This window comes from Anolis carolinensis, chromosome 2 (assembly GCF_035594765.1).
Source record: "Anolis carolinensis isolate JA03-04 chromosome 2, rAnoCar3.1.pri, whole genome shotgun sequence".
In the NCBI taxonomy this organism is placed as follows: domain Eukaryota; kingdom Metazoa; phylum Chordata; class Lepidosauria; order Squamata; family Dactyloidae; genus Anolis; species Anolis carolinensis.
This window is the reverse complement of record NC_085842.1, coordinates 249663894-249735982: the sequence shown is the minus strand read 5'-3', so window position 1 is coordinate 249735982 and position 72089 is coordinate 249663894. Positions and strand designations below refer to the sequence as shown.

General features: G+C 41.6%; 2 protein-coding genes across 2 annotated transcripts; both read left to right on the top strand.

Annotated features, from left to right (window-relative positions):
• The first annotated feature begins 45753 nt into the window (after positions 1-45753).
• On the top strand, positions 45754-47112 carry LOC134295907 (uncharacterized). Its single transcript, XM_062969410.1, has one exon. The coding sequence runs from the start codon at positions 45754-45756 to the stop codon at positions 47110-47112; it is 1359 nt and encodes a 452-aa protein (XP_062825480.1).
• LOC134295906 (uncharacterized) lies at positions 46831-50957 on the top strand. The gene has a single exon (XM_062969409.1). The coding sequence runs from the start codon at positions 47176-47178 to the stop codon at positions 50779-50781; it is 3606 nt and encodes a 1201-aa protein (XP_062825479.1). The 5' UTR covers positions 46831-47175; the 3' UTR covers positions 50782-50957.
• Positions 50958-72089: the final 21132 nt, after the last annotated feature.

Below are 72089 nucleotides of genomic sequence, written 5' to 3'. Positions count from 1 at the left end.
CTTTCAGGGGAGGCCTTATATTTAGCAATTCATCAAAACCTCTACTAGGTCTTATTTTCTGGGGATGTCTTATTTTAGGGGAAACAGGGTAAGTTATTCTCTTGTGTTGGTGTATTTAACTTGAGGTGCAAATCAGAATGTGGGAGAAAAATCAATGAAAAACCTGGGCTCAGAACTCTGCATAGCTCTCTTGTGGTTTCTCCTCCATGCTCTTCTGGTTTTTTTTGGGTTTTTTTGCTCTGGCAACAAAATAAATGGCCTTTTGCTTCCAACACAACTATTTCTGTGAAACTCATTTGAAAAGTTGTTTGTTTTTTGAATCTCTTACTTGGCGCTATAGAAAAGCTGGAAAATGCCAGCCTCAGGCACTCTTCATTTCCAGCGCTTCACAAGCACTGTATTCATCTCTTAAATGTAATATATTTATAATCAGGGCCAAGGCAACATGACCCGCTTTTGATTTTAAATAAATCTCAGGCAGGCAGCTTGTGATGTGCGTATGAGGGCTGGGGGGGGGGGGGGGGAAGGAGGGCGAAGTCTAGTTTAAATCAGAAGCAGGGCATCCATTCATCAGGGCTTTTGCAACTAAGTTAATCTCTTTAGGATATCTCTTTTATATTTATGACTTCAAACAGAAAACACCCCAGAAAGCAAAATTCCAGGGGAATTTTAGAAATTGCATTGGTACACAGAGGAAACATCTTAATTCCATAGTAGCCTCCATTTGTTCTTTGTTTTTCTCTTACAAATTTTTCGTCTCACTGTCTCACCATAATAAGAGCAGCCCAGAAGTCAAGAAGAAATTTTAAACTCAGAGCACAAATACCCAGGGCCTTTGACTTTGCTTTCCACCACAGCCTTTCTTCTTTCTGATGTACAACCTCAATAATTAAAAACCCAGGCTAGTTTTTTTTCCTGCTCAGGTGTTCATGGGTATCTTTTATAGTGTGCCTGAAGAATATATTTATTTCTCCTTTCCCGCTGCTCCCCGCTTCACATCCCGGTCACCATCTCTGAGGATACGTCTCCATCTGTCAACTCCAATCACATTCATGCTAGTCTATAAACGTCTTCTCCAGTCTTCTGCTCCTATCTCTTAACTGTTTCCACTGGATAGAGATGTAATCCCTTTCAGTAAATCGAATAATCCTTAAAAAGCCAGAGTGGTTCAAGTGAGCCACGTGTTGGTTATTTTATTGATTGTATCAAATAAAAACCAAATTTCCAGAACGTTTTAAAGAAAAGAAAAGTCATCCTACTTTCCTCTTCTAAACGGTCATTTATTTTCTCTCTGACCCCACCCGGTTTTCCCCATTCCTGCTCCCTATAAGGTGTTCTATCTTGGAGATGAAACAAGCGAGGGCTAAACTAATTAACTAACCAGCAGTGATCTATGGCCCCGGCACCTTGCATTCCTGGAGATTTATTCCATTTTGAATTCATTGCCATTTCCCTCCAGGGAAATAAAGATTGCTGCCTATTAAAGATGGGGACAGAAAAAGGCACCTTCACTGGAGACAGGCTGTACAAGAAAATAATACTGTAATCATTCCCTCCAATCAGCTGAAAAGGATTAAATCTTCTGCTTCTAAAGTAATGTTCCAATTGAGCCTTGGGGAAGAATAATTCATGATTAGGGAGAAGGCTGGTCTAGCAAATGTGAACATTATGTCCATTACTTAAACACACTTCCTGGGCTGACTGCTAATGTACCCAAGGGACCTTGCAGCAGCAGCAACTGATAGGAGCAATGAAATAGGCCGACAAGGACAAGAAGTATTATCATCTGCATTCAACAGCACTACATAGACTTTGCCACTGCTAAATCACTGCCTTTGGTAAATAGCCCAGATAACTCACTTTAATAGAAGAATTCTTCTCTTCTTTATGTGTATTAAACAACAGACTCTTATGAGCTGTGGCAGTGTATTGATTCCAAGGCAAGGCAGTATGCATACCAATTCTGTAATTTATGCTGTTTTGTGGCTGTGGCTGTATTTGTTATGCATAGTGTATTAAACATTCAATAGCTCAATTTAATCTTTGCAGCCAAATTGCGCAGCACATCATGCCAGATAGTGGTTGTTTCATATACACAGCCCATCTGCTTCCTGTTCTATAATTCATTCAACAGGCAACGTTTCTGGATGCCTCGGGCAGATATATACATGTATACACACACACATACACACAACCATATATACTGGGACACACATACACAAACACTTATATATAGTCCTAAGGGCTTCAGAAGTGATGGCATTCACCATCTTAGGATCATGATTTATACTCTGTAAGAGATGAGACAATGGAGGATGGCAAATTATTTGATGTACTTCAGAGTTTGAGAGGGTTTCTGATTTTTACCTGGATGAGACCAGATATATGGCCAAGTGTCATAACACTGGAGAGCCAAAGGAAAACAAAAAAAACAAAAACAAAAAAAAAAAACAAAATCCAGCTTTATTAGACCAAAGAGTGTTTTGCACAGGCACAACTAATGCTTAGTATTTTGTAACACAAATGTTAATGCTATGTAAAAGAATGTGTGAACTGACTGAAAACATTGGAACAAGAACCAAAACAAAAGCCTACACTTGATGGGATGTAAAAAGATCCCTCTGCATTATTTGATGCTGCAAAAATCAAACCACGAAGGGTAAATCTGAACTGTCCCCAGGTCTGTCTCTTGAAAGGAAAGTTGTAGCAACACCAGTCTTAAGTATCACTGGTTTGGAAGCCCGGGAGAATTGTATGAGTCTAAGCAACTGTAACAGCCTAAGGCCCATCCACAATGACAATTTAATTCAGCTTCAAACCAGTATTGAAGAATGTGGTTTCACTGTGGAGATGATTACATAGGAAATCCTGAAGTCAGTTTGAGGCCTGGATAATGATTACATTAATCATAGGACATAGGTGCACATTAAAGGATTTATTTCACGTGTTTTTGTGTGAGTTTGTCGTCTTGCCCCCACCAAAGTTTGAAGATAGCTTCAAACTACATTAAATGGTCAGGGTAGATGGGGCAACAATTGTTTTTTGAACAACAATAAATGTCAAGAAAATGTAGTATTGTTGTTCTTTTAGAGCCTTCCTTTTGCTAGATACTTAGCATTATCAGTGTTTCATATGTTATGTAACCTTTTGCCATTTCCTATTGTATCAGCACTTTTCAAAAGGATTTCTGGATCCCTGGATTTTATAACATTCACATTCTTTGTTTATAAAGGTAATAAATTCAGACACATTTTCAATAAATTGATCTTACTCCTTTCACTAGACTCCAGTGCTGAGTTAATCATTCTGAATATACAGTCCTCTATATTTTGAAGAGCCACTTTTGCCTTGTAAATCCAGCTCAGCATTTCTAATGCTGTACTAATTCTAGGTGAGCAATCCTTATCATGATTCCCGTAGAACAATTAACTATGCCTATTGTCTGAATGCCTTTGTAAATGCCTCCTTGACTTCCCTATATCCCTTCTATATCCACACTGGTTACACCAATTTCAATATAATTCTTGTGTCTTTGTCCTGTCCCCCCCCCCCCCCCCAAGATGGTGATCACTGTTACTGTACCATTCATAATATAAATCACAGTTTCCATCATGCCTTTGCAGACATTCTGATATGGCTGTTATGCTAGTATGGTGCAAATGACCCAACCAATGTGGTTAGCTGCTCTGCACAAATAGGACTGCATGAAATAGCATCCACCCCATGGAGCATTTTAAAGTGGCTCCCTCATAACATGGAGCCTTGTATTGATGCCGAATATGTGCGCACACATGCATAACACCCCGCTCTATCATTCCCCCTTTGACATACCCAGAGTGAGTTGAAGCGGAGGACCTTCTGCTAATTCTGGTAGGGTTAATTCTAGGCCTACTGTTTTACAATGTCCTATTTATTTCCCAGGGGAATAGGATATTGTGGTTGCTGAGCTTATTGAGAGCCTTGGAAATGAGAAACATGTGAGTGTGGAGGCTTAATGGGCAAAATCACAGCACTTCAATAGAGCCGCCTACTATACAAGGCCAAATAACTGTCAGACATTTCCCCAGAACTCTGTTTCCAGCCTTTATGATGTTTAGATTCTAATTAGTCAAGATGGACAATGGGAAAACAGACATACTAAGGTGATTGCCTCATGGCTGGAGGCCCACTTGTGATCCAAAGATCAATATTTAATGTCTTAAGGCTGAGCTACGAGTCTGCAATGGGCCATTGTGCTTCCTTTACTTCAGGGTTATTTCCTCTCTCACAAACTGTGAACTGTACTTTCTCAAATTAGTCCAGCCTCATTCCCCTTAATGTCTTTGTTTATTTCACATGAGATTTGGGAAGGGAAAAGGAAGATAAAACAGTTAAGCTATAATTTTTATGCAGAAAAGACTGATGGGCAGGGCTGCACCTAAATTTTTCAGGTTTTTTTTAAAACTTGGTTTACTTATGAATTTTAACTGTTTAACCACATCCCCATGAGTGTCCACTGAAGTTTATGATGGAGCCTGATTTCTAAATTATTTTGCGTATGGAACTACTCTTCATGATTCGCTAAAAAAAAAGTTTCAACCCCCTCCCCCCAATTTTTTTCTCCTGGCTATGGCCCTGCTGATGGGATAATTCCAGACTTTTTCCAAAAATTCCTTACCTCACCTGTTCTACCACAAGGACTCACTCCTGTGGGATCACAAAAGGCCCTTGGCTTTAGCTGTGAAATCTCAGGCTGGATCTATACTGCACTATATCCCAGGATCTGATCACAGATTATCTTTTTTAAAGGGCTTGCTCACTCATTTCACTTAAGTGTTGTTACTTGTTACAACAGTACATAATCTGGATTATATGGCAGTGTAGAAGAGGCCACTGTGAGAGTTTGTGATACCAGGAGAAAGTGATGTCAAGCACAGATGCATTTGCTGGGCTTCTGCATGTCATGGAGCTGTTCGAGACCCAGCCATTAGAGATCCAGAAACCTTGTCTGGATTCTTTTCTCACACCCCTTGCCTATACAGGTAGTCCTCAAGTCACAAACACACGACTTATTACAAGTTAGTATACGACTTATTAGCTCTTTCTTATTTATCTTCATTTGCTTGATGGTCTGCAGAGATACTATATACCTATCTGCGGAGATAGGTATATGTGAGGGAAAGTGAGGAAAACAAAATGTTTTTAAGTCCCATTTTTAAAGATACTTCATATTTTTAGTTTCAGTTTTTACTCCCATTTTATAGTTATTCTTCTTCTATATAATACCCATGAAATACTGCTTCACAAGACACAGATCAAAGTCCTGTGCAATTTTAGCATTGCATAATATCCCACAGTTGCACAACTTATTACACCACAAGACACTCTGGCCTTGAGGCAAGGGCGGCTCAAGCATACGCCAACTATGCGGTCGCGGAAGGCACAAGAGCCGGCGGAGTCTCCCTCCCTGGCTCCCCTGCCCTCTTTGTGCCTTGCCCCTTTAACTGTGTCCCCGGGGCGGCTCTCTCTCTTTTCCGCCCTCCGACACCCAGAAGCAGCAGCAGAAGAAGCAGACGCGGCTCAGCCCTTTGATTCCCGACGCTGCTGCTGCCAGGCTTCTGGATCCCCTGGCAACCTCCCTCTTCTCCCTCCCTCCTTCCTCTTTTCCCTGCTCTCCTTTTCTGCAAGGAGGGAATGCCTTGCAGCCAGGCTTTGAAGCTGCAAGGCTATTTAATGCTAATCAAGGTGACCAATTGCAACATTCACACCTGTCTCAGACAAGAGTTCTTTTTCCCACCCTGAACATTCCACAGATATATAAACCCCACTTGTCTTGTTTCCAACAGACCTCGCAACCACTCAGAGTGGCTGCCATAGTTGCAGGTGAAACATCAGGAGAGAATGCTTCTGGAACATGGCCAGATAGCCCATGAGAACCGCCATCTTGATCGGGCTGCAGAGGGGGCGGGGTCTAAGGGCACAGAGGGCATGCCCCTCCCAGGAGACCACACGCCCTGCTTCCCCCTGCTTCTGAAGGAGTGCCTTGGAAGACTGCCTTAGAAGTTCAGGGAAGGAAAAAGAAAAAAGATCTCACAACCTCTGAGGATGCCTGCCATAAATGCAGGTGAAACGCCAGGAGGGAATGCTTCTGAAACACGGCCATACAGCCCTGAAAACTCACAGGAACCCAATCATTCTTTTTCTCTCTTCTCTTTCTTCCCCCCTTTGTCTGCTTCCATCTCTTTTTTCTCCTTCTCCCTCCCGCCTTTTTTTCTCTCCTTCCCTGAACTTCCAAGGCAGTCTTCCAAGGAAGATGGTCTGCTCACCATTCTCATGCTCAGAAGAGGGTAAGGACCATAGTTATTCTCCAAAATGCCAAAGCCTAGTTACTATTCAAGTTTCTATAATAATAATAATAATAATAATAATAATAATAATAATAATAATAATAATAATAATAACTTTATTTTTATACCCCACCCCATCTCCCCGGAGGGACTTGGAGCGGCTTACATGGGGCTATGCCCGACATAAAAATACAATAACAGCGATAAAACAATAAAAACAATTTTTCACATCGATAAGACATCAACGTCAGTAAACAGTCATAAAAATCAATATACTGCATAAAATATTAAACGGGAGGCTAAAACAGATAAGTTCTATCTGAGTAAGAAGGCTAAAACTACCATATTTACATCAATCTCAGCCACACCTTTTTTGCCTAAATGAGTATGCCAAAATTGAGCTGCATATTACATTAGTGTAATACGGTAAAGACAAGTGGGTTGCTGTGAGCTTTCTGGGCTGTATGGCTATGTTCTAGAAGCATTCTCTCCTGAAGTTTCACCTGCATCTATGGCAAGCATCCTTAGAGGTTGGAAACTAATCAAGTGGGGTTTATATATCTGCGGAAAGTCCAGGATGGGAGAAAGAAAGAAATGTTGGAGGCAGGTATAAATATTTCAATTGCCCACCTTAATTAGCATTGAATAGCCTTTCAGCAGCTTGGCTGCTTCCTGCCTGGGGGAATCCTTTGTTGGGATGATTTATTAATATTATTATTATTAGGCCTTGCTCCAGGGAAGGTTCTTCTGCCGTGGCTCCCTACCTATTTATCTACCTTGCCACATATTCTCCACATTGTGTGTATGTGTGTGTGTATGTGTGTGTGTGTATATATATATATATATATATATATATATATATATATATAAGGTAAAAGTTTCCCCTGACGTTAAGTCCAGTCATGACTGACTCTGGGGGTTGGTGCTCATCTCCATTTCTAAGCCGAAGAGCCGGCATTGTCCGTAGACACCTCCAAGGTCATGTGGCTGGCATGACTGCATGGAGCGCCGTTACCTTCCTGCCGGAGCGGTACCTATTGATCTACTCACATTGGCATGTTTTTGAACTGCTAGGTTGGCAGGAGCTGGAGCTAACAGCGGCCGCTCCCGCCGCTCCTGGGCCTTGAACCTGGGACCTTTTGGTCTGCAGCTCAGTGCTTTAACGCACTTTGCCACCAGGGCTCCATATATATATATATATATATATATATATATATATATATATACACACACACACACACACACACACACACACACACACACACACAAACACATATGCAGGGACCATATGTGCCATATGTGTGTGTGTGTGTATTCTATTCACCTTTACCTTCTACCTTTTATTTTTCAGTGATTGGTTTTTTTTGGGGGGGGGGCAAAAATACTGCTTACTTACACTTGAAAATTACCTAGGGCCGGCCCTGCCTTGAGGTAATCTCTAAATTAATTAGCTTGCAGAAAAAAATGGTTGTAGTAGGGACTGCCTGTACACAATATCTATGAATAATAATTGTTATGCTAGCATAATGCTCCAACAGGATTTTGGACACAGATTAGAGATAAAGTCTCATATATCTCCACTCCCCAACTTAAAAAACAAAAATGCTGAAGCCTATGTGAAATATTATTTGGATTTCAACCACTGTAACATAGAGTGAACTCTTGTCAAATTAGGCCCATAGAGTAAGCACAAAGAACTACTGAGATGTCATTTTTATTTTTGACCTATACACACAACATTAAATGTTTTCCCTGTTGATAAATAAAAAATATTGGCATCACTACAAACCCTAGTATATTTGTACAGCTCACTAAGCAATGATTTGAATCCTATTGGTTAGTCCCAACCACAATAGACCTAACTAGACTTATTGAATCAATGTCTGAATGGTGAGTAAATACATAATAAATCCCATTGAATCAATGGTTCTATTGTAGTAGAATTATCAGTAGGAGTCAGGGCAATTCAATATACAGTAGAGTCTCACTTATCCAAGCTAAACGGGCTGGAAGAAGCTTGGATAAGCAAATATCTTGGATAATAAGGAGAGATTAAGGAAAAGCCTATTAAACATCAAATTAGGTTATGATTTTACAAATTAAGCACCAAAACATCATGTTATACAACAAATTTGACAGAAAAAGTAGTTCAATACGCAGTAATGCTATGTTGTAAATACTGTATTTACGAATTTAGCACCAAAATATCATGATATATTGAAAACATTGACTGCAAAAATGGCTTGGATAATCCAGAAACTTGGATAAGCGAGGATTGGATAAGTGAGACTCTACTGTACATATATGGTTGTACCCAAACCAAATGTTGCACAATTTAGTTTCATGACTAAAACCAGTAGACTAGGGCACATCTACACTGTACAGTTGATGCAGTTTGACATCACTTCAACTACCATGGCTCAATGCTACAGAATCAATGGAATTTTACAAGGACTTTAACCTCTGCAGAAGGGTGCTAGTAACTCATCAAACTAGAAAAATCAGGATCCCATAGCATTGAGCTATATCAGTTAGTGTTATACTGCATTAATTATAAATTGTGGAGACAATTAGTCAGTGTGTGCAAGGGAGGAACAACATAGTAAAATACATTTCTTCTTTGTTGCACTGTAGTGGTAACCTCAAGGAAAGCGACTTTGCACATGAAAATTATAATTGAATAATAAATAACTAGATCTTAAAATAAGGCTGCAGTCTAAGCATATTTACTTGGGAATTAACTCTGGTGAATTATGCTGTAGCCATGGAGAGACAGAAGGAGAGGCAGACACCGCTCCATCATGCCTAGGCCCAGTAGCTGAGGAGAGGACCTCCCTCCATCTCAGCCACCATCTTGGATGGAGAGAAAAAGTCAGGCACAATTGATATTGAGAAATTGGACTCCCAAACTATGAAATATATAAAGTAGAGTTGTGGGCAATTTTTTTCCTTCGTTTCCTTCATGCTATCGTTTCATTTTTACTGTTCGTCTACACTAAATGAATGACGACATTTTCATAGGAAACGAGAGGCGACATGAAAATGAAAGCTGCACAGTCTTCATACTTGCTTTCGTTTTCCTTTCGTTTCGGCCCCATAACAATAAGCAGGTCATGACAGAGGGCTGCTTTCCCATTACAGCTGATGTGTACCAATGGGTGTTAATAATAATAATATTAATATAAATAATTATAGTTACTCTGGTAACTATCTTGGCAGGGGGTTGGATTGGATGGCCAGTCTATGAATCTATGATTCTATGAGTCCACCCTAAGCTGAGTCTGGGAGAGGAGTGCCTCCCCATTACATCCGATATGTACCAATGGGTCTTAATAATAATTTTTTATATATATATATATATATATATATATATATATATATATATATATAATGGAGCCTCCAGTGGCTCAGTGTGTTACAAGCCTTACTTAGTGCACTTTTGCCCAGTCAATTTTTATGATTCTATTGCTGTATTTTAACTTGTGTTTTATTCATGGTTGTCATTTTATTTATGTCTTTTTAAATTTTCATTTGCGTTGTTGTTTGGTTCCCGATGTTATTGTACTTTTGTTCTGCCGCCCAGAGTCCCCACGGGAAATGGAGGAGGGGTACAATAATAAAATAATAATAATAATAATAATAATAATAATAATAATAATAATTATAGCGCTGAGCTGCTGAACTTGCAGACTGAAAGGTCTCAGGTTCAAACCCAGAGAGCAGAGTGAGCACCTGCTGTTAGCTCCAGCTTCTGCCAACCTAGCAGTTTGAAAACATGCAAATGTAAGTAGATCAATAGGTACCGCTCCGGCAGGAAGGTAATGGCGTTCCATGCAGTCATGCTGGCCACATGATCTTGGTTGTGTCTACGGACAACGCCAGCTCTTCGGCTTAGAAATGGAGATGAGCACCAACCCCCAGAGTCGGACACGACTGGACTTAACATCAGGGGAAACCTCTACCTTTACCTTATATTAATATTTTATATATATATATATATATATATATATATATATATATATATATATATTTGTCGCACCCCAAGGCTGCATAGGCACCTTGAAAACCACACTGGAGCCCAGAATATAAGCAATCAACCTGCTTATTGTAGAATATAAATAAGCACAAGAAAATAGAGTTCAAAGTCAATAGAATGGACGAACCACCCAGCAATATACTTAACTGTCCTTAAACAGAAGTCCAAGAAAGTCTATTGCGGATGTAATCCAAACTGGAACTGTGCTTAGTTCCACAAGAAGTATCAAAGGTAGACCACACAGAGTTCCCTTTCTAAGCAGGAAACAGTAGAAAGCCACAAGGAGCAAGAACCAACCTCAAGGACTACAAGAAACTATAATCCACAAGGCAAGGAATCAGGAAGGTCCTACTAGAAACAAGGTTGACAAGACAGGAGATACTTGAAATCCACAAGGCAGGATCTTGGCTTGAAATTCATGAATGCAAGAGCACAAAGAGAGATCTTTCTCACTTGAATTGCAAAGTTGACACCTCTGTGGTGCAAAGGAAGCAAGGAATATTTAAGAAAATTTCAAGGCTATGGGACCTAGGGAATGCTGTTCGTCTCATGAGAGAGTTGTTCATTAACACGTCTGTGAACCAAACACTGGCTTCGTCTCCAAACCTCCCTTCCGCTTCGCCCTTGCGTAAATGTCCCCCTTCTGTCAAAACCATCTATCTTCTCCTCTGGGCTAACATCTGGCTGAACTGGCCTAGACTGTTCATCAGAATGTCCATCAGAATGTCCATCCCTAGTTTCAGAGTCTCCTGTAGAAACCAATTCAGGTGCCCGCAGCTGGATTGCAGGCCTATAATCACAGTTTTGGATGGGGCCAAAGTCTGACCCTGATTCCAGCTCAGGCTGAGCTACAACAATATTAATATTAAGAACAACAGTTATTCTGGCACCGTAAGCTGGGTCTGGGAGAGGAGTGCCTCCCCATTACATCTGATGTGTACCAATGGGTCATATATATATATATATATATATATATATATATATATATATGAACAACAGTTATTCTGGCACCATAAGCTGGGTCTGGGAGAGGAGTGCCTCCCCATAACATCTAATGTGTATCAATGGGTCTTAATTATATATATATATATATGAATATTAAGAACAACAGTTCTTCTGGCACCCTAAGCTGGGTTTGGGAGAGGAGTGCCTCCCTGTTACATCCGATGTGTACCAATGGGTCTTAATAATAATAATAATATTAAAAAATAAGGAACCCCGGTAGCGACGTGTGTTAAAGCACTGAAAGGTCCCAGGTTCAAACCCCGGGAGTGGCGTGAGCAGCCGCTGTTAGCTCCAGCTTCACATCAGGGGAAACCTTTACCTTTACCTTAATATTAAAAAATAGTACTCTGGGGAAGCCCCAAACATTTTGGTGGGCTAAAAGGGGTTGAAATACCCCCCATGTGTGGTGATTTTCACCTCTAGCTCAAAAACCGAGCTGGGGGGAGGGGGGGCTGAGCCTCGGAAGCCTCCTATTGCAGCAAATGGTCCAAAAATTTTCATTTTTTCGTAAGCCAGATGAAAATTCTGCTCATATAGGCGTCCCATTTTAGTTAGCGGGAACAAATATGAAAATGAGACTAAACAAAGGAAACTACACAAACGAACAGCAATTCCATACAAAAGCACAGCACTAATATAAATGTCGATAAAATATGGGACACAGCTCCACCAGGGACATAGTGAGTGCACTCACCTTTGCCTCATAGTAACCTTTGTCACGAATTGCCTCTGGAATGCTGTCCAAACACACCCAGACTCCTTCCTTTAATTTCCATAATCCCCTCACAATGAACTGGGAGGCATGGGGGGAAGCACTCAATGAATTTGCATCAGAGTTCCTAGGTTCATTTCCTCCTTCAATTGATAAGATTGGGACTATTTGTGGGAAAGATCCATCACCCATTCCCCAAGCCAGCCTCATCTATTGAAATGGTCATCATCGTCAAGCATCCATTGTGTACTTTGGACTAACCTCATTGTGTTCACCGAGGCCAACTCATTGTCCATCATGAACCCTTTCCCCAATGTCACAACACATTCCATTCTGATTGTACCCCTCTCAGAGGTGGATCAATAAACAGACTGGCAGCTCAAATGCTCGAATGGATGTTTATTGAATTTCCTGCTGCAACAAAGAATTAACCAGTGATGAAGTTGGATGGAGTCCTGAGCTACTCAGATGCAGATTCTAGCTGGACAGTTTATGGACCAAAATGGAGCTGGCATGGGTTTCTTGAATAACTGTCAAATGAAATAAAAATGCTCTGTATTTGCGGTTGTGGTATGTCAATACTTTGGAGTGGTTTTGCAACTGACATCCTCTCTGGCCATTGAGAATAAACCTCTGATTTTGCCGTCTACCTGTCTTTGTCTGATTTGGCTTTCTGGACACATGGGGACCCTAAACCTGCGATTTTAGTGGAGCTAAAATCACTAAACAAATTTACTAAACAGTCTGTTTCTTTCTCCAGATGGAACACTTCCTTGGTAAACATTATGCTTTCTCTGCATAACTCTGAAAAGTTGTTGTCTTTTACCTGGGTATTGTAATACTATATATATATATATGTAGGGTGATGTGATCTGAACAGTGAGTCCAATAGCATGCAGGATTATTATCCCGATTTTGGGGGTAATTCACCTTACCCACCTGTAAACTAGGAAGAAGAACAGCAGCAGTAACAACCCACGTGAGCCAAGCCGTTTAGTACTTCTAAAAATCAGTAAATGGATTTAGTGATGAATGATAATTGATTATTTCTTGCTGGCTTATTTGTCACAGTTGAGCTGTGCTGATGTAGGCCCAGCTGTGCTTAATTAGCACCTGTGACTTAGAAAACAATATTATAAAGACATTTGTGATGGAGCTAAGACTTTGTAGTTAAGCACTCTTCTGGGAATGTGCAAGAAGTGGGATTTAGTGGGGGTTTGCATTGATCTCAGAGATATACGCTGCACATTTTACAAGAGAGAAAATCAAGCAAGCTTAAGGATGAATTATGTTTTATAAACAGTAGACAACAGAAGGAAGAGTCTGTAATTACTACCTTTATTTTAGAATGTACATATTCATTCTATATATTATTTGTTGCCTTTATCACATGTGCTAATTCATAAATTCATCCTATGCTGTTTCTTTAATAATCTGTGATTTTTTAAAAATGCACTACAATTTGCATTTGGTATATATTTAAACACACACACAGGTATGTATTTTAGGATATTTTGACCAAGATTGTATAGAGGCTTCCATGGTATACATTTCCACAACATTAATTATACTACGTAACCCCTGTGTTGAATGGAAATGTGCAACTGGACCAAAATGTCAAATATGCAGCTAGGGGATGAACTTAATATGGATGATAGTTTAAAATACGTTTTTGGATAAAAAAATATCCTGTCACTTTCATAGGCATGGAATTCACATGGATAAGACACATGAGAATTCCAGCCTTTGATGTATTGTTTTGGGCTAAGGATTTCATCAGAATAATTGGGAAGTGCAAAAGTCAGTGGGTGTGTTCTAGCTTTTCCTTTAGGGCCGTTCTACACATGCATAAGAACCCAGAACTAACCCAGATAAAAAGGGGGCTAAATGACTTTTATCAAAATGTGTGGGAGGAATTGGGTTAACAGCTGAAAAGCACATGCTTAAAAGGAATGCTTTAAACCCAATTCTGCCCCAAAATGCACACCTTCACATGATTGTATATCCCTGCAGTCATGTAAAACACGTGATTTCCTTCTCTTCACTGCTTCACTAAACTGCTCCAGCACATAGGTTTTAAAAGCCCGAAACAGCTTATTAGGCTGTCAAAAGTGGAGCCATGCAGGGAAGCAGAACTGGAAAGTAATTAGAACTCTCTGCAACCATTCCTTTCTTTAGATCTTTATAATATTAAACAGAGCTTGAATTAACAGTTGGGTGAAGAGAGAGATTAAAAATCTGCTTGTGTTTACATTGGGATCTCTGCATGTGCACATATGAGATCCAGCACATCTCAGAGAGATTTCTTTTTTAAAAAACCTCTGTTGGACGTCCCTCATCCACCCTCCATCTTGATCCATTTCAAAAGAAGATGTGAGGACAACAAAGGACTATACCCTGGGACTGACAGATCTGTGTGTGGACCTGCTGTCAGGTCCCGGGATTTTTTGCACCAGTTTTAAAACCCACATTTTGGCACTGTCTGGAAGTGCTTTTATTCTATTCTATTCCATTTATCATCAATCCACTCCTTTGGGATTCTCGCAAAGCTACAGTTTGCCAAAATATATGATTTTATGCTTTTCTTTTCCATTTCTGGCCCACTGAATACAAGGTCTATTCAAAGGCCGCTTGTGGTCTCTTGGAAGCACCCATAGTTGGCTAGTAATTGGCATAATCTTAATCCATAATAGAATTTGCAAATATTAAATGTCAGTCTCTACCTTTTCAACTATCTGTCTATATTAGTCAAATTAGTGGTGAAAGATATCTGTTTGTCCAGCATGGGTAAATGCTCATCTTTTCACCTTGCATCCCAATGCATTTTGCTTTGTGAATGGTCTTCTAAGATAATCAAAAATCTAACTTTCAGATTTGATTGGTGATGCATGAATATCTAAACAAATCAGAGGAGGAAAGATGTTAATCACTGGAAATATGTTATCCCCAAACGGTTAATTTGCTGCCAAGAACTGAGACTAAAAAGTGCTGTCTTTTTTCCAATAATGCATAAGTTTAGTGCATTATGATACCTGGTCACACTTTCTAAACTTAGCTAAATAAAGTTTGAAATTGGAGCAAGTTCATATTTCTTATAAAGTACCCAAATGTGTAGGATATCCCAACGCACACACAAGAGAACAGGCCTCTGTAGTTTTAATAGCTACACAGCAGAGGGACTTTCAGCAGGTATAGCATGCATCTTCTTCCAGCCCTGAAAAGCTAAAAGATCCAGATTACTTGAAATAGTTGGAGTGAGTGGTTTGAAAGGAGGGATCTTTTAACTATATTCCTCCTGAGTGGTGTTCTCACCAAAAGCTTTTTTGCCCCATCTGCTTTCACATTTTCAGCATCAAATAATAATAATAATAATAATAATAATAATAATAATAATAATAATAATAATAATAATAATAATAATGCGGTTTTCCGGCATTGTATATTTTTGCCGCTTCTGTGACTGTATTTTGATTCCGTAGCCCACTTGTTGATGGATGTCCAGAATCAGCAGCATCCACCGCAGTCCTTTTTATCCTGGGCGATGACCGAGCCAGTATAGACTTCGTTTTGGTTTGATTCCCATAATGCTAATGGGTTAGGTACTCTTAGTTCTACTCCTCAGCTGAGACCTCGCTGGCTTGGTTGGACCTGCCGGTAGTTACACTACCGCCAGCACAGCTCTCAGTCATCATTGTAGTAGTTTAGCCCCCCCCCCCCCACCACGGCAAGGTGGCACCTACAGGGGGGAATCAGTGGGAGCCAGACCACCTGGGTGCCGTGCCAAAAGATCTCAGCCGGCATTTGGAAACAATAGACATTGACAAAATCACGATCTGCCAACTGCAAAAGGCCACCCTACTGGGATCTGCGTGCATCATCCAAAAATACATCACACAGTCCTAAATGCTTGGGAAGTGTTCGACTTGTGATTTTGTGATACAAAATCCAGCATATCTATCTTGTTTGCTGTGTCATACTATGTCATTATGTCAATAATAATAATAATAATAATAATAATAATAATAATGTTTATCTATATCCCCCTTTTCTCTCCATATGGAGACTCAAAGTGGCTCACAGCTAAAAGCATTGCAATATAACTTAAAATATGCAAATATACAAGCGTTAAAATAGTATTAAATATCATTAAAAGCATATAAAATCCCAACAGCACCTGACAAACTTCTTTAAAAGCTTGCCTGAATAAAGGGGTTTTAACCTGACACCTGAAGAACAGTGGGGAGGGGGCCATTCTGGCTTTCCTGGGCAGGGAGTTCCAGAGTTGAGAGGCAGCCACTGAGAAGGAAGGCCCTCTCTCTCGTTCCCACCAACCAAGCTTGAGATGGAGGTGGGACTGAGAGAAGGGCCTCTCCTAAAGATCTCAGGGCCTGGGCAGATTAGTACAAAGGGATGCAGTCAGCCAAATAGCCTGGATCTGAACCTTCTAGGTATGTAAAGGTCATAACCAGCACTTTGAAATGTGCCTGCTAACATCTGGCAGCCAGTGGAGCTGCTTCAACAGGGAGATTGTGCGCTCCCTGTAGCCATAAGTTAGACATTTCACTTTGCTGGGAGAGCTTTTCCAGCTCAACTCAAATGGACCTTTTTCTGAGCTTTTGTGGAACACTGACTTCACTTTCTAAAGATTTTTCAAAAAAGTTTGGATAAACCAAGCTCCTGGGAGTTTTCTTTCACCTCTCTTTGCACTTTATAAACAAATTTCTCTTTGCAAAGGGCAAGGTGGGAGTGAGATAACTCATTGGAGTCAGGAGAGTTCTTTTTTAGTACTCACTTTTGTTGCACTTAGCTTTGTAGTGCTTATCTGTAGAGTCATGATGCTCATAAACAAACACAAAGATATCCTTCCTGCCAGGCTCTGGAGGTGTACATCCTGAATCAATGATAACCAGGACTTCCTGGCAGGAAGTAACAGATCTGATTTCAGCAAGCTCAGGGGCATCTGATCTCTGAAAATTTCCCATGTGCTATTCCCTCTTTCAATCATCCAGGAAGGATAAATGTGATTGTGATGGATAATTGTGAAGCAGAGTAGGTTGTCGCTACTAAACCCAAGATGAGCCCAGCTCCAGATGTCAAAGAGAGGGTGTACTCAGCTTGTAAATGATTATGATCCTTGTTGTAAGATGCCTTGGATCCCTATAACTAACTGACTAGCTATGTACCTACCTGTATTCTGAATCATTTTTTTCTTTCTCTAAAATTTTCTGGCACTATCATTTTTCAGCCTATGGTAAGATAAGGCTGAATGCACATCCAGACTGAGGGCACAGGGCACATAAATAAAAATCCAGTTTTTCATAAAATTGTGGAATAAGAAGTGGGTTTTAAAGAATTGCGTTAAATACTAAAAGGGCTTTAAGTGCAAAGGAACTCAGGAGACTGACATGTCGAATGGTTATGTAGAATGCTTGTTCAGGTATTGAGGTCAGTGGCAAAGTGCCCATTTAATTTAATAGATCCAATGGCATTTTTGTGAATGATTTGATTGGCCAAAAACCAAGACATTATTTCAACATAATAAAGTATAATTTTGCTGATGGGGTTTTTTTGGCATCATTTTTAAAATTGATTATGGTAAACCTACAGCTTAGGTTCTTCCTGGTGAGCAAGTAAATAGATTGTGTTATTATTTTATATTAATCAGTTGCATATTTAATTTGCAGTTCATTCTGTTGTAGGCCTGCTGGAGAACATTGTTATAGGATCTATGGACAGAAAAAAACCAAAATAAAATACAGACAGTCCCTAAGTTATGATCAAACTAGGTTCTGTAGGTTTGTTCTTAAGCTGAATTTGTTTGTAATTCGAACAGGTACATTTTAAGTGTAGCTCCAGCCAAAAATATATATTGTTTAGCTTTGGATAGCATAGGAAAGGGTTGACACCCCTATGGTGATTGTTTTGCTGTCCGTGCCCCTGTTCAGAAGATTTCACCTCACTTCCTGTCTCTGTGACAATTGATTTTTGAAAATTTTGTCTTGTTGTGGAAACAAGCACTGGTGATAAAGCTTCAGTTGAGATACATTTTCCTCATGGCAGTTCTTTCAGAAATAAATTTCCCTTCCTAGGGGTAGATTTCTCTCACTTGCTGTTTCCTCATCCCCATACTTAACTATGAGTCATTTGTAAGTCGAATGTTTGTAACTCAGGGACTGTCTGTATTGTGAAAAGATAAGTTGTGTAAATGCAGAGTGCAGTTGACCACATAGAGGCAGGTCAATGATTTTGCAAATTTAACATATTATGCAACTTTCTATCTCCTAATGTCATGCACATTGCAGTTTAGATTATTTTGAATCAATGTGGAGAATAAACCATGACTTCTTATAAATTATGATTTTATTTGGTTTTCAATTTTCTAAGGCATAGTGTTTCCTTTTTCAAGGAAAAATAGTTTCAAAATAGGCAATAGATTCTCCAATAGCCATTCTTCCTCTGTGGCTTCAAAGAAGAGCTGAAATTCATGCCCTCTTGAATTACCTCCAGGGTCAAATGCATAATAGAGCAGCTTACCTCCTGTTTGATTTCCAGCCCAAGGTCCACAGGGGATATATCTTTATTGTTGCGGTGTTGCATGCTAGCACTACAGGCGAACAGATCAATTCAGCCTTCAAAGCATCCTATTGCCTGTCAATATGAAATTCTAGCAATTTCTGGCATGGGTGAGCTGTAAAGGAGGTGAAAAACAGTCACTATCGATTGGCTCATGGCCCTAGAGTATGATGAACTTGTTTAAGAAAAAAATTGATCCGACAAATTGATTTTATTATCAGGGTATCTTATGAATGCAATTAAAATTTGCACTTTCCACACCCCTTGTAGAATATTTTTTTTCAATAGGCTCTTTCTAGGCTCTTAGCAACAAAGCACACAGAAAGATACATGGAATGATTTACAAGTCGCTTCAGTTGTCCTTGAGGTTTAATACATCAGCTGGAAAAATCTTTAGCTGCTTTTTTCAAAAAGGCTGGAAAATCGGCTAGTATGAAGTACTGTCAGTATCTGGCTATCTGATAGTTTAGATATCACTGTTCACTGCATGTCATTTGTGTCTTATACAATAGGTAGAATGATATATATTAACACCAATAGACAGGCTTTTCTATCGCTGTTATGAATACAGAATCTATAGTGCTTGAGGCGGTTATGCGTTTGCAATCCCTACATAGCCCTTAGTTTATGGTCTATGAAAATTCCCCCAGTCCATGAAGTATTGGGTGCAATCAATTGAGTCTGTTTTCCTATCAATCTGGATGTTATCCCCATTAGGCACAAACAATCTTTGGCATGAGGAAGAATTGTGATAGGGACCAATTTTTCTTCCTAGTTGCACTGGAGAATGCTTATGGAAAAGGATGGAAGCAGCAATCAGCTGCTGTGCTTCCTGAACAAGAGGCCACCATTGGTTGCACCTGCTACTGCCTGGTAAGTGGAGTTGTGGGAGGAATCAGGCTCGTATTCACTGCACAGCACCATAAGTACAATTTTCACACATACATATGTCTTATATAGAATTCTGGCCCATGTACCAGAAGCTAATGGTAAACTATTAGACAGGACCAGAAAGTAAACAACACTTGGGCGGGAGTGCAGATACTTTTTTTACACCAACTACTTTTTACTCCTGTTTACGTATTTGGCATTTGACTTCTTCCTGTGCAAGAGGGGTTCCGGGGATTTATGGCTTGATCCAGGATTTATCACACAGTTCCTAGCTGGGTTTGCTTTGGGGTTCACACTGGGGCAGAATGTTTTCTAGATACCCCAACCATAAGCTGGAATTGAGAGCATGTGTAGTTGGAGTCAAAGAGACACCCAATCACATGCTACTGCCCGAATCTACCATCCATTCCAACTAGGGCCAGTTCTTAATGGAGGCCCACTTCGGGCGCAGACCTTTCTGGGCATTCTCGAAGCGGCGGCGGCGGTGGCGACATTGGGTCGCTCGCAGTGGAACAAGGAAGTCCTTGCTATTCTCACGAGATTTCGCAAGATCTCACGAAATATAGCGAAATTTCTGTCAGATCTTGCAAAATCTCGCGAAATTTCACGAGAATAGCAAGTACTTCCTTGTTCCACAGTGAGCGACCCAATGGTCACCGCCACTGCTGCTTCGAGAGCGCCCAGCAAGGGCTGCACCCGAAGTGGCGGCTTCATGGGCCTCCATTAAGTGGGAGGGGCATAATTTCGGGGGGGGGGGGGTGAGGCCCTAGGTTTGCGTACATACTGAAAACCTGTCAAGACCCAGGCTACAGAGCACCAATAACCATGCGCAGAGTCCAGTCTCTATCCAATATCTTTATTAAAGGAATATATAAAGTCAATAAAAACAAGTGAAGAATAAAGTTCAGAAATAGACCTTTCAGGAAAGGTCAAATATAGTCCAGGAAATTAGTGTCCAATATGAGATATTAAGGTCCAAAGTTATAATCCAATAACCGAAACACACACTTTGCCGAGCAAAGTGTGGGGAAATGACAAGGTCTTTTAGTCCATTGGAGCTTGACAACAAGGCTGGAAAACAAACTAGATTCTTGGCAACAAGACTTGATACGAGGCAACAAGAAGCAAGAACAAGGTCCGTGGCGAGGTCCTGGGAACAAGGCAGGCTTGGAACTTGGTCCTGGAAACAAGGAACTGGGGTTGCGTAGTCCACACACGATCTCACTCCTCAAGCTGACGAGTTGACTCTGCGAGGTTTCCTTCACGGCAAAACACCTAAATAGGGTCTCGTTTCCCGCCGAAAGAACACTTTCCCTGGAGAACTAAAAGTGAAACCCAACTCTGTCCAGATGCATGACTCCTTAGAATTTCCCAAGGGAAGCAAACCTAATCAGCTAATTGTTTGGCTGCGATTCTGGCGCTCCGGCGATTCGCCTCCCTAATTCCTCTATCTCTATTATAATTGTCCCTACGAGAAAACGGGGGAGAATTCTGCCCAAGGCTTGTTTGGCTGACTTCTTGAGGGCAAACATCCTCCAGGTGCAGGGGCTCCGATTCTGGCTGAACCGGTGGAAATCCCATGTTTCCCTCTTCATCTGCCACAATAGTACTAGGAACGGGACTACAAGGCCCATGAGACATCACAAAAAACCCGATTCCAACTAAAGTAAATTCCTTGAATTAATGGAAATTTCCTATCTGTTGACTCTAGTAAATAACTGATTCAGTTGGTCTACACTAGTTGGGGATAATCAATAATCAATAAAATTCTGACCTATATAGTAGAAGTGTCATTTTTTGGCTGGGAAAAGGAAGTTACTGTGAAAGATTAACTTACTTTCTCAGGATGTTGTTGCATTTTATGTGTACAAGAATTTTGATTCATAAAGAACTCTCCTTAACAGGATTTTGCTGAGCATATCTAGATGCTGGTCACCCTATGATTCCATAAGATAGTCCAGAAAATGTGGGAGAAGAACTGGGCCAGTGGAAATACATACCAAAGGACTGCAACCAATGACACTGGTTTCAATCTCCAAGGTCCCTTCCACACAGCTGTATAAAATCCACATTAAACTGGATTATATGGCAGTGAGGACTCAGATATTCCAGTTCAAAGCGGATATTGTGGATTATCTGCTTTGATATTCTGGGTTATATGGCTGTGGAAGGGCCTCAAAATTCACAAGAGCAATAGTGTACTGAACCTGTCTGTTGGGAAACTGGCAAGTTTGTTTTGGGATAAATATACAATAGCCTAATGACGCTGTCATGCAATTCCTGGCAGTAGGTCTTGCAATAAGTAAATATAACATGGAGAAGATCAAGTTTCAGCCAAAGCCAGCGTATTCACTTCTACCCATCTGTATGACAAAGAAATAAATGGATATCCAATTCATCTATTGTATGCAGTTTTGAGAATTCATTTGAAGCTGGGACACAAGCATCTTGGACATCAGATAATTTACATGTGAAAAGGGGATTCCTACAAATGCTACACTTCTCTGATAACTGCCAAGGCCAAAGAGGAGAAGCACAAATTGAAGGTGTGCTCTACTTTTTGTGAAAGTAGCTCTTCCTCTGAAAGACTAAGGCTTTCGTGTTGTCCAGACTGAAGAGACTGAATTATTGCCTCTCTCCTATCTGAGAAAGAATAGTGAAGAATGTAGTTGTTAAAGCTAATGGCATAATAAACAGATAACTTTGGGTTGGGTATGTTAAAATTCTAAGTCCATACTGTTTTACTGTCACAAAGCTGTTTTAACTAAAAAAGGTTGGATGGCATTATTTAAGGTGAGGATGCAATCTTCACAGAATATTTCATCCTCAGGTGCTATTCTCTAATATTTGCTTGAAGTGCTGTATGCAAATCTTCATGGTTTCAGCATGTCACATCAGCAAACCCAGTACAAATGAATATGTAAATAAAGAAGGCATTTTAGGCAAAATTCCCAGGAAGCTCTGAACCCATTTTTTAATCCTTTGTCACTGTATAGTGTCGTGACAAATGTAACCAATGACTGAATCAAAGATAAAGATCTCAAACAGTAAGAACCCCAACAATGGGCCATAAAAATAATGGCAGGCATTCTGTTGCTTATTCCAAGTAAAGTAGCCCATTCAATCACTTTTTGAATGATGACTCAACATATAGGTAAATCACATTGATGCAATGTGACTAACAGAACTGTTGGATGACCAAGTTATGATACCGCAAAAGCTGAAAAGGATGCCAGTGACTATGTTCTGTGCTAACATAGGTGAATTTTGTGAGTAGTAGGTATTGAACTCCACATAGCCTTTGAAAGCTATATCACAGTAGGAAGAAAATTACTAAAATTACTTGTTGCTTCCTTTATGAAGAAAATTAGTAAAAATTACAGCCATATTCAAGAAACCATAAAGCTTCCCCTCATTCCGAATATATCATTTCATCCCTCCTATCTTTAATGGTGGCACAGTGTGTCAAAGTGCTGAGCTGCTGAACTTGCAGTCCAAAAGGTCCCAGGTTCAAATCCCGGGAGCGGAATGAGCGCCCGCTGTTAGCCCCAGCTCCTGCCAACCTAGCAGTTCGAAAACATTCAAATGTGAGTAGATCAATAGGTACCGCTCCGGCGGGAAGGTAACGGCACTCCATGCAGTCATGCCGGCCACATGACCTTGGAGATGTCTATGGACAACGCCGGCTCTTTGGCCTAGAAATGGAGATGAGCACCAACCCCCAGAGTTGGTCACGACTGGACTTAACGTCAGGGGAAACCTTTACCTTACTTATCTTTAATGGTGTTTCACATTGTTCTTCTGAAATGGATACCCCTAAAATTGCTATTCCTAACACAGGGGTGGCAAAGTGCAGGCTGCAGGCAGTCCCCAGCATTATTTTGTGACTGTCTATATTATAATGTCTATATCAAATTATTAGATATAGATATTTGCCTCAAAATGCCATCCAATGCCCTTTAGGGGTTCAGGAAGACTCCAAACCATGCCTCCATATCCTGTAAAGTGCATAAAGATTGATTTTTTTGGGGGGGGGGGGGAGCAGGTGCAGTAGGGATGTGACTCTCCAAGTTCTGGAAGTCTAATGTGTCCTAATTTTTCACCATTGTCCACCCTCACCTTAATAGTTAGTAGTTCTTGTTTAACAGTTGGTGGTTCCATAAGCCTGTTGAATTTCCAGGTGGGAAGGCACAATAAGGATACCCTCATTGTCTGTCTGGTTATGAAACCAGAGGTCTTCTGTTTCAAGAGCTTTGCAGATAACATGTGGTCTCTCTTCAATGCAAAGCTCGGCTTTCAGCAAAATTGTTAATTATAGATCATAATAAGCTGTTAGGAGTGAAACACACACATAATTTGAAAGTGAAATGAGGCACAGTACATAGATAAAGCAATTGTTTGTTTAAGAGGTGATTAGCAGTAGCAAAACAAGCAAACTGATACTTGAACCTGAAAGAAATTACACTCATTTGGAATCATTAAACTGTTTGCTTATTTGTGCGAGGAAACCTAATGCAAAGGTAAAGGCACTGTGCTGTTGCCAGCATTTCCTCCCCTCCTGCACAGAAACTTGTTCAGCAGACATGTGTCATATTTGAATCAACATGATATTAAGATAATAGCCTGTCAAGGGTGGGGGGGGGGGGGGGGAAATTCTGCCATTCTCCAGCTGAACACAACTGGGATTTAAATTGTTCTATACCATGATAAATTATAAGCCTTTAAAGCCACTGTAATCACTGAATGAACAAAACAGTTTGCCTTGGGTAATTATGCCTTTTGGTCTCTTTTCACTTTCAAGCTTATTCCCTTAAATGTTACATGGTGTGCTTGTTTGCGATGTCAAAGAGTGTTAATCTCAGTGCAAAACACTGTGATTTTGGGTGACGGGTAAGTGAGCCTAGAAACACTTAAGCTCGGATCAAGCTGGATGCCATCAAGTTAATCTAAACCACTTTCCCTGCAAATCACCACTTAGCTGAGTATTTAATTTGACTCTCGGAGGACAATGATTGCAGTGGAAATGCAAAAGGGTTTGCTCGGGTAGCACCAGGCTGGCTGTCCTCCAATGGCTGTTAGGAGCTCAGTCATGGAGCCAGGATGATAGCATAGAATATACTGCTGGGAAAGAGATACTTGTTCTACTTCCAGGGGAGAGCAAGAGCACATCTGTGTCCCTGCTTCCATCCACATTTGCCATGCCTCCTAAATCCAGATGCATGAATGCATGAGTTGGCTGCAGATCAGTGTGAAATGCCCGTCATTAAAGTGGGATGAATTGTGACTGCTTCTGCCGTGTAATCATTGTTGTGCATCAGAGCAATGAGCAGTTTGTGTGTGAGGGTGCAGAGGAGTATCTGAGTAGGGGAAGCCCTCCTCTCCATTCTCATATCAACACAGTGCAAATATATGATTGAGGATTGCTAACATGCTCTGCTTCTAACCTACAGTTGTATTTTGCAGTAACAAAAAAATTGAGTTAGGAGCCAAGTTTTCTTTCTCCTTAGGTTTCTGCACAAGTTTGACTATAACCCAGATGCATTTGCCGCTGCCTGGACAGTTCCACTGACAGATAAATGAATGGATGTCTACCATACCTTTACTGAGTACACATTTGCCTCTTAGATTTCTGGCATTCCTGAAGCCCGTTCAAATTACACAATTATATCACTATAATTTCACTTTAACTGTCATGGCTGAGTCCTATGGAATCCTGGGGGTTGTAGATTTGTGAGACACCTAATCTCTTGTACTGAGAACTCTAAATGTCCTTCCCTAAACTGAAAATCCCCACTATATAGTATATTGCCATAACAGTTAAAGTGGAATCATAGCACTATAACTATAACAGCTGCAATTTTATCTTCCCCACAATGGCCTGGATATTGTGGAGGATGACAGCCAGGGCTTTAGCCTGGGGGGGGAGGTTAAGGGTTCTAGTCCCCCCCCAAAAAACCTGTTTTACTCATGAATTTTAACTGGTTAACCAATTTATAAGTAAACCAGTTTTTTTAACCTGACACATTTCAGGATTTTTTAAAAACTTTAACTCCCCCCCCCCCCCAGCTACAGCCCTGTTGACAGCCATCTAAGAAAAACAAAGCAATGCTAGATAATATTGAATAATGCTGAAAGGCCTACCAGCTGTTAGGAATTGTGGGAGTTGAAGTCCAAAACACCTGAAAGGCCAAAATTTGCCCATGCTTGATGTAAAAAGAAGCCAAACATAAGTTCTGTTGCAGTACAATATGAACACACATACCCTACAAACATAAATGGAGTCCAATTGGATTCCCACATGGAATTTTCATTTATGTCCCATTAGCAATTGTTTGAGGATGAACAGAAATGGCATCAAGTTACTCTTCATATTTGGTTTGATGTTCCATTCAACCAAATGTTTCCTTCAGTCTAGGTTTGGAGATAACAATAACATCTGTCCTCTTATTCTGCACTTTATACTGAACATGGGGTGTGCTGAAGTGTGTATGCTCCATTCCGGAATGAATGAAATACATATGACAGAAGCAAGAGGAAATAGATTGGATACATACACAAATTTCACTCCTTTTTTTAAATGCCTGGATTAGATGCTGAAGGATCACATACAACCATGACTGTGCCAGGTAAAACCTTCCTTTGTCTGTACCATTTTCATCCCTGGGCCTTGCTTTGGTGCATTGCTCTAAGAATGCCAAAAGCCAAAAAGATGTGTATAGTCCTTTCCAGATGCAATGAGTGTATCCAAAGAATTCTGGATAATCTGGAAGAGAAAGGGAAATATAAGAATTTTTTGAGCCCAGCATCTAAACTGTGTCAGGTTCATCCATCACCAAGCTAAGCCTCCTCCAAAAGCATTGCCAATTACTTCACAGTAGCTCCAAATAGAGCATGTACTGGTACAGGTTGCAAAGCAATTAGAGGCTTTTAAAACACTCTGTTCATTTAGTCTACTCAGAGGACATCATTTTATCTATTTCTGTCGACTTGCTTTTCTCCTCTTCATTTCGCTTCTCTGTTTGTTAACAAGGCTTCCCAGGGTTAAGGTTTCAGGGACATCTAAGAACCATTTGAGGCCACAGAATCATTATAAAGTTGCCCACAGAAGCATTTGATGGGTTTGACCATTTATCTAGTGACCCCGAGTGCCTGATAAACAATGCAAGGCTGACTAAATTCCCTCCCTCGGTGGGTTTTGCCTCTCTCCCAAGACAGTTGCGCTGAGACACGATAACCTGTCTTCATTAGAGCTCTGACTCATAACCCAATTAATGGTGTCAAGAAATGAAACACTGCCTTTGAGTGCAGCTGGCTTTTGAAAGCAAGTCCCAACATGTGCTGAGCACTATAATAAATGGGGTACTGAAAGAGAGGCAGTGAATGCACTCCACATGCAAATGAAGACATGTTCCAGGGAAGGAGGAAGCTGTTTTTATTGAAAGCCTGTATTGTTCCCCTTCTGGGCTGAATTTTGACATTGGAGGAAAGAAAGATTAGCAACAGGTGGACAATGTAGACTTGCATCTTCAGCCTTTTGCCCTGTCCCTCTCAACATTTTCACAGAAAAGATTTAGCAGTGTATTCTGCAGTGAAACACATCCAAACCTCCTTGTTTAACTTGTTTAATTTTACTTGCTTCAGTTAAGCTAATGTAGTTAACATGTATTTAGTGCAGAATAAACCCTGTATCCATTGAACTGTTATCTCACAGTTTCATTTATCCACATATTGACAAAATATGTTCTCTCTAGGCATTTTCTAAATCCCCTGGTGTGACTCTATGGTATTCTTGGACCAGATACTCTTTGTTGCAATAGAGTTTACTATTTATGATCCATGACTACTCATATTCATGAGAAGTCCTGTAATATATCCCCTGTGAATATGGGGGTTGTATTTAATCTCTAAAGGATCAAATATGAACATTTGCAAATGTGTGCAATTTTTCCCAGGGTGGAGAAATGGGCTACCACTGTAAGTGGGGCAGAATATTGTTTTAAATATCTTTTAAAGTGTTTGAATTATGTATCTTTTTAGTGCCATTGTGATTCAAGTGCAGCTTTTACCTTTTCTAAAAAGTAAAAGTATTTATTTTAACTGTTGTAAGCTGTCTTGAATTCCATGCTGGAAAAAAAATGGGATAGAAATTGAACAAATGAGTATATAAATAACATTATATTCCTAGTATTTTTATTTGTTTTCCTCTCTCTATTGAATCTAGTCCTTATTTATTGCCTACACTCAATGGTCGCTTATGAGGTCTGTCGTGATACAGCCGCCTCTTAAAGAGCCACACACACAATAAAAGTTCTTAAATGTTTATTAAATGATGTTTTAAACTCAAAAACACTTAACTGCAGTGTTTCTCTTAAAAGGTAAAAGTCTTAGTTCAAAAGAAGTCAAAAAGCAAGAACAAAAGGATAATCCAGATTATCTGGCTTGATAATCCACATCAAACATAACACAAATGCCACCAAAGCTGACACCATGTATGCTGTGGCTCAAAGGGCTAGAGAGGAGCTAAATGCTCCCAAAAGGCAGCAAACAAAAGAGTAGTCGAAAACCAGGCAGAGTTTCAGAGACCAAAGGAGGAAACTAGAGACACCAAACCAGGAGCAAACACAGACGTAGTCAGGAGACAGACCGGGTTCAGTAGCCAGAAATGCCGAGGTAGAAATGCCAAAGCAGGGGCGGCAAAGCAGGGACGCCGAGTCAAGCACCAAGCTGGAAACGCTGGAGCAGGCTCACCGAAGCGAACGCCAAACTGGAAGCGCCAGAGCAGGAAAGCCAATGCAAACGCCAAACTGGAAATGTCGTTGTCAGGAGCCGAACAGGAATCAGAAGCCAGGAACACCGAAGCAGGATTCAATCCGGATTATCAGGAATCTGTACAGCCAGGACCCAAGGAGAACAGGCAGCGACAAAGCAATATCCCCAAAACGACACCTTGCCTTCTGCAAGGCAATAGCTCTTGAAACTCCACTTTTAACTTACTCATCGGAGTCCGATGCTGATGAGGCCTCCACCCTGTCCTCATCATCCACAGCTGATCTTGATCTCATTTGTGGACCTCGCCTCTCATCCCTCCAGTCCCTCCATCTTCGTTCAAGACTGAGATCTCCCCATGTCCCAGGGGTATGAGAGGCATGCCAATCCCCTGATGCAGCCCCATGAGCTGACTCATCATCCACATTTACTTGAGTCCAATCAACATTCTCCATCTCACTCCCAGACCCATCATTCCCAGAGAACCCCTCAAATGTCTCCTCATCCATGGGAGCAGTGAGTATATCCCGGATCTTTTTCTTTTCTCTTTCCTCATCTGACTCCTGCTCTCGAGTAGACCTTTTAGTTCCTCTACTCTCTGTGAAACCATCATCCTCCAGCATGGACTCCTCATCACTAGAAAACCCATAAAACGTCTCATCCTCTGAAGGAGCCATAAGTATTTACCGGACCCGCTTTACTTGTTGTTCTTCATCAAGCACCTGCTCTCTATTAGCCCTTTTTCTCCTTCCAGCTGTTTCACTCATAGAACCATTACTGCCCTTTGGCCCAACTACAACAAGGTTAGGTGAGATGTTTTAGTCAAAACTTTAGAAGAGCTTTCCAAGACATTAAAGCCTATCCTCAAAATAGCTTCAGCACCTTGGGCAGCTCCTTTACAATTCACACTAATTGATACATGTTAACTGGATTCCCCATGCAGCATTTTTCCGAATGAAGCAGAGAGTGTTTGATGATCAAGACATCCGTAGAGATACCAAGGTGCTTGTTTATAAAGCCATTGTCCTCCCAACCCTTCACTACGCCTGCGAAACGTGGACGGTCTACAGACATCACACTCAACTCCTGGAGCGTTTTCATCAGCGTTGCCTCAGAAATATCCTGCAAATCTCTTGGGAAGACAGGCGGACAAATGTCAGCGCACTGGAAGAAGCAAAGACCACCAACTCTGCAGGACTGTCCACATTGTCTGAATGCCATATCACCGTCTCCCAAAGCAGCTACTCTACTCCCAACTCAAGAATGGAAAATGGAATGTTGGTGGGCAGGAAAAGAGATTTAAAGATGGGCTTAAAGCCAACCTTAAAAACTGTGGCATAGACACTGAGAGCTGGGAAGCCCTGGCCCTTGAGCACTCTTAACTGGAGGTCAGCTGTGACCAGCAGTGCTGCGGAGTTCGAAGAGGCACGAATGGAGGGCTTAAGGGAGAAACGTGCCAAGAGGAAGGAGTGTCAAGCCAACCCTGACCGGGACTGCCACCTGGAAACCAATGTCCTCACTACGGGAGAACATGCGGGTCAAGAATAGGTCTCTTCAGCCACCTACGGACACACACCCAAGACACCAGAAATGGAGGACCATCATCCTAGACCTACGAGGGATCGCCTAAGTGAGTTATAGACTGTTATCTACAGTTATGGGTATTCTCTCTCCCCCCCCCCCCCCCCCCGATGATCCCGTGGGTTGAGTTGAGTCTTAATAGAACTTGTATGTGGATTTTAGCCTAGATTTTAAATTTTGTCAATGATTCAATTTTATAATGTTTTATTATTATTATTTGAAGTTGAATTATATAACCCCTCGGGTTTGATATGGATGTACAGGACTGGGTATCCTTGATATAAGCTGGTCATTGACCGTAATAAAAGTTTACTTACTTTACTTACTTACTTTGTTAGTACCACATTTTAATCTATCTTCCACCCTCATGTTGTAGCAGGCCAGTGCCCGAGTAGAGAATCTTTCTATTTTATTTTATGTATATCCTTTCATTCCCCTGACCTGGAATTCACAGCCGTTTATAAAAATGGAAAAAATGAGAAAAGGCTTTAGATAACAATAAAAAGTTAAAACACAATTAAGATGCCATTACATTTTTAAAAGTGTATTTAAATAATAACAATAACAACAACAATATTAATGTGTTAAAAATGTAGCAAATCCATGTCAAATAAAAACGACTCAATGTAACTAATTATACCTGCAGCCAGTTTGAATAGAAAAAAATGTTGCCTATCAGTGAAAGTAGAACAGAGTAGAGGCCAGCTTCATTTCCCAGGAAACAATTCCTGTTTGGGAGCAGCTTCTAAGAAGTCTCTTAGTGAAGACCAGACTTGCTTATAATGGTGTTGAGACCAAGAAAAAGCCCTTTTCTGAAGATCCTAAGCCTCTGGTATAATACATTATACAATTATATAAAATATATACATTATATAAAATATAAATTATACATACAAATTATAAATTATAGCCAATTATACAATTATATAAAATATTCAATTAGAGTAATATATATTGTTTTAATTGCTATGGCAATATCCTGTGCTATCCTGTGTTTAGGGAGATATATTAGAATTCTCATTCCTTGTGCCTCACCAAACTAATAGGCTTTGGAATTTCATAGAATGCAATCATGGCAGTTAGAATTATAATAGTGTGAAAGAGCCCCTTATGTGTAGCACAGCTGAGACTTTTCTGAAGGCATTAGATGTATTGTCTTCTGCACTTCTGACGTATTTTTCAGTGTTGTCTCAAACTTGGCTGTCACAGATGAAGTCGCTTTTTTCTTTTTTCTTTATTTTTCATACATTCCTCCCACCCAATCTCTGATCAACTTTTAATCATGAAAATTGCCATATATCTGATACTAAAGAAAAGTACTGTGCAATATTATTGCCATATTCTTGCCCTTTAAAGAGAAGAACAAACCTGACAATTTCCTGCCAACTCAGACAATGGAAACCATATCATAAAGCTTCCACATCAAGTTCACATGGATGATTTTCTGTTGTGTGAATTATTGGTTTGCTGCTTCTTTCTCTGTCCCTTCAGAGTTATTAGAGGCACCATCTATATTCCACAGACAAGGAACCAAAGACCCCAAGATCATGTGATACAACATCTCACAAGTCAGCATTTTGGCTTGGACACACACCATCCATTTTGTACAATGAACATCCTATTCAAGTGGAGCTGGAAAAATCCAAGCCTGCCAGATGGGTAATTGTCTAGAGTATTCAGGGAAATGGTAGTTATTATGGTTCACTGACTCTCCAAGGTGGTTTGGCTCATTTATCATTTTAAGCCATCCAGAATTATAGTAACCAAAACACAGTGGCTTGATCTTGTCAGTTTCATTTTGTTCAGAGCACCCAGATTTTCGGGTCTGAACATTTTACAGTGCATCTCTTCCATGAATGACATTGATTTCCCCCACTCTTTGCTGAAATGCTATATGAAGAAAGCTGTAAATGCGGATTTGATTATAAAACAAAAAGGATTTTGCTTTATTTTTGAGCTTAAGATTTCAACTGATTTGTTTTCTATTGAGTATATGTAAGAAGCTATAAACTAAAACAAAACCTCAAGGATTAATTGGATATTACTTTTGGTATTATACATGATTTCATTGTGACTCCCTTTGTCTATCCATTGGAACAGATATCGTGGCTAACAATCTGTCTTGTTTTGGAATATAACTGTGATCCTGTGGGTGGCACAGTTAACATTCATTATGGATTTTGGATCGAATTCAAGTTGCACCTCTGTAATGAATTGATCATTAGGCTTTAGACCTCACAGTCTCATCAAAAAGATGGCAATAATAGGAAAGCAGGTTAAATAATGACTGAAAATTGTTTTGCAAATTAAAAAACACTATATTGGATAGTGCTTTATGACAGGTAATTGTGTTGATAATCTCCAAAAACTACCATAAAACTTCACAGGGAATCAGTGTAACATGGGCCATATTGTGATGTGGCTATGTATTCTGTTTGCATAAAAGAGGCAGGTGCGAGAAGCTATGAAGCCTTTCTTCATGGAGCTTCAACACCATCTAATGAAGAGCGTGCCTAAAAAGCCCTGACATCTGATCATTATCATGATATGTTTTTGTATAATTCATAAAATTGCCAGTGAATTTGCCCTACAATTTGAAGGTATTCAAATGTTACCAGATGTTGTTCCCATGTCTGCAAATCTAGTTTGGTGACTGCACATAGAGCTTGCAAACATCACAAAGCTGAATCAGTGTTACTGGTCCAGTGATGTTCATGTTCTAGCAACTATCTCTTGGGACTTGACCTGAAGGAGAACCACATACCACATTTAGAAATATTCCAGTGCCATTCCATTATTCAGAAAGATACGTTCCAACTGTTTTTTCTCTAAGGGACTCCAGTAGCAAAGACATGAGATGAAGCCCATCCATGAGACGAAGCCTAAGAAACCAAATATATATTTGAGACCATGAGATGTTCCACCTCCAAACCTATAGGAAAGGACAGGGTTTTAGAAATGGCCAGGGTAGCAGAGCCAGCTTTAAAACCTGGATTTACCCCTTGGAACAACATTTCATTCAACATACATGCTGTTTTATGTCTTAATATCTAAATGTTAATGGTTTTAAATTGTATTTATATGTTGATTCTTTCTATTGATTTTATGTTATGTTTTATTTGCTTTGTATAATGAGGCATTGAATTTTTGCCTAAATGTATGTTGTAAGCCACTCTGCGGGGTGAGAAGAGTGGGATAGAAATTAAGTTAATAATAATAATAATAATAATAATAATAATAATAATAATAATAATAATACATCTGTGTCAGTGTGACTCCTTGTTCTGCTGGACAGCTCTGTAGAATATAGTAGTGGAATACAGTATGTTTCTCACATTTTGGAGCTTGGGTTTAGTAGCATCCATTGACTAGAGGTCATATGTACATAGTTTACTTGACATCTACTGAAAGTGATAGGTCTCACCCCGTGTGTTTTAACTTAGTGTTCATGTGGCCCGCCCTTGTTTTATTGTTCCCTTGATTCTGCATTGAAATGTATATTATTATTTATTGTATTGTTCAATGTGTTATGATGTGTTGTTCTTTTATATTCTGTTATATTGTATTGTTTTGGGCATGGCCCCATGTAAGCCGCCCTGAGTCCCCGTTGGGGAGATGGTGGTGGGGTATAAATAAAGTATTGTTATTATTATTATTATTATTATTATTATTATTATTATTATTATTATTGGTCTAAGAGTGATTTACAGGGCTCATTCATGTAATTTAGATGTTGCATGCTTAGATGGTTCTGTGAATTGGACAACTTACTCATTTAACATAGCAACACACTTTGAAGGAATGAAGTATTCTGTGACCACTTGAGTAGGTCTGAAATATTGCAGCCAGAATGCCTGGGCTGCCATTAAGAGAGAGGCCTAGTCAGAGTACATGACATCAGCATGGCCCTGCTTCTTATTCATGCTTTGGAAGACTACTTCGGTAGCTCATCCAGGGCCCATTCACACTACACTATTATTCTTCTTTAACTGCCATGGTTCTATCTCTGGGATTTACAGTTTAGAGGGGCATTTAGAATTCCCAGTCAGTGCACTCAAGTATTTCATTGTTGTTTATTCATTTTCTAACTTTTCGTGACCTCATGAATCAGCCCACGCCAGAGTTTCCTGTTGGTCATTGCTACTCATCATGCTGGACACACACTCAATCTAGTTTTTGTTGCGAGTGATGGTTTGGTCTGGGTGGAAGAGCAAAGTATTCTTCCATTGTCATGGTCCAACCATTATCTGATCAGTTTAAGACTCACTGTGACCTCAAACCTCCGCAGGGGTGGGTGACCCATTAAGATGGTCCGCCCCAGGAGGCTTATGGATCTTGATGGATTCCTGAAGTCTCTTGGGGATCTGCCTGCCATGGAGGCTGACGATCCTGTCGATGCCTTGGTCGATTGCTATAATAGCAAGATGACCAGGGCAATAGACACGATCACCCCCGAACGTCCCCTCTCATTGCATGGAGTCACCCCAGCCCCCTGGTTTTCCAGGGAGCTGGTAGAGATGAAATGTGCAAGAAGGAGACTAGAGTGCCACTGGCGGACATCTCATGACGTCTCTGACCGAGACGTCACGAGACGTTCTCTTGGACATCTCAGCGGCTTTCGATACCATCGATCATGGTATCCTTCTGGGATGACTCTCTAGATTGGGCCTTGGGGTCACAACTTTGCTGTGGCTCCAGTCCTTTCTGGAGGGCCATTCTCAGTTGGTGAAGCTGGGGGACACCTGCTCAGACCCCTGGCCACTGACCTGTGGGGTCTCTCAAGGTTCTATTCTGTCTCCCATGCTTTTTAACATCTACATGAAACCACTGGGTGAGGTCATCTGGAGTTTTGGAGTTCGGTGCCATCTCTACGCAGATGACACTCAACTCTACTACTCCTTTCCACCTAAATCCAAGGAATCCCCTCGGATACTGGACCAGTGTCTGGCCACTGTGTTGGTCTGGATGAGGGCAAACAAGCTGAAGCTTAATCCCGACAAGACAGAGGTTCTCCAGGTCAGTCGTACATCTGATCGGGGCATAGGGTGGCAACCTGTGCTTGATGGGGTCGCACTCCCCCTGAAGGCGCAGGTCCGCAGTCTGGGGGTCCTCCTGGACTCAGCACTGACACTTGATGCTCAGGTGTTGGCAGTGGCCGGGAGGGCCTTCGCACAATTCAAACTTGTGTGCCAGTTGCTACCGTACCTTGAGAAGTCGGATCTGGCCATGGTGGTCCATGCCTTAGTTACCTCTAGACTGGATTATTGCAATGCGCTCTATGTGGGGCTGCCCTTGAAGACGGCCTGGAAATTGCAACTAGTCCAGCGTTCAGCAGCCAGGCTTCTAACTGGAGCAAATTACAGGGCTCATTCAATGCCACTATTCAAGGAGCTCCATTGGCTGCCTTTTATTTTCTGAGTTCAATTCAAGGTGCAGGTGATCACCTACAAAGCCCCAAATAGTTTGGGACCCACCTACCTTCATGACCGCATTTCCCTCTATGAACCTGCACGGTCTCTTCGCTCGTCGGGGGAGGCCCTCCTTTCGCTCCCACCACCCTTGCAGTCGCGGTTGGTGGGGACGAGGGAGAGGGCCTTTTCCATCATGGCCCCTTGGCTCTGGAACTCTCTCCCCAGGGAGATCAGGCAGGCCCCTACCCTCCTTACTTTTCGGAAGAGCCTGAAAACCTGGCTCTTACAACAGGCCTTTGGCGATTGACTTCCATAGCAAAGAATTGACCAGTTGCCCATTTTTATTTTTACTGCACTTTATTCCTTTAGCCGGCCATAGTCTCCTTTGTTTATGCCTTTCCCAGCACTTTAATGGGATAATGGTTTTGTATCATCCACTCCCTGACTGTATCTGATACTACTAGCACTTTTATGGCCCAGTTCTTTTTAGGAGCCAACCCAGGATTTTATCAAGCATGTTTGTTTTATATGATTTTATTTGTTTTATGACTTGCTTTATTATTGATTGATTTGTTTTATTGTTTTGTTTTATATTGTCTATTTTGCCTGGACTTGGCCCCATGTAAGCCGCCCCAAGTCCCCTTGGGGAGATAGGGCGGGGTATAAAAATAAAATTATTATTATTATTATTACCCCCAGCTCCTTCAAGGTTGAGTCAGTCAAGTGGTTTCAGTAGACTACAGATTCCATAGGACAGAACTATGGCAGTTGAATAACAATATTATTACTATACTGTGTGGATGGATCCTTGAACAGGCCTAACTAGCTGTGCATTTATTCCTAGTTTACCCTGCCTTAATGCACTCATTGTGTGGTATCAGCACATTTTCCTATCTCTATTCTACATCACTGACCAGGGAAAGCAAGGACAAGGGAATATGAAACCATGATAGGAGAGGAAATGGGGAACTAGACACATGGCTCCTATTTTTGCCAGCAGCCACACATTTATCATAATGTCTTGTCTGCAGACTTAACAAACAAACAATACAGACATAACTTCAATAAAATATTGTCTTGCCTTTTCTTACATATTACAATTCAGCAGCTTTTATCAATGTTTTAAAAAATTAAATTTGGAAAGACACTTCATATAATTTTGTCCTACAATATTGGCACCTATTTTACTATGACTACAATTACTGTTAAAGGCTTCTTAAAATCTGTGTTTGATTCATGTTAATTTCTCTTTACTTAAAACCAGCCTGCATTTCAAAACCTTTCTTCTTTTTGAGCAGAAAGAGCCTTTCAACATTATTACAGAGACAAGGTAGGAAAATAAAAGATGCTACAATTATATTTTCTTACCGGTGGTGACCTCTAGTGTGAAACAATGGCATGGGATTTAAAATGATAGTGTTTTGCCAGTTATAGCAGCTTTCACAAACAGAGCTTGAGTATCTAATCTTCAGTGAATAAAAGCTCATCCCCCCCCTTTTTTCTTTTAAAAATGTATTTCATGTGGTAATTTTCTTTTCTCTGGTTTGCAAGCTCTTGAAAATTCCTATTGCTTTTCTTTGCTTCCCTTGCATTTCTTTCTTTTTATGAAATAACTCAAAAGCAGCTATTCTGGATTATTTGAAATAATATTTATAACTTCATTACACAACAATCAACTTTATAAAATGCCATCAGTATTTTAGATTCATTTATTCTTCCATTCTTCATTGTGTTCATTATGCATGCAAGCAGATATCTATATTTTCTAGCACTGCACAATCAGGAATAAAATATTCTCACACAGCGTGATTTTTTAAAAACCAGAGATTTATTCATCAATGTTTATCAATCTTGTTATTGCAGTTGCTATGATGGCATAATTGTTTTCAAATATTTAAATATGGTTTTAAAATGCATTTGCTTTGGCCATGATCCTATATCTATTTATGTGAAAAAAACACAATTCAACTCAATGGGACAAAGACCTGAATAGACATGCCAAATACTGCACATAAACATTAATTAATTTAAAAGGTTTTTATCCCAGCTTTCAGTTTCTTGGACACCAGGATGCAAATATGCAAATTTGAATAGTTCAAAGCGATTAAAACTAACTTGCTAGTTAAAATTAACAGTGTCAGCATTATGAACAGCATGTCATATAATTCATCTAGTAAATGTCTTGGCCACAGCAGTATACCATTAAACATTTGATGAACAGGACACGTTTTCTCTAGTACAACCTCAATTTTAGTGGTGCTTAGGAGCATAAAGTCCCCATGAAAGTAGAAAAGCCATAGAATCTCCCTAGTAATTTCTTAGTCTTCCAGAGTAACTCAATGTTCAAATTCTGCTGGAAGTCAACCACAGAATCATACTGAAGGATCTAGAGCAGTGGTTCTCAACCTGTGGGTCCCCAGGTGTTTTGACCTACAACTCCCAGAAATCCCAGCCAGTTTACTAGCTGTTAGGATTTCTGGGATTTGAAGGCCAAAACATCTGGGGACTCACAGGTTGAGAACCACTAATCTAGAGAGTTTTGGTAAAGAGTTATCTTTAAGAATCTCTGGGTCCTCCCATGTGATTCTGTGGCCAACTTCTGGTGGAGTTGACCATTGGAGCCCTTTCCACACAGCTGAAAAAAATCCTACATTTTCTGCTTTGAACTGGAAGATATAGCACTGTGAACATAGATAACCCAGTTCAAAGCAGATATTGTGGGTTATATGGCTGTGTGGAAGGGCCCTTAGTGGAAGCCGATGGCTTCCATGTCCTAGAAGTGCTAAATTCACATTGTGTTTCAGTCTAAACATTATATTAAATATATAAGGAGCTGAACCCTGTCCTAAAAACAGGGATAGATTCTTCAGGTTAAAATGCAGATCAAATTTATCACTGCTAACAAGGGAATGTTAAGGTAACACTGATCAGGTTGAAACAACAAAGACAGTTGGACAGCTGCTCACTCAGACTCTGAAGTGGAGACATTCAGAGCAAACTTTAGAAGACACTCCCAATAGATAGAGGTTGGTTTGCTCTATATACTTTGAGTTATGCTACTGTCCAGTCCTGCACATTCAAGAAAATGACACAGAATGTAGCTACTACAACTGCACAATTCTCTAATAAGGTATAGACAAGTCAAGACTACTACTACCACAATTGCTCATTGTACATGTGCATAACTGCATAATGTTTGACAAAGACGTCCTTCTAGCTCATGACTGACTGAGCATGGGCAAATAGGTTCAGAGGTGACAGAACTGCTGTGAGACTGAGGACTATTTTTCAAGGTAGCTCATGTTACTTTTTGTTTTGAGGCTGTGAAATAATTTTTCACAAATTATGTTGACATACATTTGGCTATATTGATGGAAAACAGATTAAAATTAGGGTAATGGCAACCAACCAATTCAGTAGATTGCCTTATCTCAGTCTTTAGCCTGGACGGACAAGTTCTCTTTACCCCATCTCAAAACCATAAAGTATATTAAAATTAAATAAATAGATAATTGGTTAAAATAATGATTTAAAATAGCATTTAAATAGTATTAAATTCATTAAAATTCCTCATTTATTATTGACAAATAAAATCCTACAGCTCAACCTGAATTGATTATTATGAAATTATGAACGAGATATGTTCTGTAGGTTTGTTTTTAAGTTGAACTTGTCAAAACAGGTACATGTTTATGTGTAACTCCAGCCAAATATATGTAATAGCTGTGGATAGCATAGGGAAGGGTTAACGGCCCTGTGGCATTTGTTTTGTGGTCTTTGTGTCTGTTCAGAAGATTTCATCTCACTTTCTGTCCCTATGATTATTGTATTTTGAAAAAATTGGTTTGTTGTGGAAACAAAGATTGGTGATAAATCTTCAGTTGAGACACCTTTTCCCCATGACATTCTTTCAGGAGTGAATTTCCCTTCCTAGGGGTAGATTTCTCCCACCCCCATTCTTCATTATGATTTTTTTTTGTAACTTGAGGACTGCCTGTATTTTGTATATAAATGACTCCTAAATGTATTTAAATTCATTTTATATTATATTGCATGATATGAATGATTGATGTTAAACTAAAAGGAATTGACCATGAAATTGATTATCCTATCGACTACAATGCATTTAATTCCTTTTCTCATTTGCTATAAGTTATCTGTAAGTTTGCTATTGAAATTGAAATGTGAATGGCAACATCAGTGTCTATTTCCGAAAAATAAAACTTTGTGAAGCACTGCTAAATACTTGGGGTCCCATGTGTCCCTTTGCCTGCCCTTTTGCTTGTAGGGTCATTTCTTAAAGTGGTACTTGGGCAATTCTGCTAGGAAAGATATGGTTATTTGCTCAGCAGAATTGGGCTGGATAATCAACCCTTCTACTAAACTATAATGATGCAGATCTAGGAGTCCCACATGGTGTCCTGTTGAATAATGGAAGGTCACATTGCCCGATTATGCTCCCATATGGATTAGATTAGGGAATTAGGAAATGAAGGAAGATTATACATGGAGGGGCATATAGGACCATTTCCAGAAGTCTGTGAATTGCATATATTTGAACCAGGACTTAAACTGATCCCCCTCTTCAAAACTCCAAAACCCATGTGTTCCCAAAAAAAGACTCCCATCCCTTCTGGAAGATACAAGGACATTTTACTAAACTTCCATCAGTTCCCAAGATTAGTGGTCTTTCACTTCTGGTTTGAAAAGGCCCCTCAATAGGCTTAAAACAGTTTGCCCCACCAAACATTGTCTCTGCAGTTTTAGAGTAAAACTGGAAGAGGTTGTCAGGAAAGACAAAATAGAAGGCGTGTGGTTGAACTAGGCAACTCAGGGATCATAGTGTCATAACATCCTATAAAATTGGATGAATCCAATATACGAATCAGTCCAAGAGGATGGTTTTCTCCTCCATATTTAATTCACTATGGGGTAAGACCCCTGTAAAGAAATTAAGCAAGATAAGCCTGCACCACAGCCAGAGCTGAGGGACATCCCATTCATCAGTGTCTTCATGAGAAGGAACAGTGGTGGAAGAGACGGTGCCTCTTTAAAAAGAAACACTGATCACTTAAGGTCAAGACAGTTACAAACCCCATAACAGCTGTCTGGAGTTTTTGTTGTTCCCAATTGTTCATTTTTGCTCACCTTCATATGCTTCTTGCTTGTGTATTTATTTGAACTCTTGACCTCTAGACTGAATTGTGGTGTTCAATTCCTTGCTTTTTCTTTATCTGGATTCTGGAACAGCTGAGCTCTTAGTACTTCACCTCCCTTCAACCTTGGTAAACTCTCTTGATTGCCTGTATGTGACCTGGACCAGTCTGACTCACTTGTAACTGCTTGTTTCTACTATAGTCTGCTTGTCCACCCTGGTACTTAGTGAATGGAGGCGCAAGACACAGAGAGTATACTTTCCTGGTCCTGAGGGTTTTGGTGTTTTTGTTTATTTGTTTGCAGGAAATTCAACCACACAGTGTGTCCACTCTTGTTAGATTCTTAGCAGCTCACCTTTTGAGATGTAATGTAGCCCTTTGATCCAAGAAGTCACATCAAGAGATTCAACAGAATCAGATAAAACAGTTTTGGAATTGTGCACTTCAGCAACATGGCTTTGCTCCCTGGCAACTGAAATCCTATAGTAGCACGTTACCTTTAGAGGAAAAATGAAGCATATTATGTTACTGAAATATCTGTGTAGGATGTGCTATGGAGTCAAAATTATGTGATTATTTTTTAGAGTAGCTTTAAGTAGAAGCTGCCTTTATATGCCTATATGCTACTATTTGTTTCAATTGCAGAAGAATAATTACTGTGAACAATTTCAGTTCATTAACAAGTGGGATTTAAGCATGAAGACTATCAAGTGGTAGTTAACATAAAATTTACTTCATGTTTTATTCACCAGTAAGAGGATTAACTTGTTGACTTGTTAGGAAAGCAGCATCATTAAGAGAGGGAATAATAATGATGCAGCCAGCACAGAAACAGGAAAGGCACAATGATACTCCAAATACAATATTTGAGATTTCTTCTTAAGGCACACTTAACACACACACACACACACATACACAGTAGGTTTACTATAAAACATTAATTTTATTATGTTAGTTTTAAACTGAGTTCAGTCTAAACAAAACCTTGGATTAATTACTCTTTTGGACTCCATGTCAACACAGAATCTCCTAGCCAACAGTGGTCATAATGGCAATGGGTGAAATTCAGTATTGCAGTTATTAGATTTGTAACTTAGAATTACAGATTTATAACTGCTCTGTATTCAGTAATATTATATAGTAAATGTGAGTAGATCAATAGGTACCGCTCCGGCGGGAAGGTAACGGCACTCCATGCAGTCATGCTGGCCACATGACCTTGGAGGTGTCTACGGACAATGCTGGCTCTTCGGCTTAGAAATGGAGATGAGACCAACCCCCAGAGTCGGTCACAACTGGACGTAACGTCAGAGGAAAACCTTTACCTTTACCTTTATATAGTCTTACAGTAAAGCTACCTAAATTCCCCCCTCTGGTCCACCTAAACAATCAGCAGCCAGACTAGACAAAAGAAGTCTGTTCAGCGGGTGATTGAGGCACAAGAAGAATTATGTTTCTATTCCTCTCCTACCAATTAGCAAGATTGTAACAATCAGAAGTAGGATCCCATCACAGTTCCTTATCACAGTTTTGCTCATAAATGGGTGTAAGTGTGCAGGGTTGCCAGGTGTTGAAGGTGAAAATAAGGGACACTATAGAAAGGAAGGGCCCTGCCCCCTTTCCCTCTCCTCCAGGCCTGGACTCATTTCTGCCGGATGATCAGAGCAAAAGTGCATGCTCAAATCGGCACATGCTCTGATCTGAAATTTCTGCTATACTACCCATTTCCATGATGGGAAATACGGGACAATTCATGTCCTGGGAAAGAATGTAATGGGACACAGGACATTGTATTTAAATAAGAGTCTTAAAATCCAGAATGCCTTGCTGTCAGACCCTAGGCAGCGGAGCACCAAGAACCAGACGCAGAGGCCAATATCTATCTAATATCTTTATTAAGTAAATATATAAAAGTAATAAAAACAAGTGAAGAATATAGTTCAGAAGCTGACCTATCAAATGAGGTCAAATAAAGTCCAGAAATGTATTGTCCAATAATTGATATTAGAGTTCAAAGTTTTAAATCCAATAACCGAAACACACACTATTGCCAAGCAATAGTGTGGGGAAAGCGCCCAGAGTCTTTGAAGTCCAAGGTAGCTTGAGAACAAGGCTGGAAACAAACTTGAATCATTAAACAAGGTCCGTGACTAGGAACAAGGCGAAGCAGAGATTCTAAGAGCAAGGTCCGTGGTTAAAAACAAGGCTAGACCAATCTTGAATACTTGATCCGTGAAGCAAGGAACTGGGGTTGCGGACTTTGCGAAGTCCACACAAGGCTGGAAACACGAAGTTGCTTCTGGAGCTGCTCAATTGACTCCGCAACAATTCTAACGTGCCAGGCACCTATATTGGGGTCTAGTTTTCCCGCCAAACAGGTGTTCAGCGTCCTCTTTCCCTAGAGAACAGGGAACGAAACCTAACTTTGCAGATGTGAGACTCTCTGGATTTTCCCAGGGGAAACATGGCTAATCAGTGTCTTGTTTGGCAGCAATTTGTAAACTCCTGCGAACCCGCTCTTTAACTCCCCTGTCTGCAGTAAAGGAATGTCTCCTAGCGAAGGGAGGTGAGAGCTGTTCAAGGTCGGTTTTAATTGGCTTTTGGGCAAGAACATCAACATCAGGCATTTTGAAGGAGTCCGGCTGTTGTTGATCCAGAGAAAACCCCATGTTTTCATCCTCATCTGCCACAGTGACACTAGGAACGGGACCACAAGGCCCATGAGGCATCACACTTGCAACCCTAGGGGTGTGTGTGTCTGGAAACATTATCCTCCTTGTGTTCCAAACAAACTCAATTTTCTTGATCCATTGCTGACGGTTAGGATGAACTGGTGACCAGGACATGAGACATTATTTAATACCTAAGTAGCCAACATTAAATATCAGGTATGTTTTCATCCTCTGCTCTGCACACCTTTGCACATGTGATATGATCAATACAGTATCTTGTACTTGTATCCAATTATGTGACACATAATGTAGGAAAACATCCCTCCCCTTGGCCCTGGCAGCTAAAGGTTCACACAGGTGCTCAATAATCCTATTTGTGGAGCAGAATGTGCATATGCACTGTAGCACCACCTACTTGCAATTTCCCCATACTAACGTTGAGAATCTGGAAAAATAATATTTAGACAGGTAACTTTCAGGGGAGCATGTGATTAAGAACTGTGATAAAACAAAGTTCCCAGCAGTGTGCAGAAATGTTATAAGGAATTTCAGTGAACATGATTAGATTTGCCTTTCAAACCTTCTCAGTAAACATGATAGGCTTCAGGTGACATAGGAGCACATTTCCAAGCACCTGAACAAGGCTAAATAAACTTCAATTGTAGACTGATTCATAATGAATTTACAATTTCAGTATTTGTACACCCAGATGCATTTTGAGAAATAATTCTGTGCAGATATAGATAAGGTGTTCTTTGTATAAAAATTGTGGAGTTTTGTGGGTGAAAAAAAGTTTTTTGTGCATGATTGCTGCTTTTGTGCTAAAAGCTAGCCATCTTGTACAAAACAGACAGCCATATGTTTGTGTGTGTGAATGTGTGCAAAATTGATGTGAAGGGGTCACTCAGCCAAAGTGACTCCATTTTAGAATTGCCTGTCTGCTTTGAAATTAAAGGATCAGTCTCCCCTCTGAATTATAAAGAGTTGCAACTTGCTGTTTGGCAGCATGTGTTCTAAGTTTAGCAAGAATCAGTTTCGGTTGAACTTGCGGTTGGGCCGATTCCGAGAAATATATGCAACATATATACGTTACATGTGTTTTGCTTGCACCTGCTGAAACATTGTGGTCAGAACATCCTGAAGTTGTTGACAACTCAGGATGTTCTAGCTCACCACAAACTGAACTGGGGGATTTCCAGTAAATTCCAGTTCAGAAAGAGGAACTAAAATGTGATAAACAACTGCCTTATAAATTGGCCGGGATGAAAACATTCTGGGCCGACAGCCTTTGCCAGCCTCACACTGCTGTGTGGCTCTGTCAGCCGGTAGCTACCTAATAAAGGTGTTTGTCCTCAACTATTTTTGGGCTCTTTAATGGTCTCATAGCGGCTTGGCGAACTCGGGTATTCTCAGTGATTGGGGTAGTTCCCAAATCACCCCTTTCATTTCTGGGGGCTCGTCCGGGATTTCAGAATTTTGGGATTTCTAGTGTTTTGCCAAGGTTCCGTTGTAGACCACTTAAGAGCTGCTCTTGGGAGCAAGGGCGTGTCCACTCTCCCCTTCCGGGGTGCCGCGTACGGTCCGCGCTGAGACGTGCACGGCCTCTCGAGGTAAAATACCAGCGGTTCCCTGAGTGGCACCCGAGGCGAGGGAAGGTGAACTCTCCTCCAAAAACAACCTGTTGGGAGACAACCATCGCTCGTGGGAAGGCGGCCGCCGCGGGACAGAACGCCAGATAGGCAAGTATATCTCTTAAACCGCTGTTGTTTAGCATTGCGGGGAGGGAGAGTTTTAAATTGTAGAAATTGTTCTGGGTCCCGTTAGAAACCCTTGGGAAAACAAGAGAAACCCAAAGGGAGAAAAGAGCTCTGGGAGAAGAGACCTGAAAGGGAGATCCAATCGGGTCTGGGAGGCAAGCCCTAGTAGCAGGACGTGGATACGGGAGATCCAACCACAGTCCGGGGACATACTCCACTGGGAAATTTATTGCTGTGTTTTCTTTTCGCATCTTGTGGGAGGGCGGAGGAGACCTTGCGTTCCCGGTTACTGACCATTGATCCTCTGGGGGTGCCGGCCAGGGTCTACTCCAAATACCACAATGGGTGGGAAAGAATCAAAGAGATCCAAAGGAGCAGAAGGATCGATGACCCCTCTTCAATGCATGTTAGATAATTTTGATAAGTTTTCTAAATACACATATGAGAAAGGAATGAAGCCAAATAAGTTGCGCTCGCTGTGTGAGTTGGAATGGCCCTCATTCCCCCTCACTCCCCAGTGGCCTCCTGAAGGGTCACTCGATCTCGCTTTGACTGCAAATGTCTATAGATTTGTTGGTGAGGTACACCCTGATCAGGCCAAATACATCTCAGCTTGGTATGATATTGTACGGAAGCCACCAGACTGGTTGAAAGAGTGTAAATGCATGGTGGTTGAAGAGGTGATGCCGGGGAGGAATAGAGGACTTGCCTCAAGTAATTCCCAGAGGGGAATTGGCACCCCAATGGGAAAGAAAGGGGGAAGGCAAATTGCCAAACCTCCCCCTTATCAAGATTCAGGGAATCCGGCTGATGAACCCATGCCGGCTCCCCCGTATATACCTACCCTCTATACCCCACTGGCATCACATGGAGGGGCGAGCGCAATGGGGGGGGCTTGACCTCATTGATCTCACGACAGTGGCAACCGCTCCCAAGCAGGAGCAGCCTGCGGTGAGTTCTGACCCCCGATTGCTCTACCCCTCTGAAGAGGTGAAACGGACAGAGAGGAAGGCGAAAATAGATGCCCGTCAGAAACTAACAGAATTCAAACAGGCACATGGGTATAGTGAGTCAAGTGAGGATGAGACAACACTGTGCCCCATAAGGGAGGTGCCGCAGTTGGTACCACGGTCTTTTGATGACCAAGGGCGCCCCACATTTGAGACTAGGACCTTGTTTCAACACGTTCCTTTTACTTCGTCGGATATTTTGAACTGGCGGGCGAACCGTCCAGCCTGGTCGGAAGATCCGAGAGGTATGGCGAACCTGGTCGAAGGCATCATTCGGACACACAATCCTAGCTGGGTAGATTTGAAACAGTTGTTAGAAGCTTTGTTGACAGCAGAAGAACGAGTGTTGTTGACGCAAGTGGGTAGACAGGAAGCGGCGAAGGAGCATGCAAACTCTCGTAGTATAGATGCTGTGGATGTGTACCAGGAAAGGGTATTCCCAGTGAGGGAAGACCCGCATTGGGAACTGAATGAACCAAATGGCCCTGGTAGGGATGCACTGAGGTTGTATCAGGATTTGGTTGTGCGTGCTTTGAGAAGAGGAGTTCCAAGGGTCCCAAATTTGAAAAAGATTTACCAGATGGAGCAGGAGAAGAATGAAAGTCCAGTGGCATTTTTGGAAAGGCTTAGGGAAGCATTTGAGAAGTTTTCTCCATATGACATGGATGACCAGAGGGATCAAGCTGCAGGAAAGATAGTGTTGAAGAGTGTTTTCTCTAGCCAGTGTAGCCCAGACATACGGAGAAAGTTACAGAAGGATGCTGGTTTGGCTCATTTGACTTTGGAAAGGATTTTGGAGATTGCAAATCAGGTTTACCTGTCTCGTGAGGTTGTGCAGGCAAAGAAAGAAGAAACAGCGGTGGCCCGCAGGGCCAAGGTCATAGCTGCTGTGTTCCAAGGAGGGCAGCCGCAAAGACCTAGAGGAGCAGGCTGGAAAGGGAAAGATCAAGGAAAGAAAGGACCAGGGGGCAAGCCACTGGGAAAGAATGAATGTGCAAGGTGCCACAAGCATGGGCATTGGGCAGCTGATTGCAAAGTGGATCTTGGGAAAGGACAGAATAGAAAAGTGCAGAATGGAAATTGGAAAGGAAAAAGGCAGAACCGTGGTGCTGCCGGACAGCCCAGATGGGCTCCGGTTGCAGCCGGGTTAGTTGACCCTGCGTTAGATGTGCATGGATTGGCCTCCGTGAGGGAGGAAGATGAGTATGAGCAATAGGACAGACCGGCTCCCGGATCCCCGGGTAGCCATGGAGTGGTTAGGATTGAACCAGGGGAGCCAATGGTCGATATGAAAGTTGGAAATCAATCCGTTGAGTTTATGCTTGATTCCGGGGCTTCTAAGTCTGTGGTGAACACGGCTGTGTCTCACCCAACTGGAGAAGATGTAAATATTGTGGCAGCTACAGGAAGACGAAAAGCTTGTCCTTTGTTGGCAGAGAGAGAATGTTTGCTAGGAAGGCATCTGGTCAGGCATAGATTCATTTATATGCCTGAATGTCCTGTGCCCCTGATGGGAAGAGATCTTTTGTGCAAAATGAGAGCTGCCTTGCTTTTTGAGGAAGATGGTTCAATGTTGGCAGGATTCAGGACAGGTCCAGATAGACAACTGGTAGAACAGCAGTTGCAAATGGCTTTGGAACTACCTATGGAGGAAGAGTGGAGATTGTATTCTGTATTGGAAGAAAGAACCGACTGGGAAGCATTCAATGTCCCAGAGGTGTGGGCAGAAGATAACCCTCCGGGGTTGGCAAAGGATGTTCCACCAGTCATAATTGAATTAAAGCCCTTCGCAAATCCGGTGGCAATCCGACAGTATCGGCTCCCTCGGGAGGCGATCGTTGGAATTGCGACCTATTTGGAGAGGTTGGAAAGATATGGGATACTGGTTCCTTGCCAGTCTCCATGGAACACACCCTTGTTGCCAATCAGAAAACTGGATGGGTCATACCGCCCTGTGCAGGATTTGAGAGCTGTAAATAAATTAGTAGTCCCTCTCCACCCGGTAGTTCCAAACCCATACACACTGCTTAGCCTTATTCCACCCCATCACCAATGGTTTACTGTCCTGGACCTCAAAGATGCTTTCTTTTGCATCAGATTGGCCGAAGAAAGCCAGAAGATTTTTGCATTTCAAAAGGAGGATCCTGGGACAGGGGCCAAAGGTCAACTCGTTTGGTCAAGATTGCCACAGGGGTTCTGTAATTCCCCGACCATTTTTGGACAAGCCCTGGCGCAGGACTTGCTGCCAATGGTCAAAAATGACAAAGGATGGACCATTCTCCAATATGTAGACGACATTCTCCTCTGTGCAGATAGTCGAGAAGAATGTCTAGAAGGAACTCAGACCTTGTTGCAGTTTTTGGCAGACAAGGGTTACAAAGTTTCAAAGAAAAAGGCTCAGCTGGTTCAGCAGGAAGTGAAGTATTTAGGTTTTCGCTTGGCTAAAGGTGTTCGGAGGCTAGAGGTGGAGCGCAAGGAAGCCATTTGCTCCATCCCTACCCCCCAAACTCGTAAGCAAGTCAGAGAATTCCTGGGAGCGGCAGGGTTTTGTCGTATATGGATTCCGAATTTCGGACTATATGCCAAACCCCTCCATGAGGCCACAAAAGGGAAGTCAGGAGACCCCTTGGTGTGGGGAACGGAACAGCAGGATGCTTTTGAGCAATTGAAGAAAGCCTTGATGTCTGCCCCCGCTTTGGGGTTGCCTGATTTGGACAAAACTTTCTACTTGTATGTAGGAGAACGAAAAGGAGTGGCTGTAGGAGTATTGACTCAGTTGGTAGGTGATTGGCCCAGGCCAGTGGCTTATCTGTCTAAACAACTGGACAATGTGGCCTGTGGATGGCCCCCATGCTTGAGAGCTGTGGCGGCTGCTGCAGTTCTTGTAGAAGAAGCAAACAAGCTGACCTTAGGGCAGCCTGTGATTTTAAAGTGTCCCCATGCTGTAGTAACTCTAATGGAACATAGGGGGCACCATTGGCTTACCAATAGCCGGATGCTTAAGTACGAGAGCATGTTGGTGGACAATCCACAGGTTAAATTGTCAGTATGCGCCACTTTAAACCCAGCTACCTTGTTGCCAGTGGAAGAAGGAGAATTGATGCAGCATGATTGTTTAGAAGTGATGGATGAAGTGTATTCAAGTAGGCCAGATCTCAAAGATCTGCCACTACAGACTCCAGAATGGGTGCTTTTCACAGATGGTTCAAGTCGTGTGGTTGGTTCCGAAAGAAAAGCGGGATATGCAGTGGTGAATAGCAATGGGGAAACCCTAGAGGCAAAGGGGTTGCCTCCAGGAACTTCCGCACAGCGGGCCGAGTTGATTGCTCTGATAAGGGCCCTCCAATTGGCTAAAGGAAAAAGAGTCAATATTTATACTGACTCAAAATATGCCTTCACCACTCTGCATGCCCACGGTGCCATTTACAAGGAAAGAGGATTGCTGACATCTGCTGGACAGCAGATCAAGAATGCAACAGAAATTTTGCAACTTTTAGATGCAGTTTGGGAACCAAAAGAGATAGCAGTCATGCATTGCAAGGGACATCAGTATGGTGAGGATCAGGTAACACAGGGAAATCGCCTGGCAGATCAACAGGCTAGGAAAGCAGCAGATGAGAGCACATCAGAGGAATCAGTTTTGCAATTGGATGTCACACCCACAGTAGAGTCCATGACTTACTCTGCACAAGAGAAGGAGTGGGCCCTAGCAGAAGGGGCAAAGTGGAAGGGTAATATTCTCATATTACCCAATGGGAAAATCTTCGTCCCAAAAGCTTTGGGATGGGAATTGGTAAAGGAGGTTCACAGACAAACCCATTTAGGTGCAACAGGAATGGCTTCACTCTTGGAACGGCAAATCTGGGTGGACGGCTTGCATGCCTTGGCCAGAACCGCTGCTTTAAGATGTGAAATTTGTGCTAAGAACAATCCCAGGATGGGGCCATTGCTCCCACCTGGAGTTCAGTATTTGGGAACGACACCCTTTGAGTCTCTAGTGGTTGATTTCACTGAAATGCCAAAAGTCCAAAGATTTCATTACATGTTGGTAATGGTATGCACATTCTCAGGGTGGGTGGAAGCGTATCCTACCACCTCTGAGAAGGCTGTAGAGGTCAGCCGTGCCCTGATGAGGGATGTAATCCCTAGGTACGGAATACCTTTACACATTGGAAGTGACAATGGCCCGGCCTTTGTTCACCAGGTCCTAGGGTGCCTAGCCCAGTTGTTAGGAACCGCATGGAAATTGCATTGTGCTTACCGGCCCCAATCTTCGGGGAAAGTGGAAAGGATGAACAGGACTTTGAAAGGGACCATCTCAAAGCTGTGTCAAGAGACTGGAATGACATGGGTTCAAATATTGCCAATGGCATTACTGAAGGTTAGATGCACCCCCACCAGGGTTTTGGGTTTGTCACCTTATGAATTGTTATATGGAAGACCCCCTCTGAAAGTTAGACCTCTGCAAGGAGACATACATGAATTAGGGAAACAAGAATTGATAAAAGAGGTCCAAGCTTTGGGTACAGTGTTAAACAAACTGTATAAATATACTGGCATGCTGCGTTACCCTTTTCCCGTTACTGCGTTACATTCTTTCTCACCAGGAGATTTTGTTTGGCTGAAAGATTGGAAGTGCGATCCCCTCGGCCCAAGGTGGAAGGGACCACTGGAGGTGTTACTTACAACCCCTACTGCTGTGAAGTTAAAGGGTATAAAGCCGTGGGTACATTACACTCGTATCAAGAAGGACTACACCACCAAAGATCCTGATTACTGGAAGGTAAACCTACACAAGGACAATCCACTCAAATTCACACTCACACGCCCTAAGGGTCAAGCTACCAAGAGCTGCCCTGAAGAGGAGGGGCCCGAAGCTACCTAGAGCTAGCCCCAGAGGTCAGGTTACCAAGAACCGCCTTGAAGAAGGAAGGAGGGTACACTTCCGAGAGTGTCCCAAAAGACCGAATGGACACTTGGTTTTGGGTGTGGGGAATTGGGGGTTCCTGTGTGGGTTGTATTCTGTTTCTGTGTTGGCTGAAATTCTGTGATATTGAGGACAAACACTGTAAAAATGAGGACACACTTATACTTATTGATATTGATAATGATGCCATTGGTGCAGACTCAGATGGGTTGGGACAAGAACATGTTCCACCAATTAATTAAAGAGATAGCCAAAGAAGCAGAGGTTGCAGACTGCTGGATTTGTGCCCATAGCCCTCACTCCCAATATGAGGGTTGGGTCATGAAAGCAGGGCCACTGCTGGATATATCTGGATGGAAATTGTTCACCCCTTGGACATATGAACGTGAAGAGGGGTTGACTGATTCGGCCCAATTTTTATTGGCCCTTGATGATTCTGCACCAGCCGCATCAGCCTGTTTGACACGATCAAAAGAAGGGATCTCAGAAATTGATCATAAGAACTTCCCCCAAGCCAATCTCATAGAAGTAGGAGATTACCCCCGTTGTAATCTCACTCTCCCTGTATATTATGACAACATACACTTTGGAGTTGAACAGCTACAGCCACAACAGGATGATCACTCGCAGAGATTGAGGAGGCAAGCGGCCTCACCAGAGGGGGGTGACAAGAAACCGCCCTCTCGTCCGGCCCGTAATGGGAAAGCTAACACGCCCCCCAAAATATATGTGGTTAAGCCCGGGTCGGAGCTGCCTCGGGCAGCAACTCAGCCACCTGAGGCGGGAGCGGCGGCTCCACCACAACCGCCTGTGGGTGGTGCTGCATCTTCACCCCGATCACCTGTGGTGAAGGCTGCACCCCCACCGCGGCAAGATCTGGTCCGGACGCGAGGAAACTTCCCCATGGAATATCAAATTCCTGGAAGGCCAAGGCCCGGTATACTGCTTGATAACCATGCAATGGGAGGATTGCCTCCGGGGTATTTCTGGATATGTGGGAAGTGGGGAGGTAAAGTCTTACCCCCACTATGGGTTGGTACCTGCACCATTGGTACCCTAGTCCCCACTAATATTGGGATACACCCGCGAGAGCAGCCCCTGCATGCATTGGAAGCAGCTGACCGGTGGAACAGGCCTAAAAGATCATATGATGAAAAACATGGCTATGATCCTGATAATACGTATCTTTCAGAGGGAGAAAGATTTGCAACAATCTTGTTCCCTAGTCTGGGAGTTGCCCTGAATGTCAAACAACTAAGGAGGCTCTCTGCCCAACTGGAAATTTTGGCTAATCAGACTGTTATAGGCATGAAAGCACTCCAGACTGAAATTGACTCACTGGCAGGAGTCCTTATGCAACACAAGATGGCATTAGATTACCTTCTGGCAGCAGAAGGTGGCTTATGCATATGGTTGAACACAACTTGCTGCCATTATGTCAATGAGTCTGGACTTATTGAATCTGATGTGGCCAAAATCAACACTGTTGTCTCCACAATAAGGGCTACTTACACCCCCAAGGGAACTGGTTGGTTTGATTGGCTTTTTAGCTGGCTCCCGAATCTTAATTGGTTACGAGACCTCGTTAAAGTATTGTTTATAATTTTGCTAATTATACTTCTGGCTTTGCTCTTTTTGCCTTGTATTATGTCCTGCTTAAGAAACATGATGGCGAGACTGATCACTGCTACTTTCAGTCAGCACAGGGAAGTTCAGCGTGTCATGTACATGCAGTTAAACACCATGGAGCAAGAAACCACCCCACTGTAATTGGGTGGTCTGTGTAACCAAGAAAATGTCTTCCTTGGTTACAAGAAAAAACGGGGGAATGAAGGGGTCACTCAGCCAAAGTGACTCCATTTTAGAATTGCCTGTCTGCTTTGAAATTAAAGGATCAGTCTCCCCTCTGAATTATAAAGAGTTGCAACTTGCTGTTTGGCAGCATGTGTTCTAAGTTTAGCAAGAATCAGTTTCGGTTGAACTTGCGGTTGGGCCGATTCCGAGAAATATATGCAACATATATACGTTACATGTGTTTTGCTTGCACCTGCTGAAACATTGTGGTCAGAACATCCTGAAGTTGTTGACAACTCAGGATGTTCTAGCTCACCACAAACTGAACTGGGGGATTTCCAGTAAATTCCAGTTCAGAAAGAGGAACTAAAATGTGATAAACAACTGCCTTATAAATTGGCCAGGATGAAAACATTCTGGGCCGACAGCCTTTGCCAGCCTCACACTGCTGTGTGGCTCTGTCAGCTGGTAGCTACCTAATAAAGGTGTTTGTCCTCAACTATTTTTGGGCTCTTTAATGGTCTCATAGCGGCTTGGCGAACTCGGGTATTCTCAGTGATTGGGGTAGTTCCCAAATCACCCCTTTCAGATGTTCTTGTGAAAAAAAGCAATCTAGAACAAAAATATGTATCTTCCTGAAATTATGTCTAAAATGTCTTTTTTGCACAAAATGTTATAGAATCTTGAGTTGGAAGCAACCACAAGGGCCAGCGATTCATTTCCTTTTTGCACAATGTCCATGTAAAAAACCCACACATATATATCTGCACACAGTATTTTCCCGAAACTCTTCAAGATGTATGAATACTGGATGAAAACTACCCAGAAATATTCATTTCTCTGCACCAGGGAGAGAACTATTTAAATTATTCATCCTTGCTTGGGAAGATGAAACAGTTGAATATTTACATCCTTAATGAATATACAATCACACACATGCAGTCAAACACACAGTGGTTCTGTATGCTTTCTACTCTTGATGAAGAGTTTCAATGGGCTGTTGGAAAATTTGGAATTGACATTTTCTGTTAGTACTGGTTTGTATATAAATTCACAATGGAGAATCTTACTTCTCAATCATCTGTCTTCATTATGAGATAATATTTTAAAAAGTCATATATATATGTTTTGTTTTACTTCCCAATTCTTGTATTTTTTGTTGTTAATCTTGTTTGTAGGCCCTAGACACTGAGCCTAAAGTGCCTAATGCACTAGAAATAAACATAATAATAATAACGGATAAGGTGGCCCTGCTGAGAATAACAACTGAACTTAAATCAATAATTGTAAGATGAATTAAGAGATTTACCAAAAATTGATTATTTTGTGAGGGAAGCATATAAAAATGATATTAAAATAATCAGTATCACTTCAAAAATTTATACTTTCGTCTGACATACACACCTCATTTCTGCTTAGATACAATTCCTATTCCTGATATGGAATCATGACCATAAAACCAATCCATTTTAATTCTGAATCTCATTAAAATGTTTGCATGGCATTGATAAGAAGATTCATGGTTTCATATGTTCTAGCTTTAAAAAAGTAACATTTTCAGCTCTGGTGCCTTCATTCCTGCACATGTTGTGAACAATGCAATTCATTAATTTAAATTTTATGAAAAGTGCATGCTGTTTAAAGCCCGCACGTTGGCTTGTAATGGGCTCTACTGCATTTTAAGATCCTTTCTAGAGACATTTTATTGACTGGGCAGTCCAATTAGGTCTGTAAAATAATGTCAGGATGATCTGGCTTTATAGGTGCTCAGTGTTAATAGCTCTCAGGACTCCATTAAAGTTCTTGGGATTCAATTGCTGGTAGTGCAACAGGGAGGCAGGAAATTAGTGTATCAAACACAGAGAGTAAACATCACTTTCAGACATGGCATTTTTCACAACACTTCAAGATTTTTAAAATATGTATACTGAAGTACTTCTCAAGAGCCCTTCTCCCTTGGGTTCATTTTATCCATCTCTTTTCATAGAATCACAGATCTTTTGATCATCTCTCTCCACCCCCTCCTCCCTTTTAAAGGCTTTTTGGAAAATATCCTATTGCTGCCTTGGATACCTGCCTGATTCATCTGCAATGAAAGGCTTGGACTGCAAATACGTCTCAACCATTACTTCAGCGCAAATACAAGCTCGTGAAACATGAAGAGCCTCCAGATTTAAATTGCACATCTACAAGGAGCGCCGGGGAGGAAAGTGGACTTACTTGAATAATGGATAAGGTGTTAAAAGAATTACCGTGATAATGAATGCAATACATTAAAGTACAGTCATTATCATTGTTCAGCAGTCTGATTTTTGTGCTCTTCATTTCTCCTGCCCCACCTTCCTCAGCTCGTGAAGGCTTTGATTTCTCCCTCACCTCTTACCCCGCCCTCCCGCCGCCACCTTCTCCTCTGGCTCTCATCTTACAGGCCTTCTTCCAAAACCATTGTACAAATGCCAACACAATTAGATTGCCATTCCAAGATGTCATTTCAGCATATTCTATTTCATTGTTCACTACTGTCATCAGCAAATCTGCTCACACAGACACGTCCAGAATGACACACACTCTCTCCTCCCTCCTCAACCTCCTCTCCCCTGCTTCCCCGCCTCTCTTTATCATCTGGCACTGCTTTAACTACTTTTAAAACATTACATCCTGATTGCCACTACTGTTAGAGTAAGTGATTGTCAACAATTATTTCACAGTGCTTTCTGAGCCAGCTAATGGATATGCAAGGTGCGGTATTATGTTACTTCTCTTTCCATTTTATGGAAGATCTTTTATTTAAATGTTCCTTTCTTCAGTTGCTAAACCTGGCTTTGAAGCTGCCTTTCTAACAAATACAAAATCCAATAGTCTTAATTAAATTCAGCATTTCTAAATCATTTTGCAGGGGGTCAAGGGACACTGTATGTTTTATTTCAATCACTCAAAAACATCCCCATAGGTTGGTATCATTCCCGAGTGTGTGCCCGAGCCTTCACCAGGCTACCTCTACTAATCAATGAAATCATACTTTAGTCTAAACTAATTGGCTGGCAGTTCCCACCTTGCCAAAAGGTTGCAAGTCCCTGGAATGAAGATACCATGTCACTGGAGAAATGACAGTCTTTGCACAGTTCCACTCCACCTTGAACTTCAACTGCTCTACATGGTGAGTCTTGTGGCTTTATTGTCTTCCCCATATTGCAGGGGATGGTTAAAAGTCAAAATTTAGAAATCTGCCTTATATCAGGAGCTCCTTCACACTGCATATTTGTTGCACTATGATGCCACTTAAATTGCTATGGAATCTTAAGATTTGTAGTTTAGAGAGCAGTGTTTAGAATTCTTAGCTAGAGAGTTCTATTCCTCACCAAACTAAAAATCCTGGGATTCCACAGAAATACAGCGGATTGAACCAGAAACTTTTCAAGTCAGGCCCAGAAGTCAAATGTTATAATATTTTTTTAAAATAAACAAATATGTGTTGCATATGATATCTGGAAAAAGAACACAGGAATTTGGGCCTGAAATCTTTCTTAGGAAACAAGTGTAAACCCATGAAGTCTGTGGATATTCATGTCACTGTGGACCTAAATGGTGAAGCACGTACATGATTGTTGAATCCTGGGATGCTTCTCTTGGTTGACCTTTCTTTTATACTTTCCTGCTGATTTCTATGTAATGTTTTTGACAACTCATTTGTAAGTGGGTAGTGAACTTCAGGTGCCAGACTGTTGTTGGTACACTTATGTCATCATGGCACAGAACTGATGATTAATTATGCATTTCTCTAATGTTCCATAGTCAGTGCTTGCTCTCTTCTCCCTTGCTGGTAAAAAGTAAATGTCAAGCTTCTGCCTAGGGTTTAAGCAACTGATTTATCATCAAAGAGCCATTCCCTTTACCCTTTTCTATATAACTTGGTGACCTGGGTATGGAAATGGTCTTTGGTAATGTTTTCTGATCTCTTAGCTTATAACGAGAAATATGTCAGAAAGATGAATTAAATCCAACAGTCAACAGGCTTGAGTCAGGCACCTTTTAGATTCTGGAACTTTCTCAATGTTAGACATCTATTGCCAGAGACCCCATATGCTCATTTGAAATTCTCTCTCTCTCTCAGTTGCATAGTTGTTCTGACTCTTCATGACCTCATGGACCAGTCCATGCTAGAGCTCCCTGTCAGCCGTCACCGGCCCCAGTTCCTTCAAGGTCAAGCCAGTCACTTCAAGGATACCATCCATCCATCTCGCCCTTGGTCGGCCTCTCTTCCTTTTTCCTTCCATTTTCCCCGGCATCATGATCTTTTCCAAGCTTTCCTGTCTTCTTATGATGTGGCCAAAATACTTCATCTTTGCTTCTAATATCCTTTCCTCCAGTGAGCAGCTGGGCATTATTTCCTGGAGGATGGACTGGTTGGATCTTCTTGCGGTCCAAGGCACTCTCAGGATTTTCCTCCAGCACCAAAGTTCAAAAGCGTCTATCATAGAATCATAGAATCATAGAATAGTAGAGTTGGAAGAGACCACATGGGCCATCCAGTCCAACCCCCTGCTAAGAAGCAGGAAATCGCATTCAAAGCACCCCCGACAGATGGCCATCCAGCCTCTGCTTAAAAGCCTCCAAAGAAGGAGCCTCCACCACGGCCCCGGGGAGAGAGTTCCACTGTCGAACAGCTCTCACAGTGAGGAAGTTCTTCCTGATGTTCAGGTGGAATCTCCTTTCCTGTAGTTTGAAGCCATTGTTCCGTGTCCTAGTCTGCAGGGCAGCAGAAAACAAGCTTGCTCCCTCTTCCCTATGACTTCCCTTCACGTATTTGTACATGGCTATCATGTCTCCTCTCAGCCTTCTCTTCTGCAGGCTAAACATGCCAAGCTCTTTAAGCCGCTCCTCATAGGGCTTGTTCTCCAGACCCTTAATCATTTTAGTCGCCCTCCTCTGGACGCTTTCCAGCTTGTCAACATCTCCCTTCAACTGCGGTGCCCAAAATTGGACACAGTATTCCAGGTGTGGTCTGACCAAGGCAGAATAGAGGGGGAGCATAACTTCCCTATCTTCCTTCGTTCAGCCTTCCTTATGGTCCAGCTCTCGCAACCATAGGTTACTATGGGGAATACTATTGCTTTGACTATGCGGACCTTCATTGCCAGTGTATAGAAATTAGTGTATAGAAAAATGCACTGATTTAAAATCCACTAAAAAACCCTGTTCCAACGTACTTAAGACAATGAGATAATGCATTTTAGATAAAATTCACCCAGTGTGATGTATATATTTTAAAATGTATGGAAGCAGTTGTGTAGGTGTTGCTCCCAAGCAAGAATTCTTCCCTCTCCAAATAAATTTTCCTGCTTCTCCTGTACTTGCCTAAGGAATCAAACCAGTAGCAGAGCACCTCTGTAGGAGAGTTTATGTAGGAGAGTTTATCCACTCGTATATATTCCCTGTAGGTCCACTCCGTCATTGATAAAGACACATTGAAATTAAATACTTGAAGAACGGAATTGACTACTTTAGGTTCTCCATACCTGCATAACCACCACCTGAGGAAGACTACACAGTCGAAACCGGTCGTAGATGGTGACTAACCTTGGACTTGTTTAAGTAATTGGATTTCGTAAAAGGATTCACTTACTTGGACGTTTAAATTTGGACTCACAATTAGTGACTCATACAGTCCTCCATGTGGAACATGAACTCTGGTGGCCATTGGACTCACTAGCTCTGAATATAGAGTTTTACTTTGTATGTATGTATGTGTGTTGGTAACACATGGATTATATTTTGGTTTAATTACTGTTTTATAGTTCATATTATTGGATTACATTTCTAGCTATAGTGGCCTCTTGCCTATATATTCCTACTAGGACATGAAATCTGATCAGAACAATCTATTTGCACAATGCTCAAAGCCCTTAAGCATCTGAAAAGCGGGCCTTGACATATTGGTTGCAGTTGTGATTGGACAGAATTAAGGCTGTTATCACATGTGGCTCCTAAAACAGGTTCTGCTGTCACAAATCTGTCTTTCTTGAGATTGAGGGCACTCCCAGGCATTCTCATGATCTGGGTCAAAAAAGTGAGGCAAAAGAAATCACAGGATCTGATAGCAAGTCCAAAGACGGAGCTGTCAGTCCTAGTAAATGCCCCCCTGGTTTCCTGACACCTTTATTTGTAGTGGATTTTAGAGACCTGCAAGATAGACATCCGGTTTACTTTTAATTTTTTTAATTGACTCTCTGAGATACACTGGACCTTATATACGCTGATTAGGATATCTAAATGTGCAAACAAGCAGATTTCCTATTATCTCTCCTCACCCTCCTATAAATCCACGCTCTGTTTAATTTCATAAACATTAGAACAAAGGAATAGTCGCAGAGAGTTCTCATTGTAACAGCTTTCCAATTGTGCTTCCTTTTAGCCACCTGTGTGTCCATGGCTCCATTTATTTTACAGCCCCCATCAGCTGTTTTAGGATTTTAACACATGCACATGTGCTGGAGCAGTCCACACCAGCGTATAGGAACCAAGTCACATGTTTTCCTTGACTGTAGGGATATACAATCATGCAAATATATGCATTTTTCTGCCAAAATCAGGGTTGAGTGCACCTTTTTAACACATATTTTTCAGCTGTTAATGCGAATCAGCATGCATTTTCCTTAAATGTCATTTACCCCGTCCCCTCTTAAGTGTGGTTTCTTCTACATTTTAGGGCCTGTGTAGAAGGGCCCTGGAGAATGTCTGCCTAGTTCCTGTTCTTATTACACCAAATTTTTCAAATGCATTTTGAGAAAGTTCAAATGCATTGATCTTACTGCAGCCGCATGGATGTAACTCCTGAAAATCCGTGCTTTACCCTTTTTTCACACACACACCCTTTTGTTTTTTTATGTGAGAATTATGGAGCTCTGAGAGATCAGAGGCTTGGAGCTGTGCACCTCTGTACTTACATTCATATGTACACTTATAATATTAATTTAAAAATAAATGAACATTTTGCAGTTTATATCCTATTGTGTATATTCTGTAAGTGGGAGGTGTTGTTTGTACTTTGAAAGCTTTTGTAATGAGGCAAACACATGCATGAATTACAAGAAAAAGAAATTTTTAATTAAGAGGAAAGCTTCATATTAGAAGCAAACAACATGAAAATCCATATGAACTGAAGGTACATAAACACCTATGTATGTGTGTGTGTGTGTGTGTGTATATATATATATATGGTTTAGGTCCAGGCTGTCTGATAAACTGCTGGGTTCTTAGACCCAAGTGATGCCCAGTTTTCAGTCCCACCACCTTCAGAGTATGAGTAGTAAGGATGCAAGTTCTTGTGGCTTCCCCTAATCTTTAGAAGGCCATTTTTTTAAAAAAAATCCAAAAAGCTTTGTGCAATTGAATTTTTTTAAAAAAGATGGGCATTTACGAGAACACTGTATTGTTTCAATTACATTTTTATTTTTATTTGATTTTCAAACTGCTTGTTTAATTTTAAAATGTATGTTCTAAATGCTTTAATGCTTTTATTGCTTTAATATTATTTTAATGTTGATTATTTGTATATTTTTAAATATATTGCATTCATTTTAATTCACAAGCCATCTTATACCGGTTTGGGAGAAAAGTTCGGGTATAAATAAAAATGTTGCTATTGCAGCTGCTGTTGCTGTACGTAGTACTAATAATTCGCTATGGTGTTCAGATGCCTTTCTGTAGGGGAAGAAAACCAGAACCCACATAACACAGACTTCAGAGTTATCTTCAAAACACCTGTGGTGCAGAATTAGACTTAAATATATTTGGGTTCAGAAGTGGCTAAATGTAAAAGATTCAAAGATATTCAGAGCATAAGGACTCGGAGAACATAAAATTCAAGAGACGGTAGAAGAAGGAAGAATAAAAGTTTGTAATTTCATTGCCGATAATTAAAGGAAGATTGAAATTTGACTGAAAGTGCAATACCCATGAAATGTAAAATATCTTCAAACCTTCTGATTGTAAGGCATAGGTAGGGTGGGTTGCTTGTGTGTGTGCAAGAGAAAGAGAGAGAGAGAGAGAGAGAGAGAGAGAGAGAGAGAGATTCTTTTCCTCTTTTTAAACCCAACTTGACAGCAAAACTGTCAAGATGCTTTAGGTCTCTGCTTCTTGGAAGGAAAGGTCACCCCGCTGCCTCTCCAAAATGCGAACAGTAATCTTTCGTAAGCAGCAGAGTACTTCTATTATCAGCTGAGCAAGGTCCTATTGTCAGTGATTGACAAGGTTTCCACCTCTAGATTTCTCCCATAACCATGCTTAACAACTTGGGGCTTTCAGGCTACCACTTGTGATGAAAATTCAGCAGGATAGAAAGAGGTGGAAAATTCAGCAGTGGGCTTCACGCTGGTGTGCATTAGTTATCATTGTGCTTGGCGACAGAATGTTCTGCTTAGCAATGCAGAACATTTTAAGGCCGAATGCAAGCCTCTCTACTTTTGTCACATGTCTCCTAAAAGCCTATTAACTCACCTGGCACAAGATGTTAGTTTAAAAGGGATAAAGCTTCTTTCTGTTAAAAAAAGTCACAGTAATAGTCAGTTATATGGAAGCCACCATATAAGATTTTACTGTACTAAGAAAAAAAATCAGTTTATAAATACAAGGCAGTGTCACTGATCTGTATTGTCTGATGACACTCTGAATGTTGAGGTTTAGGTAAACAAAAGCAATATTTCCATAAAATTCTGACGGTCTCTAGAATATATGAAATGAATCAAACATTTCATACATCAGCTTCATTTGTTCCAATTTTATTTATGTGTTATTGCTGGTATTGCATTTGTCTTCCTTACTTGTCATTCACTTTGAAGCCAACTGCTGAAAAATGGTGTATGTCATTGCCAAATAAAAATAAACAGCAATTATATTTGCGTAGATTGAGCTACCGGTTCCCTTACTTGTAATAGTTACTTGTGCCCAATTTCTTTTTGTTTCCACATTGATAAAATTTGGATTTTGCAGACAGGGATCAGCTCTCCATATGTGTGCATGTCTGCACATATATGTGAATGTATATGCTTATGTGTGATTACTGTATGTCAAACACTTGGCAGACACACATGGTATCATTGTCTTAGGATGCATCGATGGTCAATGTGACCCAATAATTTACTTCTGATGTTATCTAGCCAGGCTTTTCCAACCAGTGTCTTCCAGATGAGCTGGACTACACTTTCCACTTCTAACCACCACATTCATGCTAATTGATACAAGACTACTTCAAAACATCCAAAGGACCCCAAAATGTGGAATATTGGTGCTTTTAATACCAGAAGTCTAGCAACAGCCTGAGAGTTCTCATTGATGACCTTTCTCTTACTTCCAGAGGAAATGCCCTGTTAATAGTGAAGCAAATGAAGCTACTAACAAATTCATAAAGTCCCTGATCTTCATGGAAGAAACATATGGCTATTGATATAACCATGGGTGATGTGATTGTTGCAGCTTTCCTTTGATCAAATCCCTCCTTATCCCAAGAGCTTGGAACTTTTTTTTCTTACAACTCCCAGAATGCTCCATAGTCACACTGGAATGGGAATTTTGTGAAAGTGTTGTACAAAAGAATAATGTTTACAAACCAGGGCAGTACAGGACTGAGAAGAGGTGCTAGAAGTCAGTCACCTTCTGACAAATGCAGAAAAATGTATTAGGAATAATAGATTCCTGGTCAAGTCTGGTGACCTTCTCTCCCGATGTTTATTCAGATAAAATTGATCATATGTTTAATAACAGATTATTACTTTTTATCTGATACAAAGTAATTCGTGACCCAATTCCTGACATATATGGTTGAAGGCTTCTTACTAGGATTGTGCAATCCAGGTAAACCTTGATTTGTTTCAGTGTCCCGACTTTCTGTGGGGGCCTGATTCATTTTTTGGGAGCCTCCCGAATTCGGGAGGGCAGATATCTGTTTTCGCTCTGGGGTGCCAAAAGATCAGTTTTCTATTGGTCCATTGGGAGGAGGGGCTTCCCAGGCTCCCCTTCCCATCATTTAGGCTGCATGCAGGTGTGTACGCTTTAAGGAGACTTGTTTTTAATGCTGTTTTTCTACTCTAGAGGAGAAGTGCTTGGCCGCAGACAGATGCATGCACTTTACAGAGGCTTGTTCTTAACGCTTTTTTTTTTAATAGAGGAGAGGCTCTTGGCTGCAGGCAGTTGCGCTCACTTTAAGGAGGCTCCTTACCTGTTTCTGTAGGCAGGCAGGTGCACGTGCACTTTCTCTATGTCAGCAGCCTCACACTCTTTCCAAGGCATTTTAAGGAGGCTTCGCCCATTTCCAGGTAAGCAAGAGTGAGGACCTCCTAGAGCTATCCTCCCTGGGCTTCCTTTCCCCCCATGGCACACTTCAGTCTCCTCTCTGCTTTGGGTTTAATGCTTCTTTACATCTGTTTCTACTTTCTACTCTAGAGGAGCGGTAACTGGTAGTAATTTTCAGGAAATGAGGCTTTTTTTTGGTTTGCTGGGGATTAGTGAAAAAGATTAAACTGTTGTGCCAAAAAGCAGAGGAGGAGCCAAGATCAGCTCCTGATCCCTTTCGTTGTGGGTGGGTTTTCATACCGGGAGGGCCCTTACTGCTCCGGGCTCCCAAAGTACCAAAGGTACCGAAGGAAACTGAAAAAAAAAAAAGGAAATCCATGCACATGTCTACTTACTGGACCTATATTAAACTTCCAAATGTGTGGTTTTGTAACTGGGAATATAATCTGGGATATAAGCACAATGATACATAGAGATGACACATTACTTTTTCTTGGACTAGAGACCAACAAAACATTAATAAGCATAGGCTGGAATCCTATTAGTGACAAGAATGGCATAACTAGAGATTATGCAAGGATATAGAACTTTGCTGATGTTGTGAAAAGATGTACTCAGGACATTTTTCACCACACCTCCAAATTCTACATGGGCAAATCAGCTTCAGAAAATCAATATGCAGTAGCACAGAAGATCTTGTCATTTCTTGTAGTGAATACCAACAGTCCAGGAAACTGTGTGGAGTGAAGGAGGGCAACATGTACTCTTTTCTTGTCGCAGTACCCATGGCTACAGGGATGGACAGCAGCACTAAGAAGTTGCCTGTGCAAGACAAATCAGAAGCTCTGCAGAAGTATACCTATAGAAGTTTATATTCCACAGTCATGATGTGGGATCATATCCATGGTTCCTAGGGCTCTTTGTGTTCACTTCAAGAAATGGTAAAATCTCATGCATTCTTTCTGTAATGTTGCACTGATACAGGGGTCCTCAGACATTTTAAGCAGAGGGCTGGTTTACAGACCCTCAGACTGTGTGTGTGTGTAGGGGGGGGGAGAGACTATAGTTTGAAAAAAAATGAACAAATCCCTTTGCACACTGCAAATATCTTATGTGTAGTGCAAAATAATTGAAAGAACACTATATTTAAAATGAATAACAATTTTTACCAACATAAACTTGCCAGTATTTCAATGGGAAGTGTGGGCCTGCTTTTGGCTGATGTCAAGTCAATTAGGAATGTTGTTGTTGTGTGCCTTCAAGTTGTTTCAGACTTAGGACAACCCTAAGTCTAAAGTTTAGGGTGGGAGGGGCAGGTAAATGATCTTGGAGGGCTGCATTCGGCCCATGGGCCTTAGTTTGGGGACCCCTACATTAATATATATGAAGGAAGTACTCTGCTATAACAACTGTGAAATCTCTTTGACCTTCTGATTATAGCATTGTGTTTCAAAAGCTTGATAATTGTATCTTATATTACTTATAGCTTTTACCGCTATGATATAATTGACTTCTACTGTAGCAGCATTTATATTTCAAAATTAAATACAAATAAAAAATTGTTGATTTCTTTAGCTATAACAGTCCTAATATTGTGTGGCTGTTGCAAAATGCAAATATTCTTCTTCTTTGAAAAAGGGAACAGTAATCATCATGTTTCCTCAGATATATCCATGAACAGTATTCTGCATCTCTGGTGTTTTATCAGTGCAAATTTATAGCCAGAAATGTTTTATGAATAAGTTCCTATGGAATTTTTCGTGAGTAGCCGTTCACATGATCTCTTATGAAAGTAAATTTGTAAGAACAAAATGTTCCATTGGAAGTGGCTTTTTGCCTGACATTAGTTTTGCTTACCAAACAAAGAGTATAAAAATGTAGCTTAATATGGTTGTACAGTAGATGTTTATATTTAATTGAGAAAGGAATGGGACAACAGGGAACAATTTATCCATTCTCCCTCCTGCTGTTTTCTAAGTTTGCCCAGAGAGATGTTCAAAAATAAGGAAAGAAAGGGAAAAATGAAAAAAACAAAACAAAACCCAGTGCTAGGAATACATTGAAACAGCCTCAAGGGACAAGAAGATTCTGACCTTGGCAAGTAAAAGAACAAAAACATGGTAGCAGGGTGAAGGCTCAAGACCCAGAAGCACTGCTGAGACACTTTGATGTTTAATATTTTGAAATTCTCTGCTCTTGGACCAAGAGGATTGCCTACAGAAATTGAGGAAATAAAGCCCAGCAACTTCATGTTGATGCAATGACATGTTGTCAAAAGTCTGCCACTATAATTTTACCCCCTCATACAATGTCTCCAGAGTTCCTTTGATTTACTACCCACATTTGGCTTATCTTTCTGTGAACTCTAGCATGCTTCTAGAATTGGTGGTTTTTAAAGGGAGCTTGAACAGAGGCGTTAGAAGGAAAATATGTACTAAGGAAGTGATAACCCCCAAATGCCATATTTCCTGGAATCTATAGCTACCAGACTCAAAACTACAAATTTTACAAGAAGCACTGGATGGCATTTATTGGGAAGTTATATCATCATAAACTGACTTACAATTGCATAGAGTTGAATGTGGAATATGTGTGGAGTGGAGACATAGCTGTGTTCAGAAATGGAGCCTGCAATTGGTTGTTGAGCAATAGCCCCAATTCACAATATGTGCAATGGGGACTTCCAATCATCACATCAACAATATGGCCCCATCATGGTAAACGTACACATCATATTGTCTGGTGCAGGATCTCAGCTGCTTTTACTAGCAACAAAAAAAAAAGAAAATGTTCAAAAAGCAGAGGGTAAAATAGCAAATTCAAAAAAATCTTTAGGGCAGCTTTTCAGATAATCACTTTGCTTAAAAGGAATAAAATGATAGATATAATTCAGGGCTGCAGGAGGAAATAAGTTTTAATAGTTCACTTTCAAATGAATATGTTACTTTGTCCATATGTCTATAGGGCACAACATTAATGTATCTGAGTCTGCAGCTGTACCTAGTATCTAATCACAAGGAAAAAGTAGCAATTGTACATATTGTATTACAAATGGTAGCATGGCATATACCAAATAAATCCATTATCAAACCAACTAGAATTTTATATCACTGGGAAAGGACCTGTGTCTCCGTGACTACTTCTGCCAGAACATCTGTGAAAGCATAACAGAAAGAATGGGAAAAGCTATGGTAAGAAGCTCTATATTGCCATCCTTGCTGCACCCCAATAGCCCTTTGGGGTCATAGCAGGTAATTCTCCATGTTTTTGGCTGTCTCTTATTAGATTAGACTGATCTCAATTCCCAACATTTTCAGTTTTTGACCACTCTATGTTGCTCTGAAGGCTTGAAGAGAGAGAGAGTTGTGTATTCATGTGAATGTAGAAAAATTCTTCATGCTGTTTGAACATCCAACACAGTATGGGCAAGTTATGGTAATACCTATGTTGTGTTCAAACTAACCCACAGCCACTCTGCTCTCCATGCAACCTTTTCCAAAATGTCTAACAAAGATCTTACACTTCACTTTTTAGAGTTGTCGCCGATGCGTCACTATCACACTATTTCTAAGCATTACTATTTTTTTATCTTGCACAGATAAAAGCACTATCTATCATCTATCTATAAATGTTCTGTCCATTTTTAGGACAGAAGAAACTGTCAGAGTTTTATATAATTTCTTAAGTGAAAATGGGTAAGTGATTGTAAGGATCATGACCAAACACTGTATGGTCAGCAACAATCAAGCCACCTGCTAAAGATGGGAGTACTACTAATAGAGACTAAGTACATTATGATACTCGAGGTTGGAAAGAGGTCGGAGGTTTGAACTTGACGTTGGAGATTGGAACCTGAGGTTGAATGCTGAGCTGAAGTTGCTGGAGCTGATTTGTCCAAGTTGGAGTTGCCAGAGGTGTATTGCTGCTGCAACGTCTGAAGAACAAGACTGTGGCATCTTGCTGAAGATAAGGACTATTGTTTACTATTCATTGTGTGGAAGCAGCTGAAAAATCCAAGGGCTCTGCTGTATTTGTAAATATCTTTATATAAATCTTTTCTTTGTTAAAGAGACAGTTTGTTTTGGATATTCTCCTTAACCGGAGGGTAAAGCTTCCGAAGAAAGGGGGTTGTCAGTTCAGAACCCCAATTGACGGGCGCGACAGAAATAACAAAACCACTGGGCCAAATCACACCAAATTTGGCCACAAAACTAATCACTTTCTAAGGAGTGACCATCATTTTTTTTTTAAAAAAAACAAAGACTGCCACTGAAGCAGATTCTCCTCACAACTTCTCCAGCCCCCACTCACCAAAATTACCCCCCCCCCCCCGGCTGGACTCATTCCTGCTGCCCCGTGTCCCGGCTGCCCCCCCCCGTGTCCCGGCCCTCCTCCACCCTGCCATGACTGTGGGTCCCACTCTGCCCGGCTGAGGCCCTCCTGCTCTGCCCTGGGCCTGCTTCCTCTGGGCCGCTACCACCTCTGCTGCTGCTGCAGTCCAGGCCCCTGCTCTCGCTGGGGCTCCAGCAGCTCATGCTGGGCAGCTGCAAAACCTGGCTCCCAGCATTAAAAAACCTCTAAGACCAGGACAGTAAATAAAGAACAACACTCTGAAAACAGGGGAATTCCAGACCGGAAACAATCAGGGCCAGTGAACACCTCCCAACAAAGGATTCCCCCATGGAGGAATCAGCCAGGCTTTGAAGCTACAAAGCCATTAAATGCTAATCAAGTTGACTAATTGCAGACAAGAGTTCTTTCTCCCATGCTGGACATTACTCCACAGGTATATAAACAACACTTACCTGGCTGCTTCCTACCTAGGGAAATCCATTGAAAATAAACAAAACCTGGCTCCCAGCATTAAAAAAATACTTTAAAACTAGGACAGTAAATAAAGAACAACACTCTGAGAACTGGGGAATATGCTACTGGAGGGGTTTGAGACGACTGACTCACTATAGTGGGAGTTCAAATTTACCCTACAGCCAGAGACCACATTGAAGCTCAGCAGTGCTACATCTAGACCAAACATACCCAACATAACAGACTTTAAGTACTGATGGAGTTTGTGGGCATTAACCAGGCATAATGTGAGTTGCAGTTCACACACAACCTTATGCATACTGTACATATATACAAGCATATAATATATTAAATACTACCACTTCCTCATTACATTTTTTTCAAAACCAGCAGACTACGCCAGTGAGCATCAAAAGCTAACATAGCTTTTCTTGTGTGTGCCTTCTATTTAGTCTATTAAAAGTTTCAAAAACATCTAATTTTAAAATCTCGATTTTGTTCAATGATCAGCATGGCTTCCCCTGCATTTTTGTTTTACTTGGGGGTGCCTAACACATTTTCAAAGCAAATCCCTAATCTGAAGGAAATGGATTACTTGTCACCTTATACAGGGACTTGATTTTCAAAAACAGTGACCTTAATTGGCTTCACTGGCACACTTGCCTATCACACCGAAGAAAAATTTCTCCAGACCTGACAGCATGAGATTGTCCTGAAAGGATCACTGAACCCTGCTGACATAAGAGCTTTGGGCTTCATACCTGTAGGGACAGACCTGTTCTCAAGGAAGGCTTTATGGCAGCAACAAAAAACCAAAGTTTTATGACCTGCTTTTACTGCCTTTGTTCCTGTTACTTCTCTGTCTCTCTCTCTTTTTGGACAGAAACAAGGTTTTAACCTTTTGTCTGCTTTACACTCTTCCCATAACTGAAACCATAGAGTTGGAAGAGTCCACATGGCCCATCCAGTCCTACCCACCACTGTGCAGGAACACACAATTAAAGCTCTCACAACAGATGTCCAAAACTTCAAAAGAAACCACTTGCAGACTTGAAATCTATAACTACAATCCTGTTGTAATGTTGGTTTCTCTCCCCCATCCCCACCATAAACACTCCCATCTTTGAATGATGGAAAAGACACTGGGATTTGAAAGCTAATATTTCTGTGTGTGTGTGCGCGCCTGAGGAGAGAGGGCAGGTTAGAAATAAATTTTATTATTATTTTATATTATATGCATGTACATATTTTAGCTTTCTGCTGGAGCCCTCAGTGGCACATTTGGTTAAACCCTTGTGCCCTCAGGACTGTGTTCGGAGATGGCATGAGATGGGGGATCATGACAGACTGCTGACTGACAGGTCGGCAGTTTGAAACCAGGGAGAGAAGATGAGCTCCCTCTGTCAGCTCCAGCTCCCCATGTGGGGACATGAGAGAAGCCTCCCACAGGATGGTAAAACATCAAATATTTGGACGTTCCCTGGGAAACGTCTTTGCAGATGGCCAATTCTCTCACACCAGAAGCGACTTGCAGTTTGTCAAGTCGCTCCTGGCATAAAAAAAAAGCCTTCTGCTTGGGTCAATAAGTTTAACTATGTGCATTTGGGAGTTTGGATTTTATTTAATGTTCAACACAACTTCCTTTGCATTTGTTCATTTGAATGGGAGGTACCTAACAGCCCTCCATCGTTCTGAGATGTGTAAAGGCAATCTAGTGTGAGGGGCTGGCTGTCTTTCCCAGACCACCTCTTTAGTTTCCCTAGGCTTTGTTGCTCCCTGGTCAGTTCACTACTAGAAAGCCAGCCCAAGAATCCAATCAGCAAGTAATATTATTTAAAATGAGGGCTAAACCACTAAACTCCCTGCAGGGCCGGCCGGAGATAATTTTTAATGGGAAGCGGGGGTGCTGAAAAGCGCCCCCGCCACCGGCCCCGCCTCCCGCGCCCTGGCCCCGCCTCCCACGCTGCGTGGGAGGCGGGGCCAGGGCGATTAGTGAGGGGGGCGGGGCCACAGTTGGCCCCGCCCCCCGCCCAGCGTGCCCTGGCCGCAATCGCGGCCTGGAGGGACCTCCGCTGCTTTCTGGCCTGCTAGGAAGGCCAGACGGGTGAGCGGGAGTAGCGTGGGAGGCGGAGCCAGCTCTGACGCCGCTCCCCCCCCCGCCCAGCGTGCCTTGGCCCTGCCTCCCACGCAGCGTGGGAGGCGGGGCCAGGGCACGCTGGGCGGGGGGGCGGTGCCAGAGCTGGCCCCGCCTCCCACGCTACTCCTGCTCGCCCGTCTGGCCTTTTCTAGCTGGCCAGACTGCAGCGGAGGTCCCTGTACGCCGCGATTGCGGCCTGCAGGGACCTCCGCTGCATTCTGGCCAGCTAGAAAAGGCCAGACGGGCCAGGGCGCACTGGGCGGGAGGCGGGGCACCGTCAGGGCGGTGCCCCGCCTCCCGCCCAGCCTGACGGCGCCCCCCCGGGCCTGCGCCCGAGGCGGCGGCGTCAGGGGCCTCAATAGTGGGGCCGGCCCTGACTCCCTGACTAGCCTGAAGGCCAGCCCTTTTTCCTACTCCCAGGTCTCATGACTAAAGAGGCAGCTCCAGAGCCCTCTACTTCACTAAATGGTATCATAGGTTGCTGTGAGTTTTCCAGGCTGTATAGTCATGTTCCAGAAGCATTCTCCCCTGACATTTCACCCACATCTCTGGCAGGCATCCTCAGAGGGTATTGAACTCTTTAACAGAGGGTTTGTATTATCATTGAAACCAAACCCATTTAATACTTGAACTGCAATAATTTCGGCAATTGGTGTTTCTGCATGGTCTTCAATGGCAGGTGCATGTACACTACATTACAATTATTTGAATGGGAATACAACTATAAAATGTAACATCGTGGCTGGATCAGGTATCTCCAGGAAAGGGTACAGTCCTACACAAGCTTTACAGTGACCCTGGCCACCACAGAAACCTAGGCTTCCCAACTGAAGGCTCTACGGAGGACCTCTTCAACATACACCCTCTAACCAAGGGGTCCCCAAACTTTTTAAACAGGGGGCCAGTTCACAATCCTTCGAACCGTTGGAGGGTCGGACTATAGTTGGCCACCGAGCAATAATAATAATAATAATAATAATAATAATAATAATAATAATAATAATAAATAATAACAGCAATAATAAAAAAAGATGGTTGGAAGAGACCCTTTGGGCAATTGAGTCCAATCCCCTTCTGCCTTTGTGTACCGAAAGCACAAGCAAAGCACCCCTGACAGATGGCCACCCAGCCTCAATGTTAATAATAATAATAATAATAACAACAACAACAACAATAACAGTAATAATAATAAAAAGAGGGTTGGAAGAGACCTCTTGGGCCATTGAGTCCAACCCCCTTCTGCCTCTGCACCAAAAGCACAAGCAAAGCACCCCTGACAGATGGCCACCCAGCCTTAATGTTTAATAATAATAATAATAACAACAACAATAACAGCAATAATAATAAAAAGAGGGTTGGAAGAGACCTCTTGGGCCATTTAGCCCAACCCCCTTATGTCCTTGTGCTGTGGGGGCCAGATAAATGGCTTCGATGGGCCGCATCCGGCCCCCAGGCCTTAGTTTGGGGACCCCTGCTCTAACAGTTTTTGATTTCAGTTCCAAGAATTCCTGACCATTGAATAAGCTGGCTAGTGCTTCTAGGAATTGGAAGCCCAAACATCTGGAGTGCCTCAAGTTGAAGAGGCCTCCTCTAAGGGCTCAACTATCAACCTTGTCACATGGCTGCTGCTGGTGCTCTGCTTTGTAGAGAGGCATGGGGAACCCATTGCTCCACGCCCCACATGACCCGGCTCCAATGGAGGGCGATCAAATGGGGGAAGGGTAAGTGCATGTGGTGCATGTGGCTTCCCCCATTCATTGCAATGGCAATACAGGACCCCTCTCATGTTGCCCTGGTGGCAGTATGCACCGGCTCCGCCCTCCTTCACCCACAAAGACACACATTTAACAGCCCTGCATTTAACACGTGTGTGCTGAGCCTGGAGCTATTGTCTCAATGAACCTAGACCACATCAGCCCTGCTTCGCTCTGATCTCCTCCGTGTCATTACCATTGCTGCTCTTAGCCACTCATGGAACTCCCTCCAAGCTGCTGTTGTAGTGGAAAGCCTCTCCTGATATCAGCTTGGAACACTTACATGACTATTAAGGCAACTGGGATTATCTCCCCTCCTTCTTGCTGTTTATATGGGTGCCCTGTTCTGACATCAGCTGATAACCATGAGGAAAGTGTGATCCAATCCCACTGTTTCAACTGCCCCAAAGACTTAGGATACTCCATGGTTTCCAGAAAAAAGTGAGATGAAATAGGTTTCCCTCCTTGAGCAAGTTACTCCTGAAAGA

Excerpts from the sequence above, each read along its gene's own strand:
- LOC134295907 (XM_062969410.1), top strand. The coding sequence starts at position 45,754 with ATGGAGGGGCGAGCGCAATGGGGGGGGCTTGACCTCATTGATCTCACG.
- LOC134295906 (XM_062969409.1), top strand. The coding sequence starts at position 47,176 with ATGGTCGATATGAAAGTTGGAAATCAATCCGTTGAGTTTATGCTTGAT.